Source organism: Hyperoodon ampullatus (genome assembly GCF_949752795.1).
Source record: "Hyperoodon ampullatus genome assembly, chromosome: 4".
Classification (NCBI taxonomy): Eukaryota; Metazoa; Chordata; class Mammalia; order Artiodactyla; family Ziphiidae; genus Hyperoodon; species Hyperoodon ampullatus.
The window spans coordinates 56,417,225-56,488,197 of record NC_136917.1 but is presented as its reverse complement, the minus strand read 5'-3'; the positions used below and the strand labels follow the sequence as shown (position 1 = coordinate 56,488,197).

The window sequence follows — 70,973 nt, the reverse complement described above, 5'->3', positions numbered from 1 at the left end:
CCCATCTGCATCCCTGCCTCCTGACTCATTTCATTCCAACCAATAGATTTGTAGCATGCAAATTTAATGAATAGGCAAATAAATGATTGGCTCATTTTCCCCTGATGCAATAATGCCACTATTCAAGTAACTCCTATGTACCCTACCCCCACCTCAATTCAGGGCATTTGATCATGTTTCTGGCAAGAATCCCCAACTCCTCTATTTCCCCTTTTCCCACTCTGAGTTAGCAAGTCACTTTAAAATGCCCGACTCATCTCCCAAGGGATGGGATGTGTAGAGGACCAGGAAGCCAGCACCCTTAGGCCCAAACCACCGTGGTCCTCCTGGGAGGCCCCATATGCCTCTGCTGGCTGTGAGTAGCATCGAATCCAGGATAACAGAGCCCATTTACTAAGAGATTTTGTGAGAATCCATGTCCAAAGCCTCCCTGAAACCAAACCCCAGCATATCGGCTGTTCCTTTCAGCCCCTAATTTAGTAATTCTATTGAGAAAAAGAGATTGTGGGGTTTTTTATTTTGTGTGATTTATTCTTTATCATATAAATAATAATAATTTACACAAAGCTCTTCCCCAAACAGAAGAGAATCTGTACATAAAAATAAACAAAAATTAAACTGAGCTGGGCCTGGTGCCCAGAAAACCAGCCAATTCCAAACACAACCAGGGGGAAAAACTCCTCTAGGTCCTGGGAGCTCTGGGGCTTTGGCTGGAATTCTGGATGGAGACTCTGGTCCGGGAAGTCATTGCCCTCCCTTCCCTTGATGCTGGGTAGGACTATGGCACCCCTGGCAGCTAACACTCATGGAGAGCCAACCAACAGGCTCTTTGGGCTGGGAAGTGGGTGGAATTTGGACCCAAAGGAATAATCAATTTTTAAAACTCCTGGGCAGTGTTGCTTGCTGCTGGCATCCAGGGGCTGTAAGAGCTACTGTGGCTGGGAAGATGGGATATTGGCCAATGCCAAAAGTGGGTGGAAACTGCTGCCTATGCTTCCATCTTTCCCTTGTAGCTCATTAGAGGCACGGGTTGGGCAGAATATTTTCTGATCTTCTGTCCCCTTGGAGCTCTGACACCCCGCTCCCTGGAGGCTTGTTATTTCTATAGATATTGAAAGATGACAAGCAATCTCCTTGGCCATTGATTAATTTCCCTCAACAGAAACTCTAGCTGTTTGCAACTTCTCTCCCCCACCTCTTATTTCCAGAAAAGTCTCTAAGCGGGAAACTGCCTTTCCACATTTTGGCTTTGTATCTTTAGTTGAAGGAGTATATTTGGCTGGAGGAGACTGTAAGCTCTCTCCTCTTGTCCCATCTCATCTCAAGGCAGGAGTTAGATTCACATTGGTCTATAAGGACACAGTCCTTTGCAGTTATGGATTTTTACATGGCGAAGGTGATGCTGAGGCTGATGCTAATGTGATAATGTTGAAGATGATGTTGGCAAAGACGACAGGGAAGATCGAGAGAAAGGGGAGTGCAATAGCGATGTGGAACCTGCCCTGTGTCTACGGCGATTATCTGGCTTAGACTGAAATGAGAAATGAGAAAATGAGAACTGGGAAGGTGGCAGTAATGGCAACAATGACGGTGAAAGTAGGGAACAGGAAAAAGGGAATGTGAGGGCAAATGTATTGATATGAAACTCCAGATGAGGAATGGCAGCACAGGGAAGGGGTGAGGAGCCCAGATCCCAGGGCCAGACATTCTGGTTTTAAATTCCAGCTAACACTTATAACACTATAACTAACACTTATAGCTTAGGTTAGTTATTCAACCTCATTGAGTCTCAGCTTCCTCATCTGTCAAACGGGAATCGTTAATAGTACCTGTCTTGGAGGGTTGCTGGTACTACATGTAAAGTGTCAGCTTGCCGTAAAAACAGTGTAAGAGTGTGCGATGTAAGGGTAGAGAGGGGTTACAGCTACGCCCACAGTCAACGGCGCAGAGCACATCAGGCAGCCTGGGAAAGTTCCAGAGACCTTGGTCAGGCTCTACCACTTAGTCCATGTGACTCTCCCTGTCTAGGCCTTGGTTGCCTTGTGAGTGAAAGGAGAATTGCAGTGAATAATATTCAGACCTCAAAAGTCCCCTGGAACAGTAAGGCTTTCCGTGTGTGACCCACACATGGGAACATCCAGGCCCAGACAAGACCCTACAGGCTTGCAGGTCCAGGTGTAGACTCAGCAGGCATGCCTATCCCTGAGGTCAAACACAGGCAGATGCTGGGGCAGGTTGGACCAGCCTCCTTTCAGGGGGAAGTGAAAGGTGAGAGGTCAGGTCCTGCCTTGTGGAGGGGTTGGCTCCAGCTGCCCCTCGCTCCAAGGCAGCTTCGAGGCTCCAAAGTGCAGCTCTGATGGGGCGGTGCTGCAGATTTCAGTTATCCTGTGATGGACGTGAGGTTTCCCTAAGAGAAGCAGCCTTTCCCAGTTCTGCCCCGTGTTCATATTCTCCACCAGTCTCTTCCTTCCCCCTAGGGCTGGAGGACAGAAGTGGGAAGCAAAGGTCACTCATGCACAGCACCTAATGAAATCTTTACAGACTCCTCTTGTTGGGCCCACCCTCAGAAGGTCAGAGCCCTCTAACATCTCCAGAACCAACAGGTGGCTCAGAGACTACAGGGGAGAATCAGCTACAGGAAGTTCTCCCTCATTCCTGCCCCAGAGGGAGCCCCTACTTCCAGCTCATGGGTCCCTGACAGTCAGGTCTAGGGGAGTGGGCTTGACCTTCCATGTCCAGGAGGCTTCGCCAGTCCCTTCCTCTCCCCACCATCAGCCACTCACCCTCCTGCAGGAGGGAGAAGAGCTCTGCCATGTCCCAAGTTCCAGTCCTGGCACCGTCACTCATATCATGGTCTATGGTCCTGGCATGAGTTGCATCCAGGAGCCAGGCCTGCATGGTGGGGACTGCCCCCCAGCCTACCCCTTGGCTCAGTGGCCTTCGGGAGGTGTGTGTGTCTGCATTTGGTTGGTGCTTAGAAGACAAAGTACAAATACTAATACTAATCCACCTATTGAGCTCCGACTATGTGTCGGGCTTTACACTAGATGTTCCTCATGCATCATCTCACTCCTCATTTACAGATGAGAAAGCAGACTCAGAGAGGTTAGGTCACTTGCTCAAGGTCACACAGAAAGCATCAGAGTCTAGATTCACAGACCTCCTGATGCCAAAGTGTGCTCCTACCACTAAGCTATGCATCACCCGCCTGCACGGACATGAGGTCCCCCTCCTGACACTGAGTAAGCAGGGTGAACTGAGGACAGCGTGAAGAGCGTGGCCACTCTTTGGCCTCAGATCCACCTGTCCACCCATGATCATGTGCACCTGAGACTGTCCAGGGAGCCTTCCAGGAAAGCTGGAGCAGAGCCCAGGGCTGCCCAGACAGCTCAAGGAGGCCAGCAAGTCTCTGCTGAATCAGCAAACCCTCCCCAGTAGACCCTCACCATGAGAACTCCCCCAATACCTCTCCCCAACCCCTGTCTATCAAGGTGGCCCTCTGACCTGTCTTGTCCCTGTTCCTCCTCCTATCTCCAGAATGTTCCCTGCAGCACCCCGAGGCTCTCCTCCTCCTGTAGCCACGACCATGTCTGGTTAGACCAGTTCAGCCTGCAAATCTGTCAGTTGGGCTCTTCGGGGGTCGCAGCTTCTGAGGCATCTCTGCATCTTGCCTGTCCTTCTATAAATCACACGAGGACCCGCGTCCCCTCGTTGCTCCCCCCACCCCCCGGCTCCTCCCTGCAACTTCTCCCCACTCACCAGCTACACAATGCAGGCAGGGGAAGGGGGTGCACTGGCAGAAACCAGCTTGGTTCTGAGGCTGGAAAACAGAACTGTAGGAAATTAACAGGCTGAGAAATGTCTGCTGGGCTCGCGTTTGTTTTGCACCCTCAGTCTTTCTGCAGCTCCATCCTCCTGTCCCTGCCACCTCGATCTGGCTCCCCCACTCCCACCACTCAGCATGGGTGCCTGGGGCTTGGGGGTTATGCAACTGGGGACTTGCAGGAAGGTACATCTTGGTGTGGGTGTGTGTGTTCCTGCATGTGTGTTTCTGTGTGTGTGTTTAGGGATGGCAGACCTGCCCCTCCTTCTCAGGCAGCTTAGCCAGAAACGCCCGCGGCAGAGACAATTGTGCGGGTAGGAATGCTGAGCGCAGACCGGCGGAGCCCGCGGGCAGGCAGAGAAGCACCACACAAGAAATTGATTCCATTAAAAAGTAATCTTAAATTTAATAAAAGTTAAGATTTGATTATAGCCACAGAACCTACAGGCGAGAGGGAAGGGGGGTTGGATTCTAGTGATGGATAAACAGAAAGAAAACAAAAGGGAGGGGGGATGGGGAGGAGAGAGAGATGCTTAGGTTTGGATGGATGAGAGGATGGAAAGACCTGGGGGTGGGGAATGAGACGATTTTCTGTCCCTCAGATGGAAGGAAAAAAAAGCCTATGGCTGGTTTCCAAAGAGGAAGCAGAGTGAGGAGTGAATGAAGAGATTCAAGGAGCTCTCAGGAGATGCAGTAGTTGGAGGAGGTTGGGGGCAGGGAGGCCAGGCCTGGGACAGGTGGGTATGCAAGAAGGAGGGCCCTGAGCCCTGGGAAGTAGGTGAGGAACACAGAGCACCAATTTAGCAGTCAGAAAGGCAGTCCTGGGTTTAGATCCCTTGTCAGCCTCTTCCCTGCAGCATGACTTAACCTTGAGACCCTCAGTTTCCTCCTCTGCTAAATGGGGCCGCAGAGGTAGCACCTACCTCTCAAGGTGGTCATGAGGATGAATAAAATTTTGCAGGTGCAGTATCCAGCATCTCCTAGGTGCCCAATGAAGGATAGTTCCCTTCCCATCCCTCCCGCACTGGGGGTCCTCACCCCAGCTCTGGCCCCTCCCATTTATTTGACAAGCACTGGTCCCTCCCATTTATTTGACAAGCAGTGTGGTCAACGCTACTCCTCTCTTTTACTCTTCTTGCAGTGGTGGGGACTGAGTGGGCTTCATCTCCCATCTCAATGAGGAGAGTTGGTTTTCCTGGGTGGAGTCTCATACTTTGTCCTTTTCCCATCTCTCTAGAGCACAAATAGAGTATGGGCACCGAGGAAAGCTACTCACTCTAGCATCCACTTCCTCACTGCACTAAGGGATCATCTGGAGGACACATTTCCCTGCCTACCCTCACCCCGGACCCCGCCTTTCCACCTGCCCCAATTCAGCCCAGAATCATGCTTAGAGCCAAAACCCTCCCAACCCCTGGGAAGTGCCCCTTGGGTGAGACTGCTCAGGCGCAGCCCTCAGCGACCATAATCAGTTCCTGTTGTGCACAGCATTTGGCTCTCATGCAAGCCTCCTGTTAGTTCCTTCCAACAAGCTTGGGCCCTGTCTCTGGGCCAGGCGGAGGGAGCCAGGGACCTGCAGGGTCAGCACCAGCACTGGTGAGTGGGGCCTGGGCAGAAAGCCACATCATCACTGGGAGATGCTAAGTGAGGTGAGAGCCAGAGACATCAGCTACCCGGGAATCCAGGAATTGGGAACCAGGAAATAGACTCACGGTCACAGGAGTCTCCAGGGGACACAAGAAATCATTCTGGGGAGAATGTGACCAGTTCTGCTCAGTCGTCTCCTCCCCTTCCAGGCTTTTTTAGCAAAGTAGCTCCACTTGAATTCGCTCTCACCCTTTGACATAAAGACACCTGCTGGTCGGAGACACCGAGGGAGATAGGACTGATGGTATTAGCGTCTCCATTTTACTGATGAAGAAATTGAGGTCAGAAAGGGTAAGCTATTTCCCCCAGACCACACAGCTTGCAATAGATGGATCTGGGACTGGAAACCAAGTGCTCAGACTCCAGTTACAGAGCACTTCCTTACCAGGTCCCCACAGCCTCCCGGACCAAGCCATCACTCATTCTGGCTACAGCTATAGAGCCATCATCACCATGGCTGCCACCACACTGCGCAGCGCTGCCTCTTCTGGCTCAGTCGCCACCGTGGTCCCCACCACAGCAGCCTCTGGGCTTACACACTCATCCCCTTCCAGGAACGGCAGCCCAGTCTTGGATTCCCATGTCCCATGTGGTCTCCAGGAGGAAGAAACCATAGCCCTGAAGGTCAGGGGAGGGTGCACAGCAACCTGTAGCTGAGGGGCCCTGAGCATTGCCAGGGATCCGACTGGGCCTACGGACACAATCTGGCCATTACCCTCAAAGAATGGCCACACCTGCCAGCTTTCCGGACCCCTTCACAGGACCACCCTGCCCCTGAACCGTGGCGGATGGGCCAGCTCCTGGGCCGGGGTCTCCAGCAGGGCAGCCCTGCCGCTTTCCTCAACCACCACACATCGGCTCTCCAAGACAGAGATCTCACCCTGCTACCCAACCTTAGTCCTGTCTGCTGCGCATGTTCTTGTTTCATTCTCTGTACCGAGAGCAATCCAGCCACTCCCTATGATAAAATCCAGCCATCCCACTCTTTTTTTTTTTTTTTGCGGTACGAGGGCCACTCACTGTTGTGGCCTCTCCCACTGCGGAGCACAGGCTCCGGACGTGCAGGCTGAGCAGCCATGGCTCACGGGCCCAGCCGCTCCGTGGCATGTGGGATCCTCCCGGACCGGGGCACGAACCCGTGTCCCCTGCATCGGCAGGCGGACTCTCAACCACTGCGCCACCAGGAAAGCCCCCGTCCCACTGTTTTTCTTCCATGAGAACATGCAGGGCAATGGGTGGGGTGAAGGGATCATTTAGCGAAAGGTTCTCCAGGGGATGGCTCCCAGGCTGTGTTCTCCAAAGCAAATCCTTACGCTTTACTTGAAATCGTCCCTAGCTCCCAGAATTGCCTGGGTGATCTTTAGAAGGAGCCACTATGGGGTCCTCACTCTGTCCTGACACTGCTAATAAATCACCTTCCTCAGCCTCTCCCCAGAGGTGGCCTCGCACGATGAATGCAGAAGGGGGTCCAGGCAGGAAAAAGGTACTAACCTCAGCCAAGAGCCTACTCTGTGCCAGCCTCATGCTAGAGGCTCGGCCTATAGGAAGCCAGCTGATCCTTGCAACAGTCTGTGAGGCAGCGCTTATGGTCCCCCACTTTGCAGTTAAGGAAGCAGAAGCTCAGATAGGTTAAGTGACTTATCCAGGGTCACACAGGAAGAAGACGGGAGAGCCAGGATTTGAACCTGAACACATCTGACTTGAAAGCTCATGCTCTTTCCACCCCAGGTGGCTTTCATCTCTGGTTCAGCCCCAGGGATGGCTCCTTCACAGGAAAAAGTTCTCTGCTCCAACTTGGCAGTATCTTTCAGAATGAAAAATTCATACACACTTTGAGCCAGCAATCTCTCTTCTAGGAATGAATCCTCAAGAAACACTCATACGTGTGCACAAAGTTTATTAGGTGTTCACTGCACAAAATGTATTAGATGTTCTTGTTTGCAACAGTAAAAAAAAAAATCAGATACAACCTCAATGTCTATCAATAAGGGGGTGGATAAATATACAGAATTACCATGCTACTGTAAGAAATGATGGGGCGGACCTTAACTGCAAAGCATGGAAAGTTCTCTAAAACACAGAGTTAACAGGGGGAATGACAACTTCTTGAATATTGTATGTATTTTTATATATTGAATTTTATAGGTACACATCTACTACATATATGTATTTTGTTTATGTCATTTTTTTTTTAAAGCATTGATTGTTTCCCAGTGACAGGAAGTGGGAGAGGTGGGGAAGAGTAAAGAGAGAAATAACTCCCAGGCACCAGGCACCAGACCCTCCACCCTCTCTGTCTTTCTTTAGGGCCGTGTCCTCCCTCTCACCCCTGAGAGGCAGACATCGGTGTGTCTGGGACAAGGGAAGGGAGTTTCTTATCAGCGCAGTGCATGACTTCCTCCCACCATGCCCATCCCCACCTGGCACCTCCTGCAAGCAGCACAGAGGAGGCCCGAGGTTGGTGGTCCCCAGGAGGTCATCTCATTAGGTTATAATCAATGGGGTTCCAGCACATCGTGCCGCTACAGCAAGGAAAGTTGTGGTCACCTTCCCCAGGTTGCTGCATGTGTGACGTGTGTGTCGGAACTGAGCAACCTGGACTGTGGATGAGTCAAGCTTTTGACTTAGCTCTTCCTTCAGTCTCTCTTGTTTATCACTAAATTTAGTATCCTGTAAATCAGATAAAATCTGGGGACGTCTGATAAGGAATGGATTGGGGCGGGGGGCAATGCTGAGCTCACGTGATAAGCAGGGATTGGTTGAATGTTTTCATTTGTCTTTAAAGATCTGTCTTGGAATGAGACTTGCGTCAAAAGAGCTATTAGTAGGGACGTCCGTTGCAACTGGCTGTTGACTGTCAAGATAAACTCCACCTGACCGTGCCTTCCTCCCCACCCTCTGTCGACCCACACCTTGTGCAGGCTGGGGGCTCAGGTGGACTTCGGTCAGTACACAGATAGACAGCTTATGTAGCAGGAAAAAAACTTTCACCCCACCTCAGATTAATCCACCTGCAGAATCATCTTTGGCTGTGTGTTCCCTCCAATAAATTCTGGTATTCTTGTTTCACTCTTGAATGTCAGTTCAGTGACCCTAATGGACCAGCCCTCCCACTCCCCCACTTTCCTATCAGACCTGGTCCTCATCCCTGCAATTGTCTCTGTCTCTGGGTGGTCTTTCTCTTCTTCTGTTTCTCTAAGCTGCTTTAGAGTCTCTTGGATGCAAATCCAATGCAAACTGGCTTAAGTTTTTTTTGCTCACATAACTGAAAAGTCTAAGGTTAGTCTTCAGGTATAGCTGGATCCAGGCACTCAGACGATGTCATCTGGCATCTGTCTCTCCTTTCCTTTGTGTTGGCTTTACTCTCTGGTAGCCACTCCATATGTGTTTTAAGCAATTCCAGGCTTAAACCTACCAACGTGACAAACCCAATGGAAAAAAAGCACTCCTTTTCCAGTTGTTCCACAAAAGATCCAGTGCTGACCTTATGGGATCAACTGTTATTGAGACTTGTGGTCCAGGGTTGGAAGGCACAGATGGGCCAGCTCCAGTCATATGCCACCCTGAGATCTTGGGTACGGTCAGGTTTATTCAGCACTTTCTAAACCATATGGGCAGAGGTAGGGAAGGGGTGGTTCCCTAGGGAATATATGGGCGTGCTAGCAGCAGAAGGGAGATGGAAAGTGGGATGCAAATCAGCGTGACACTGACTTGGGGGAGGTCTTCACTTCTCTGGGTGTTAGTTTCCTTTTGTGAAAAACTGGGTATGATCTGATTCTCTGCTCTTGGACTCCTTCACAGCCTGGGTTGTTTTCAGAGCCTTGGGAGGTGATCTGCATGAAAGCAGCTCCCAGATATTTCAGTGTCACCACTATTCTCACCACTCCCTTCCCCATTTCTGCTCCTGGTGGAGACTCTGTTGTGCAGAGCAGCACAGGGAAGAAAAAAAGAGAAAGGAAAAGATAGGCTGGGAAAGGAAGAGAAGGGAAAAGCAACAGAGACAAGGGAGGGAGGGAAGAAGTTCAATAGCAAACCTCTGAGGCTGTGCTATTGCTGGGCACCTCAGCCCACCTCCCTGCCCCTCCACGGCCCACATTCCCCAGCCTGGAAGTGGTACGTCATGGCTTAACTGTGCCAGCACCTTGGCCGGGTTAGGGTCTAAGCCCCCACTGCTTTGTCAGGGTATCATTATCTCCATTCTGCAGCTCTTGTCACCTGGAGATTCTTTCTTCTCCTCTGGCTCACATACCAAACCTGCACAGGTGTCTGTGTGCTTGCCTCCTAATTGCCATCTTCTCCAAGGTCCTCTCCACTGTGGCATAGTCAGTGCCTTTGCTCCTATGGGAGCCGTCCCTGCCTCAAGACCATTTCCCCCTCCTTTTGCCTCCCTCTGACTGCGTTCTCTACTCTTTGTCTAGAGAGAGCCAAGGCCTCTGCTCCAGGGAGCCTCCTTGTCCTCCCTGGGTGGGAGGCCAGAGGTCAGAGGAGGTACAACCAGGGTACTGGGCATATCCGGTCAACTGATCACCTAGTGAGAACTGAGCACTCACCCAGTGTCTGGTCTACGATGCATCCACAGTCTTCTTCACAGCTTCAAGTTGCCTGCTCCTTTACTAGTTATTCCATACTGAGGACCCTCTTTCCCTGGGTCCCTTGTCTTTGGCTAGGATGTGTGTGCAACCTTCACTTGGGTTTTAGGAGACTGCAAGGGCCCTGAGATTTGCTCCAATGTATAAACCTTGGACAAGTCTCTTCCCCTCTGGGCTTCTCAGTTGCTCCAGAAAGAAGAGGTTGAAACTAGATCAGGGATGTAAATTCTGGCACGCATGCTACCATTTCTAATCCAGTGCCCATGGCAGACATTGCTAATCAATAACGACACTTTCTTCTCAGGACACACTCCAGGCAGCTGCTATTCATCACTCAGCATTAGCTCATGACTTGAAACTCCTTTGCCACTCCTGGACTGGTTGATCTCTAAGGGCCTTTCCAACACTGACAGTCAAGGATTCTTTCGACCTGGTTGAATCAATATCACTGCCCTCATTTCCCATTTCTCCCTCCAGCTCATTCTTTTGATCATCCCATCCCTCTCTTTCTCATCTTGCCTTATGCCTAAGTTCCTGCTGCTGAGTCCATGTATACCCTAGATGATGTCTGGGTCTCCAAGGTTCTGTTTACTGTCATTCAACTTCAGGCTCTTTGAAAGTTACATTTTCCAGGCAGTCACACTTACACATGTTGGGCGGTTCAGTGCCATTGGCTCGGGGGAGGGAGGCAATGATAGGGACATCATAGACAATCAGAGGAGGAGCAGGAATGATGTGACCAGAAAAGTATTATGAAAGAGATAACAGGGTGGGCAAACAGAGGGGCTAGAGTTAAATGCATGTCTCAAGGCCATACCGGTGGTAGGAGTGGGGAGGGGGAGTTTGCATGGAATGTATCCTGGACCCCCAAGGTCACAGTAGGAGGGAGAATCAGGTAGGACCTAAAAGCAAAGGACAAACAACATATAAATTAGTAGCTCAGCTGACAAACAGGAAAAGGGAAAGGGGATTCTTTGGTGGGGAGGAGCTATCAAGAATTACAATAATGAGGGCTTCCCTGGTGGCGCAGTGGTTGAGAGTCCGCCTGCCGATGCACGGGACATGGGTTCGTGCCCCGGTCCGGGAAGATCCCACATACCGCGGGGCGGCTGGGCCCGTGAGCCATGGCCGCTGGGCCTGCGCGTCCGGAGCCTGTGCTCCGCGGCAGGAGAGGCCACGGCAGTGAGAGGCCCGCATACCACAAAAAAAAAAAAAAGAAAGAATTACAATAATGAGGTGGTATTTTAGTGGGTGCTTTATGAGCATAAAAGCATCCCCTAGTTATTGATCAGAAGAGTTTGACACAGGAAGGCGAGTGCTGGCCAGCAGCCAACTAGAGGGTTAAAGCAAAGCCTGACCCAAGTCGCAGGACATGCCCATTAGAACTGCTTGGAGCATTTTTGGAATTTCAGAAAATGCTGCCAACTTTACCCAAGGGGCCTGTGTACTTGTGGGACATGCACAAGGGCCAATCAGCCAGGAGCAGAGTGACTACAAGAAAGCCACTTATCTGTAGGCCTGGGTTCAAATCCCACCTCAAGCACTTACTAACTATGAGACTTTCGCCTCAGTTTTCTCATCTGTAAGATGAGGAGGAGTAGCATGTAACTTATAGGTCGTTGCAAATATTAAATGTCTGTGAGGTGCTCAGCACAGGGTCAGGCTTGTGACTGATAATAACTGGTAGCTGGTAATGCTAGCATTATTATTACCATGGGTGATGCATCTCAGGGGTCCCATGAGTGACCCCCTAATCTACTCACTGTACATATGCTGGGTGCTGGCCTAAGTGTTTACTTGTGTTACCAACTTTTTTTCTTTTTTTTTTTTTTTTGCGGTACGCGGGCCTCTCACTGTTGTGGCCTCTCCCGTTGCGGAGCACAGGCTCCGGATGCGCAGGCTCAGCGGCCATGGCTCACGGGCCCAGCCACTCCTCGGCATGTGGGATCTTCCCGGACCAGGGCACGAACCCGTGTCCCCTGCATCGGCAGGCAGACTCTCAACTACTGCGCCACCAGGGAAGCCCCTGTGTTACCAACTTTAATGGTGGAATTCTCCCAGGCACAGGCACACCACCGAATTTCCATGTGACAGATATATTTTGTCTAAACCCTAAAAGCTGCAATTCAAAATGCCTGCTCTCGGGTGGGGATCGTGTGCTGTATAGGCAGAGCTGGACAGCTCCCTTTGGGCCTGAGAGGAGGGGCTGATTCTCTTTAGGATGCAAAAGCCAGATGTGGGGAAGAGCACCAAGGCCAGGCAACAGGCTGGGAAAGGGCCCCAAGATGCTGACCAGAGAGGGCAGCTTCTCTAGTCAGTCTTTGTCTCTTTCACTGTTGCGCTGTGGGCGGGCCCTGCTGAAGCTGCCAGCCCCGCCCAGCCTCCCGCTGAAGGAGATGGTAAGGCCAGCGGGGCTTGTGAGGCTGCTGCAGCAGTCTGCCAGGCTGGGGTTAGCGAGGGTCAGTCGGCTGTCGGGATGCCATTTACTAGTGTGACCTGGGGCTAGGGTCAGCTCTGTGAGCAGTGCGTGCCTCAGTTTCCTCGCCAATAAGTTAGGGGTGGGGAGTTCCCTTGTGGTCCGGTGGTTAGGAATCCGCACTTCCACTGCAGTGGACATGGGTTCGATCCTTGGTCTAAGATCCCACGTGCCATGTGGTGAGGCCGAAATTTTTTAATTAAAAAAAATTAAAGTTACAAAAAAATAAAAAATAAGTAAATTAGGGATGATAAAAATGGGCTCCTGAGAGGACTGAGAATGAAGCACGTGTAGTATTTAGCCCAAGTCCGATACACAGTAAGTGCTTTAAAAAATGTTAGCTATCACTCTTCCAATTATGACTATTGTTCGTGAGGTCCCCAAACGTACCAGGATTGGGCAGTTACACAAATTCCAGCCAGAAAGTCCATCAGGCCCAGTGCGGGAGTGAATCTTATCAAAGTCCAGCACGATTTGGTCCCAGTCCTTCTGGCACCCTGTGGAAGTAGCCTGGGTCAGCCACAGAGGGTCTGGAGTGTCCCTTCTGGCCAGTGAGGAGCCCCCTTTCCCATGGCCATCTGATCACACAGCTGGGAAAGACAAGGGGATCTTAGATGGTGCCACTCCTGAACTTCTTTGGCCTCTGTCATGGCCAGGGTCCAGGCGGAGGCAGAGGGATGGGGAACAGATGTTTCTGAACAGCGCTGCCCAAAGTGGCCATCCTGCCCATTCCTGGGAAGCAGAGCAGGGGATAGGGCCCGAACCTGCTGGGATTTCCCTGGATTTCAGTCCTGACTCTGGATGTACGGGGCTGGCCATGGGGGAAAGGAGCCCTCCACCTCGCCCAGAGATTGCTGAGGAAGTAGGAGAGGAGCAACTGTTCATGATGACAGACAGGGGAGGCTACAGGGAGACCCAGACCCTCTCTGTTAGGGACCTTAGCTCAAGAGCCCCGCCCAGGAGAGCGTTCTCCCTCTTCCTGCGCCCATCCTCCACTCCTGCCTTTTTTCTCATCAGGAACAGGCTGCGTTCCTGTGTTTACCTGGGAGGGTGGAGGCCGCTGTGTCTAGGTATTTCTCTGGACACGGTCCTTTCTTGTCCCGACCCGGCGGATGCCTGGGCTGGATTGTGTATTTCCGGAGTTGCCTACTTGAAACACAGGCTTTTATTTTTAGAAGATTACAAATGCAGGGGGCTGGGAAGAAAGGCCCGGGGGCCCAGAGCTGGGGTGGGGGAGAAACTCAGGGGTCTGAATATGGTGACTGTGGAACGGGAGTGGAGGGAGGCAGGAAGGGGAATAAGTGAGATGGTGGGAAAAGCGAGGTGAGGAAGTAGGGGGGATCCCACTCTCCCAGCACCCTGAGCAGGGATCAGAGTCTTTACCCAGTTAGGCTGGGGAGCGCGGGAGGGTGGAGGGGGAAGGGTCAAGGGTCACCTCTCTGGCATGTAGCTGGATCCCCAGGGAAGCTGAGGAGCCTGGGAAAGAGGCTGAACAAGCTGCTCCCCTCCCCACTCCCCGAGGCCTTGGGGACTGGGAGAGCAGCTTCCTGCACAGACAGCTCCTCAGTCCCCTGGGGCTGGGGACGTCTTAACCCTTCTGGTGCCGGTATCAGGGAAGGCAGAGAGTAGCACAGACGTGCACCCATGTTCTCCTGGGCGTGGCTCAAAGGCTGTGCCCTGCACTGGTGTGTGCCTTCTCATGCTGTCCTTCTTAATACACATCCCCAGGTCCCAACCCCAAAGCCCCAGATGGCCTGAAGCGGCAAGAATTCAGCTGATTCCCTCCTCCCAGAGCACAGAGAGAGGGAAATGGGGGCACTTCCCCCCCAGGGATGGTTGGCACAGCAATTGTTCCTTCCCTGGTGGGTGTGAGGGGATGTCAGACAGGACTTAGAGCTCAGAAGGTTAGGAAGTCCCCATCCTGCTACGAATGGGAGGTCCTGGGCTGAGGGGAAACACACCTTAGAGTCAGGAGCCCTGGTTTGCATGCCCATATCTGTGTGACTTGGGGAGTTACTTAACTCCCTGGGCTTCAGATGCAGCCTCTGAAAAACATGAGGATATCAGACCAGAGATGATCTGGCGCCATAAGGGGCAGACCTTTCTCTTGGTGCTTCATTCCTTGGAGTCCACTGGCCAACGCAGCCCCATGTCCCCGGACACTGAACTTCAGGGCTTTCCTTTTCACCTGCTCCATAGAGGCAGGAAAACATTCACTTTCTCCCCCTGCCCCCAATAAGTGTGCCCAGTACGGTGCCTTTCGCAATCCTTCCAGCAAGCTTGAGACCCATAAGTAAATAGATGAACCACCCACCCTTCACTTAAGGATGGGATGTCTTTTTCTCTTTCCATTGTCTCCTCAAGAGCACAAGACTAGGGGCAGAAGGTCCTGGCCTGGGTTCAAGTTCTGACTGTTACTCACGAGCTGAGGCTTCAGGCAAGTCACATTGCCCCTCCAAACCTCAATTTCTTTTCTCTGCAAAGTAGGGATTAGAAATAAAACATCTACCTTATGGGCTTGTCAGGATAAATCCAAAGAGCCTTTGTAAATTCTAAAGCAAAAGTATTATATACAGAAAAGCCAAGAAGTATGACTATCAGTTACATTATTATTAATCCTAGACCGGGTTCAGGGGTGGTATCGTGTGGTGGTTTTAGCCTGAGGAGTCTTGATAGTCACGTGACTTGGGGCAAGTTTCTTAACCGCTCTGAGCCTTAGTTTTCTCATCTGCAAAATGGGGATTCTAATAGTACCTACAGCAAAGGGTTGCTGTGGGCGTAAAAGAGAGAGTACACATAAATGGTCTGCACAGTGCCTGGCGCATAGCAAACTCCACAAATAGCGACCGTTATTATTTTAACACCCCTCCCCAATAATTCTTCCAGCTGCTTCACCCCCGCCCTCCCATCTGGAGGAGGTGGTGGTCTCACCTCACCCCCACCTTCCTTCCCTGAGGCAGACATCCCAGCCTCATTTGGATGAAAATGTATCCCGAGGAAGCTGCCTTCCCCGCAGCCCTCAGAGGAGGCAGGGCGGGAGTGAGTGCCGCTGAGGGGAGGCCGGAGGAGGAGGGCAATGTGAAGGGCTGTGTGGCAGCCGGGGGGGATGGGGATCAGAGGCTGTCCCCGCACCCCAACGAGCCGCCCGGGATTGAGGCCACTCCACCTGCCAGGCTGGGCCTCATCGATGCTGGGAGCTGCTTATCAGGTTAGCGTGGAGCCGCTGTCTCTGCACATTACTCGACCCATCCGTCCCCGCTCTCCTGCGTACTCTGCCTGCCCCCAGCTCTGCCTGTGCTAACTAGCTAATTGGATCTTGGCTAACCTGGTTATGGGCCAAGTCAGCCTAGCTCCTCTGCCTCCAGAAGCACGGGTGGGGGCAGGGCAGAGCGGCTGTGCATGTGTGTGAGCATGTGTGTCCGTGTGGAGGAGCCTGTCTCGAGCCCTTGTTCCAATCCTCCTGGGATCCCCTGGTCCCACGGAGACTGGATCTTGGCGCCCGAGTTGAGCCCAGAGCACCCCAATCCGCCGTGAGTGGTTGAGGGCATGAGGGCACACCCCCATTCCAAAACTCAGCTCTGCCACCAACATCATCTAGTTGACTTCGGGGCGGCTGAGCTTCAGCTTCCTCCTTTGTAAATTGTATTATGGAATAATAAATGTGTCACCTCGGGTGGCTGTGTAGATGGAAGACGCAGTCCAGTGCCGGGCACTTAGTAGGCACTCTGGGAGTGATAACTGTGATCTGTGATCACTTCGTCATCGTCGTCGTCATCGTCATTAGGCATGCTGGGTTCCTGCCACTTCCCCCCATCCTGTGGTTGGGGGTGGGAGGGATCTCAGAGTGGGGGGCGGGAGAGGCTTTCATTCACAGTTCCTTGCAGGTGTTTCCTCTGGGGCAAGACTCCAATCTCTTCAATTGTTCCTTATGCAAATATTATGCTAATGATCACGTCAGCACACTCCAGAGCTCCGGGAAGGTGAGGGGTGGGCTGATTCCCCAGGTTTCACTTTGGCCCGGTCCATCCCCTTCCTCCCACAAAGAGAAGTAAGTGCCGGTCCCCTGACAACACCAGTCCTCAGGGCAGAGAGAGCAAGAGAGACCCCGGTTGAGAGAGAAACAAAGAAAGGCCCCAGTCTTGGTAGGAGATGGACAGCCTCATCATCGCCATAATCACCGACATCAAAAAGGCCTTTGGAAACGTCAGATTCTTCCCCGCCCTGTGCAGGCTACTCTACAATTACAGAGGCGCAGCCCCTGGCCCTGGGGAGCTGGCGGGGGGGGGGGGGTGGGGGGGTGGGGAGGAGTCGGGGGAAGGGAGGGAAGGAGGGGAGAGGGCTAGGGTTTGCTAGAAGGCAAGGGGCTGCTCTCTCATTGTCCTTGAGGGCAGGGGCCTTGCTCAGGCCCCTCCCAGCGTCCCAGCTCCTGGCCGAGGCCGGGCTCACAATCAAGTGGGGAGACCAAGATTAGGAAAGTGATCCTGAGTCGGCCACAGTGGGGCTTGTCTTGCTCTGCTTTCACTTTCTGACCACCTGTGTGACCAGTCACCTCTGTCATGTTTTGTCAGCTGTTAAATGGGCACGAGAATCCCTGCTTCTTTCCTGTGAGAATTCAGTGAGATGCTGTAGGCCTCACCCAAAGATGATCATAACCGGCCAGCAGAGTGAGAGCAAAAGAAAAACAAATGCCCATTCCCGCTCCGTGGCCCACAGTAGGGCGGTCAGACAAAACTGGTGCCATTTTGCACCTGGCAACATGACACGGGGTCTCCACTGAACATCTAACCTGCCCTCTGGGTTAATGTTGGACAAGACTTGCAGTTGAACCTTAGCCTTCTGGCACTGTCCTCTGTTAGAACAGAGGTGGGAGGGGAAGTGTACTTGTGTAGGCACAAGTACAGCTGAGGTGAGGAGTGCTGACAAGGCCAATGTGGAACCAGCCTGTTCCCTGGGGGGGGGAAACACCCTGAACATACCGCCTTTGTTTTGCTGAGGTGTCAGGCCTCTAGGCAGCTCCAGCGACTGCGACCCCTCCACACCCTGTGAGAGGAGCCACAGCCCTTGGAGCCTACTCCAGGGAGGTAGTAGGTGCTCAGTAAATACAAATTGAATGGAATGGGGAGACAGCCACGAGGACACTGCCAAATAGAGAACCAATTGTGCAAGCAGCAGGCCGCTGTAATTAGACTAAGGAGAACAGTCAGTTATGAATCTCAGATGCCTGGTGGGGTTAGCAGCCACTGAGGGTGGCTGTAATGATGAGAGACGCAACTCCTGTGCCCTCAGGGCCTCCCCTCCCTGATGGCCTTCTGAAGAGGGCTGAACAGCACCAAGTGCCCTCGCTGCCTCAGGATCCCTCTGCCTTCTTCTGGGTGCCCCACCATTAGGGCCCCTGCTTCTCCCATTCCCCTCGTCCCTCCTAGAACCCACCCCACCCCCAGCCTTCTATCTGCACCTCCATTATGATGCCTGTTAGGATGGAGCCCAATTACAGTTCTTTATGCCCAAGCCTTATCGCCTCCGTGGGATTCTAAACTCCCCAGGGCAGGATTTATCCGGTGGTGTCCATTGCTGCATCCCCAGTGGTGGAAGCCAGCCCCTGGCCTGTAAAGGATGCTTAATAAATTCACGTTGAAATGGAAAATTAGGGCGAGAAGGAGAAGGGGAGTTGGAGAGAAGGGCGAGAAAGGCCTCAGAGAAGGAGAAGGGAGAGCGAGAGGAGAGGGGAGAAGGAAGGAAGACAGGGAAGAAGGAAGAGGGGACAGTGAGGCAGCCATGTTGTTCTCTGATGGGGAATACAGCCTAGTCCTCCTTTGGTGCTTATAGTCTGCTTGGAAACATAAGGTGGCCACACAAAGAGCCCTGGCCCTGTCCTTCTGCCCTGTGGCCGGCTCCTGCATCCGTGACCTGGGCCTGCTCTCTCTGCCCTGGCAGTCCAGGCTCCCCTCACTCCCCGGCTCCCCTTGGCAACCTGGCTCTGAGGAAGTGCTCCTGGGTGCCATCCAGGCAGTGGGGGCTGGGCAGGAACCATGCCAAGCCAAGGAGCACGGCCAGGAAGGAGTCAGCAAGGCAGATGCCGCCCCTCTCTTGCTGCCTTGATTAGAGAAATTGAGATGTTAATAATATTCCGAGATGCAAGGTGCTAATTAAAGTTAATTACTGTTTCCTTGTGAAGTAACCTCTCCTCGTGTTTACCGGGAGCGAGGCTGCCAGCCGCTCCCCTGGCTCGTGCCAATCACGATGCCTGCTGCTGTGTCCCTACACCCTCACAGGTGCCCTCAGCTGGCCCAGTTCAGCCCAGGCAGGCACTGAGACTTCCCGGGCCCCTGCCTCTTGGCACAGCACCAGACCAGCCCTGTTGAGGTGCATGGGGCACACGGGGTGGGAGGGAGTATCCTGTGGGCCTGGCGACAGGATAAGTGGCCTTAGACGTTGGCACCGCTGTCCTCTGCCTCCTCCTGCAGAGTCTTGCCCTGTCTCTTTCCAGTTCCTGGACCTGGAGCAAGTTACTTTACCTCTTAGCATCTCAGTTTTCATATCTGTAAATGGGGCTAATAATTCCTACCTTGTACAGTTGTCGTGAGGATCAAATGAGACACTGCCTGTAAAATGCTCGCCACAATCACATAGCTGGGATTTAATAAGCTCTCAATTAAGGTTAACTGTGATTGTTGTTGTCTTTGTTAATCATCTCCCTCCCAAATCCCTCTCCTGTGTGGTCTGACTGCAGGCCTGGCAGTGGGTGAGCTGAGTAGGCACTTATTCTCTACACATACTGGGGACACCACCCCAGGCACACTGCACACACCCCCACACCAACACCCTGCCTTGTGGAGGGCCTCCCCATCCTTAGCCCCCCACACACACACATATACAGCCTCTTCTCATGGCCCTGTCCCTGGTCTCAGCCTCACCCGGGGAAGTAGAGAGCAGAAGAGGGAGGAAGCTGATAGGGCTCTCTCAGGGGTAGAGTTCTGCAAAGCTGCGTGTGTGTGTGTGTGTGTGTGTGTGTGTGTGTGTGTCCACGCTTGTGTTCCAGGCTTCATAGGGCTTTGAGGGAGAGGCCACCCTCTGGGGATGCAAGTCAGGTTGCCATGACAACCACTGCAGGTGCACAGCACCTCCAATCTTTTCTGCTTCCCCCTCCACAGCCACTCTGACCAATTCTGGGGGAGACACCATCTCTCTGATGGGAGTCTCCCCAGCCGCACCCCAGGCTACCACCCCTGTCCCTTGCCTGCCTTCTCAGGAAGCCCCAGGGCTCAGGAGGGGGCCAGGGACAAGGAAGGGCCCTGGGAAAGGATTCCTCTTTCAAGCCCAGGTTCCTCTAGGGGCTTAGTGCTAATGAGTTGATATTGCCGTCACCTTTGATTTGGGCAGATGGAAGCTTCCGAAGCTTGGGTAATCAAAGAGTCAGGACCCTCTACTGGCTTTGTGTACCTCCCTCCCGCCCTGGGAAGATCCCTGGCACTTTCTCTGAGGGCGGCACTGGTCAGTGCAGCCTGGGGCATTTCCTGTTTATGGACTTAGAAGGGCAAGTGGAGGGGACCTCAGTCTGGGCATCTGGCCCAGATTTGGGGGTGAGGGTGAGTTGGAGGGACACTGATGGTACCAGCAGGCCCTGGGAAATTCCCATGGCTCAGCTATTCCTGGTGGGTTTCTGCATTCCACCCACTCTGGCCCCAAACCCAAATTCCAAGCGTAGACTTGCTGAGGGTAGAGCCTGTCCTTGGCTTTCGATTCCAGGCTTGATCTCCTGCTCAAAGGCACCTGCCTCTAGCCCTTCTGGGGGCCTGGATCCTTTCCCCCAAAGCCCATGCCTCATGGCTCCAGCTCCATCTACCTCCATCTCAGCTCCCTCCTCACACACCCCCTTCCCCAGTCTCCCTCTCATCCCCATCCCACCCACGCCCCTCACTTTCCACACCTCCTTCCCCCTCTCCACCACAACCCTTCCCACCTGTATCCCTACTCACCTGTGGCTGCCCTCCCTCTGCCTCCCTTTTCTTGCTCTGGCTGCAGACTCCCCAAGCAGATTTCCTCCCATTCATTCATTCATTCATTCAAGGATGGTAAATAAGTTAAACAAGCTTCTTGCCTCCTGCAAGCTTTTATTCTAGTGGGAAGAGACAGAAATTGAACAAGTAAACAAATAAATGAAATAATGATAGATTGGAAAAGGTCAAGGAAAAGGATAAAGGGGAATCTGTGACAGAGATCACAAGGGCACTTTCTAATCCCCCACTTAGATGTGGAGTCAGGAAAAGGACCATGGAGAGCAGCCGACAGGGGCCACCTGGAGGCAGAGATTTGGCAGAGGCCGTCCCCCAGGTCATCTGTAAGCAGTGGACACAGAAGCTACTAGACCCTGCTGCTCTCCGCCCATTCACCCCCTGCTCAGATAGATGCCTTGCTCTTCAGTCAACCATGACGGACAGAGACAGAAAATCTTGGAGAGACCTCCTTCCTGCCAGCCCCGCCTCTGCCCCCCCCGCCCCATCAGCTCTTGCCAACTACATGGCTCTCCTGATAACACTGAGATGAGGGCCAAGAGTACCAGTCCTGGGGCATCTAAAGCGGGAGACTGAGTACACGGGCAAGAAAAACATGACCATGTCAAAATACAGCCTCAAACCTGAACAAACTACCACAGCTGTTAAGAAATTAAATATGCAAGTGCTGAGAGAACTTGGGAAAGCTCCTGGCCAGGAAAGGGGTCACTGCGGGCAGTTTTCCGGGGGTGCAGGGGGAATGAGCATGTGGAACGGCTCCAAGCCACGTGGAGTCCAGAGCACGTTCACAAACACAGCTTGGGGACTTTGCCCTTCCCGGTGCTGCAGCCCCATGAAATATTTAGGCTTCTGGACTCTGCTCATCCCATCTTGTCCCCCTCAGCAAGTGCACTTCCCCTACATCATTTATGGCTGTCCCCTTTTGTCTTCTTCCAGGCCAGCAGAGGAGGGAAAACCCAGTTCCCAGACTGGAGAAGGGTATGTCCCGAACCCCTACCCCCGTGGGCAGGGGCAGGATCCAAGCCTAACCTCCTATTCCATACTCATCCCCCGCAACAGGGACACCCACCCATAGAGGGGAGCCTTGAGAGAAAAGCCATGGGGCTGAGTCTAGGAACTGAGAGGTAATTTAGGGGCCGCAATAATGGGGAAGCAGAAGAAGGAGAAGGGAAAGATGCACACGTCCTGGTTCCCAAAGGGCCTGGGAAAGGAAAGGAGCTGGGGACTGAGGATAAAAGCTGCGTTCATTGAGCACTTATAACTTACCGTGCTAAGCCGTTCACACGCATCATCCTTTTAAATCCACACTACAAAGTTAGGATCTATTATCCCCATCTCATAGCTAGAGAAACTGCTGCTCAGAGAGGTTAAGTTACTTGTCCAAGGCAATCCAGACAGTCCAGTTCCAGAGGCCAAGCTCCGCATACTCCAGAGAGGTGATGATACTTGGTTAGGGGAGGGAGGTGGGAACAGAGGTGGGTGTGTGTCTGTTGGGGGGAAGTCATGCCTGGGCAGTGTCTGCCCCCTTCCCTTACTCCCAGAAGATGAGGCTGCTCTCAATATAATCCCACCCCCCTGCCTCTCCTCCACTCCAAAGTGGATCAGCCCCAGCCAGCACTCCAAAATCTTCACCTGTTTATGAGGCAAACACTGTTGGCCAGAGATTGGGAGACCCTGAAGAAGGGGGAAAAGAAAGATGAGGAGACAGAGAAGGAGAGCAGGAGAGAGAGTAAGAGAGAGCTAGAGGAAGAGACAGACACTGAGCACAAAGCAGGTGTGTGGGACGGAACACGAGTGACAGCTGGGCGGGGGTATTAGAGTGACCCACAGCCTGGACAGTTATAGCCCAGCCCATCCACTGGATGGTGACAGAAAGAATGGAAGGTGATAGAAGGAACTCCCACTCCCCACCCCCACTCAGCTCCCTTTCCTCCCACCCTTCCCCCTTCACACCCTAGCTTCTCCTTCCCCTCCCCCACTGTCTTCTCCAGAACAATTCTAATTAAACTAAGTGACTAAGAGCTGGTTTCGGCCTGAACAGCCAATTAGGCCAGGAAGAAGGGAAAGTAGCTCCCCTAAGTCTCGCATCCCTACCCACGCACCTCCTCTGCCTTTTACCCAAACCAAGTATTCTTAGTCTGAAACTCCAGACTCACTCAAGTTCCCCTGGTCCTGCTCCTCCCTCACTGCCCACTGGGCCCCTATGACTTGTGTCCAGACAGCCCTCAGCCCCCTGCTTAGTGCCCACCTTGAGGTCCTCCATTCTTGAGGCTCTGAGTCCATTCAAGTCTTCCTGGCAGAGGGTGCAAGGAAAGAGAGGGGGCCTCCTTGGGAGGCGATCTTTCTGAGTCTCTTTATTTCTGATGCTGCTCCTCTCTCTCTCTTTCCTCTTCCTCTGGCACTTATTTCTAACATCCATGGACCAGGCCTTCTGGTTGCCATGGAGACATAATGTGCAGCTGGATGTGAGCGGGTGAGAGGAGCTGTGTGCACCGTGCAGCACGGGTGGCTGTGTGTGAAACGTATCCACGCGTAAGGAAGCTTTCCTCAAGGTCTCCCTGAAGTGAGATCCCAGCCGAGGGGGAGACTCCAGAGGGCCCCAGTAACCCTCAACCCCTGCAGGTCAGATACTAAATCATGTTCAATCCAGGCTCTTAATCAGCAGATTCTGGGCGGGGGCCCAAGCTGCCCCTCCTGTCCAAGGAGAGGATTGGGAACCCCAGGAAAGAAACAGAAGTGGGCAGAGACCTTTCCTGTATAGAACAGCTGGAGGGAAGATTAAGCTGTGCAGATGGGCAGGCTGAGAAGAGGCCAAAAGCACCCCCCTCACAACACACTCCAGGGGATGGGGGTGGGGAGGTTGACCCAGCAAGCCGGAAATTCCCCTCCGTTTCTATTTACTTCCCCCAGTATTTATCCAGGAGGTGGTGAGAAGTGAGAGACCTAGTTTCCTGCCCTCAGGAAGCCTAGCATCTTAGAGGAATCATGCTAACTTCCTTATTGTCTCCCATCTCAGGGCATTGGCAGCTGCAGTTTTCTGTACCTGGAATACTCTGTTCTGAACTCTGAATCTTCAGGTTCCCTTAGAAAAGCTGCCTGGGCCACACTGAGTAAGGCAGCCCCCTTCTCTCCCCCACCCCCAGTTATCCTCCTTTGTGTCCCATTGTTTGTTTCCTTCACAGCGCTTTAACACAACCTATAATTACCTCATTTGTTTGTTTATTGTCTGTCTTCTCCACTGGAATGGAAGTTTTAAGAGACAGTAGGGACCATGCCTGTCTAATTCAGTGCTGTAACTCCAGCAGCTGGCACAGAGCCTGCCCCATAGTAGGTGTTAAATATGTGTTAAAAAAGAGTGGACACATGATTTCATTGAAGCCCCACAATGATCCTCTGTGATGGTAAGCATTATTAGCTCCTTTTTACAGATGAAGAAACCAAGGCACAGTCACCTGCCCAAGCTCATAACACTAGGAAGTGCTACAGATTCCTAATGTAGGTCTCTCTAACTCCAGGTGTGATGGAAGGATGTGGGGACCGAATTTCCTAATGTACACTGTACCCTGGTTCCTCTTCCTTGCTGTCTGTGGGTATATGCCTCCACTACCAACCCAGGCTCCCAGAGAAACCTCGGCAGAGAAGGCAAGAGGACAGTTAGAATCTGTAAAGAACATAAATCTGACCTTTTCTTTTAGAGGCTTAGAATCCCTCAGTGGCTCCCTTTCCTTTCTTAGGTTGACCAGCAGGCCCTGCTAGCTCTGGCCCCTGCCTTCCTCTTCAATTTCTCCTGCCTTCCTGAACTACCTCACCTTCTCCTTCTGTACCTCCAGGCCCTTACACACACTGCTCCATCAGCCTGGGATGCAGACCACTTCCTCAGTGGGCTCGTCTCCATTTGCCCTTTAGAACTCAGCTCTGGTACCACCTCTTCCAGGAAGCCTGCTGGACGGTGCTGGAGGAGACACCTCCTTTGGCTCTCTAGCCTGAATTTACGGCTCAGGGCAGGGCTGAACACATGATGTGGTCATCGTTTACCTGTCTGCCTCTCCCATAGAGCTGTGAAATGTTTGTGGTATGAATGAACCAACCAGGGACAGGATTCTAGTACCCTAGTCCCTTGACCCCTGATATCATTGCCAGGGCTTGGCCTCAACAGGAGGAGCTCCTCACCCCTCACTGTCTGGCCAAGTCAGGGGTGGAGATGACATGGGGCCCTCCTGCTGACTCAGTGCCTCCTGTGATGAGGAGGTGAGGCCTCAAGGTTAGGGGCAGGTCACCCTTGCCACAAGTAGAGGGAGGGCTGGAGATTCTGTAACTGGAGGATCGGTGGGGAGCACGGAGTTGCACACTGAGCCAGGGAGCTGACCTCACCCCTTGTGGATTCAGAGGCTGCCAGAGGGGCTTCTGCCCTTCCTTTCGGGGTGCCCACCCCCCAACCCACTGCCAGACTTTCTGGGGCGCGACTGATCCAGGCCTGATCTTGGCAGTGTCTTCACGCTGCCCCCCCGCCGGCCCCCACCTCTTCCGCACAGCAGATCCAACCAACTTGTCTCCGACTGTAGCGAGGGGGCTTGGGGGGGTCCAGGCCCTAAGAAGCCCAGAGTATGGGAATGGATAAAGGGGCCCCCACGACCCCCGGCGTACCGGCGGTCGATCCGGGTTTACACGGAGGCTCATCCAGGATTAGTCCCTGCTCTCGACTAATCCCAGCAGCTGAACCAACCCCGGGGTCCGGGAGCCAGGCCCACGCTGCGCGAGCGGGGGTAAACGGCGCGGGGGCTGAGCGGAAGCGCACGCGGGGGGAGGGGCGCCCCGGGAGGCGGGGCCGGGAAACCGGCTGATCCGGTCTCTGTTCTACGACCTCTCCGGAGCCGGTGTTTACCCGGGAGCCGGACTGAGGAGGCCGGGGCCGCTTGGGCCCGGAAGCAGGGGGAGGGGTGCACAGTCGTGGACGGGGGCTGAGACCTTTTCGGGTCCCCGTACATCGACTTCCAACCCTCGTTCCTGAGCGTGAGAGGGAGCGACAGACAGACAGATGTCTCCCGCCCCTTCTCCTATCCAGTTCCACGATTCAAACTCGTTGCTAAATGAGGGGTGCGTGAATGGATAATGCCCCCTGGAAGAAGGCAGCACAGCTTCACCCTCCGCAGCGCGGCGCGCCCCCCAAGCCTAACCCCTAGCCTGCATGTCAGCTCCGGTGGGAATGGGGTTGCCGGGAGCGGATCGGGCCCAGCGGATGGCACGGGGGCCACTTTGAGGCGTATGAAGTAGATGTCTGTCCTCAGTCTCCGTCCTCTTGCCCCCATCCCTGCGTGGGACCGATTAATCCCAGTGCGGGTCTCATCCCTCTTCTCCCGTCCGCGTCCCCCGGGCCCCCTCCAAGGTCTCTACCCCAGACTTAGCCTCCACTCTCCCCGGGACGCCGGCCCGAGGGCCCAGAAGAAGCCAAGTGGGGTCCGGTTTTCACACTTTTATTGTAAAGCTCGGGAATAATTACACGGGTCTTTCATTGACAGCTCAGCAAACAAACCGGAAACGAACCGAACCGGAGGGGTAGGGGAGGTGCCTGCGCATGCTCGCGGCGGGGTAGGGGGCGGGGGTGGTCAGAGAAAGACAGAGACGGAAATCATTACAAATCGACGGGATTGTGCTCGCAGCGCCAGGGACGGGGGTGGAGTGGGGGCGGGACGGGAGCCCTTCCCGGGAGGAGCGAGGCGGTGGGAAGTGGCACGAACCAAGAGAAACACGACCCCAGTGTGGGCATCCGATGCGCCCAAAACCCCCCTCCCCGACCCCCGCCCCCCCAACACACGAGAGAGACACGGCCCCCCTCCCCACTCAGATAACCCGAGGAGACACAGTCTCCCCCTCCCCACGGGCAGACACACCGCCCGGGAACCCCATGGGCGAGACACAGTCCCCCCTCCCAGAGAAGTCCCGCGTGGAGACGCCCCCTAAGAGGCTTTCTCTTGGCCAACACAAGCCAACCAAACACCAGGAGACGGCCCCCACACAGGGAAGAAATGGCTCCAGAGGCCGGGCCCTCAGGAGAGAGAGGTATCCCAGAGCCCCTGGGAGAAAAGACAGCTCAGAGCTGCCCAGTCTCATCCGAAGTGCTGCAGGTCAGAGACACCCCTGGGGGAGAGGTGCAGGGAGGGCCAGAAACATCTCTTCCCAGACATGCTTCAGAGATAGCCCCCTTCCCTGGGAAGAGAGATGGCCCAAGACTGACATGCCTTAAGTACTCCCAGAAACCCCTGGGAGGACAACAGGCTCCCCAGAGAGCCTGGGTAGCGGGGGAGACATGCTCCCATGGTCCCCAGCGGGAATACATGTCCCCCCCAAGAGACTCCCAAGGGGAGAGATAGGGCCTAGGGAGCCCCCAGAGGTGAGGGATGCCCCAGAGACCCTCCCCCGAGGATGTGAGACAAGCTTCAGGGACCCTAGGAGAGAAGTATGTCCCCATATACCTTCCCCCTACCAAGAGACATGCTCTGAAGTAGGGGGTCGGGACAGACTAGGTCCCCTCTAGGAAGACACTGACTGGGTCAGGCTGGGTTTGAGCGGGGTCTCCTCTGGCCAAATGTCGCCTATTTGTACATAAAACTGTACGTGACACAAGGCATTGGGGAAGGGCTTCACAGACTAGGACCAACAGGGGTGGTCCCCAGTGCTGTCACCCATCCCCTGCCCACCTTTGGTTTCACCTCTCAAGTGCCCAGGTGGTGACAGACTCAGTGCCCCAACCCCAACCAGGGGGCTAGGGGCTCTGCCTTTGCCTGTGGGAAGGGCTCCTCCTCTGTGCTTCTCAGCCCTCCCAGCCACCTGGGCCACCCCCTTCCTTCTGGCTTCTCCATTGTGCAAAATGCTCCTCTGCCCTTCCACCTAGTGTGCAGGGGTCTCCGAGACCAGGCCAGGGTGCCCAGGCCACCAGGGGCTTCCAGGGGAAGTCCACTGACCCCAGGAATGCCTCCTGTCTGGACCACCCTCTCCACCAAGCAAATGGGCCTCGTACAATCTTCTTGCCAGAATCTTGACCCCCAGGACCCAGGACAGCCCTCGAGGCCACTGACCCACCAGCTGGGCACCTCACGTTACCAACTCCACCACTATTGCACCTGCCCCGTTTGTGCAGGGGGAAGGGGCTGTCTCTTTAACAAGCCCCAGCCCACTTCCTGGGCCTCCCCCAGGGAAAGGAGCCTTTGGCCAATCCCTAGACCTGGTTGCTGCCACCCCAGGCCACTCTACACCCCCCCGCCCTCCACTGAAGGGCTGTGTATGCTGGGGCCACGAGCCTAACAATGCTCTCCTTCCCAGCACTGTTAGGGGCAAGGAGCAGAGAACAAGGTGATTCTTCAGCCCCCTGGCTTTCAGGGGTGGAGGTGGGGTCTCTGGGGTTACAGGAGTCAAGACTCCAGCAGCACAGCTCCCAAAGGCACCAGACGACCCAGCAGCCTGTACCCACCCCTCCCACCCTCGGGCCGCCCCCCCAAGCTTAGACTAAGTCAAGCAAGGGCCATACCCTGAGTCCCCAGCCTCCCAGCCTGGGCCCCTGGGGAGCCGGAGAGGTATGGGCCAAGGCAGTGGGGGTTTGTGGAAGGAAGAGGGGCTGAGGCTTTGAGATGGCCACAGTGGGAGATGGGGCCTCTGCAGGATGCCCCTCACACCCTGGCCCCCTGAGGTGAAGAAAAGAATCCCACCTCATCATGGCTGACTGGGCTTCTCTGCCCCCCGATCCCCCCACGCCATGGGACCCCTGACCCTGGCAAAGGGAAGCCCAACTGGAAGAAGGGGGCCTGGAGCCCAGGGTGCCCTGAGGCAGCCCTTCCCACCCCCTGAGATCAAGGCAATGGTGGTTTTACAGGCTGACGGGTCAGTCATGGCAGGGGCTGGGGGGGGTGTGCAGAGAGGGGGCAGGGTGCAGGTACCCCCTGTTGGGGGCAGCAACCAGCCACCCCCTGAGCAAACCTTCCTGCTCCCAACTCACCCAACCAGGCCAGAGGCACAGTCTCCCCACCCCCGGCCAGCTGCCCCCCCCAGCCTCAGGGCCCCTCCGTGATGCTCGTCTGGATGTGGGGGCCAGCCTGAGCGGGGATCCCCCCCACCCCAGGGCACAGCGCAACAGTTCCAAAAAAATAGAGATTTGTATTCTTAAAAAAAATTAAATAAAAGCCCAGCTCTGCTGATAGGCGAGTGTTCCCCCATCCCCACCCCCACCCCCCTTGTTTCCCTGGCCGGCACCCCCATCCTGCCACAGCCCCAGGGGTATTTACAACATGGAACAATAGAGGCCTGGGGTGGGGGGCACTGCGGCAGGGAGGAGGGGGTGCAGGGCAGGTCCCCCCCCAGAGGGGTCCCCCGAGACAACACAACATCAACAAGAAAAGTTGCAAATCAGGCAGAAATGGGGACATCATTCCAAGGTCCTTATATACAGACACTGCATGACCAGTGGGAAGGGGGCGGCCCGGATGGGACCAGGCATGGGCATGCGGCAGGCAGGTGGGCCAGCCCAGGAGCAGTATAGGAAGACAAGGCCTCTGCCCCACTCCCACCGCCATCCCACCCCACCTTTGGTAACAACAGCCCTTCAGGGAGCCCCTGGCGGTCAAGAGTTTCCTCTGGGAGTTCCCAGGGAGAGGGGCTCCCCAGTTCAGCCCTGCTGCAGGGCGGGAATGGGGGCATCCTATGCCCGCCCTGGTTGGCCATGCGGGACACAATGAGTTAAAAGTGTGCTGCCCACCCTTGACTCTACCATCTGCCCAAAGTGAGGGGGTGATCCCTGGAAGTTGAGGGACCGGAGCCTAGTCATTGTAGAGGAGCCCTCTTGGGCATCAGCTGGGGGGAGCCCCATAAAGGGGAAGAGGGGGCTCCCTAGGGTTTGGGGGCTGAAGTGAGGGAAGAAGACCTGGACCCTGCATGGGGGAAGGGCCAGCGTGGTCATGAGGCCAGTAACCCCCCCACTCAGGGCCCTGGCCAGGAAGTCCACGCTGGAGGGATCAGGAGCAGGGGCCCTGGCATGGGCCCGCCTGGGAGCTGGCCGGCGGCTGGGGAAGGGATGGCCGGCCGGCCAGAAGGGGGCTCACAGGTAGATCTCGCGCTTGGCCGTCTGGGCAGATGCCGGTGTGGCTGCAGGTGGGAAGTCCGAGGTCTGGGTCAGGGGGATTTCCTCCAAGGTGGCCGAGTCCTTGCAGGAATCATGGCTACTGTGGGAGAAGGCACTGTAGGAGGGCAGGAGGCGCACGGGGGCCGTTTTGGTGTTCCGGTCTTCCGGGGGGCTGGGGCTGCCGGCGCCCGCAGGCTCCTGCCCTCCTCGGTCCTGGTAAGGCACGAAGGTGGAGAGTTTGAGGGCGCTGCTCTTGGTCCGGCGGCTGGGAGACGACTGGCCAGGCATCCAGCACGTGTCGGAGTGGCCAAACTCACTGCACTCCCGGGTACATGTGCCCGTCATGGCGACGTCAGGCAAAGGGCGCAGGTCTGCAGGGGAGAGCCGGGAGGATGGTCCTCAGTCAGGGCAGCCTCGCAGAGCTCTGCTCTACAGCCTCCCACCAGCGCCTCCATGCCGCCTTGGAACAGGGGTGCACGCCCCTTCCTGCCCACTGAGCTCACAGGCACACACACCCTCAAATAGACACACACCCTCCCACCATCCACCGCATGCGGGCTCTCTCTCACTCTCACACACACACACACACACACACACACACACGCAATCTGTCCTTAAATAGACACATTCTTTCCATTCTCACCCACCCTCCAGCTCTCCTCTCACACATCCACCATACCTGCCCTCAGACAGGTGCACAAACACACATCCCATCTACACACTCCGTCATCTATCTCCAGACAGGCTGAAACATGCACATTTACCCTCAGGGGTGAGGAAACCCCCATCCTCATTAAAGACACAATCTCTTTCTCTCTCTACTGCGCTCTCTCTCGCTCTCTCGCTCTCTCTCTCTCTCTCTCTCTCTCTCTCACTCTCTCACTCTCACACACACACACACACACACACACACACCCCTATCCTCAGATAGGTGTGGACACACAAATCTACACCAGGCATCTCTATCCTCAGACAAAGGTGGGCACATGCCTCCCTTCTGAGCCCCCTCCAGCCTCACCATGCTCCCAGTTGCCCTGGGACCCCACCCCACGCCAGCATAGCAAGGCCCTGCTACAAAGCCAGGGGTTTGCATGGAAGCACACACTCACATATCCACAAGCACACTCATGCAGCCCCTCCCCACCTCACTCCGGCCCCTACACCACCCACCACCCCTGGCCTTGCCCCGGCTCCCTGCCCAGAACACCCATGGGAACAGAAGTTGGCCGTCTGACATCAGCAGTAGCCAGTGTGGTTGCTGGGCAGCGGGGGTCTCCATGGGAACGTCTGGGCCTTGAGTACTTCCCATCACGGTTGCCCCTGTCCCGCCCTCGCTTGGGGACAGTACCAGGCGGTGCCTCCCCACCCAGGGATGTGACTGAGCGGCACCACCTGGGGTGGGGACTCCCCTGGCACCACCCGCCCTGGCTTGGCCTCCTGCCAGTGCAAGGTGAGGAGGGGACAGCTCTGTCGTTAACCCTCCAGGGCTCTTCAGTTCAGGGCAGAGTGGAGGGACCCAACGTGGCACGGAGCAGAGCATGGGCACTGGGTGGGCGGGGCTGGGTGCTGGGCCGAGTCCCACAGACCCCAGACCCCAGAGCAGCTCCCACATACCTGGCAGTCCACCTCAGGGCCTGCTCCGGCCAGCCGGCTCTGCGCGGGCACAAAAAGGACGAGACGGGCGTGAGATCGCGCATGGATGGGCAGGGTGGGGATGGAGGGCACTCTGAGACCCGGGGCCTGGGAGGTTAGACAAGAGCCCTGGGCCCGAGGGGTGAGCTGTGGAACTTTTCATCTTGGGGCGGGCTGGGGGAGTTCCGACTGAGGGAGGGGACGAGACCTGAGGATAGCTCTAAGCTGGAGAGTCTTTCTATCCCAAGGGGAAGCTGATTTAGTCTCCCCACCATGGGCCACCAGAGGTGCCTTCACGCACACACACGCACTACACACATACATTCTGACAACACGCCCCCCATCCATTCCCATGCTGACCTCTGCTCCAGCCCAGATCCCACGTCTGCCATCACCCTCCAAGCCCCTCCCACACAAGCCTTTCCCCTCCCTGGGCCTCCCCACTCCCTCTCCTCCCGTCAGGGGGATCATCACACCCTTCTCTGGGCTCCTCATAGCATCCAGGGTCCCTTCCCTTTTCTCAAGGCCCTCTGAGCTCTCATTATCTCAAGATTCCCTCAAAGTTCCCTTACCACTACCTGAGCCCTCTGGCCCCCATTCTCAGGGTCTGTGTTCCCAGGAAGCAGAATAAAGTAGTACTGACTTCAAAGTCTTTGGAGTCAGAGGTGCCTGGGTTTGAATCCCTCCAGCTCCGTCACTTCCTGTATATGACTTTGGGTAAGTGACTCAACCTCTCTGAGCCTCCGTTTCCTCCACTGTAAAGGGGGCACAATAAACTTCTCAGATCAGAGAGCGGTTGTGAAGGTTAAATGAATATATACCAGAAGGCACTCAGCACAGTGTTTACTGCTGAATACACGAGAGCTCAAGAGATGGAGGCTATGTCTAAGGTCTTGTCATCACTCTCAGGCTTCTACTCATTCCTGGGGTCCCCTCACCATTCTCGGGGTGCTCCATCTCTCCTATGCTGCCATCGGGGGTGGTGCGCTCATAGTGATCCTCAGGCAGAGCCAGGGGACCGAGTCGGGGCCCCGAGGATGACTTGCTGGACGGCGTCTCAGACTCCTCCAGGCCACTGTCGTAGTAACTGTGCTGGGACGGGTCCTGCAGCTCCTGCGCCTGGCTGGTGGCGGAGAAGGTGACGCGGCGGTGAGGTAACTGCAGGGAGAGGGAGTGTCACTGCCGGCCAGCCAGCCTGCGCCGCGGGGCCACCCACCGCACCAGGCTACAGCCAAGCCCGCCCCCAGAGCTCCTAGCCCTCTAGGCCTCAACAGCAACCAGGAAGAGGCCCAGGCCCCTAGCGCAGCAGAACCCCCCAGAAGGCAGAGACCTTAATAGAGGACTGCCCCTTGATTCTAGGTCAGCTCCCAGGACAGCCAGGACCACGCACTGGAAGTCCCAACACAGCACAGGCCGCAGTGTTATGATAGCTCCCAGGCCAGCACAATAAGCTTAATCCAGTATAACCACTTGTTAGAGCACAGCTTTCCAGTACTGGCACAGCCTCTGTTTAATTCCAGACAGCCAACACCAAAACAGCACAATACCAGCCAACTCCCCTAATTCCAGCATAGCCTCTAAACACCAGCAAGCCTCCAGTTTTTAGAACAGCTCCCTAAAAGCAGGACAGACTCCTAATTCCAAAACAGCTCACCAATACCAGAACAGTTCCCTGATTTCCAAATAGCACCCTCCAGACTCCAGCTCCTCATCTGTCTCATTGCTCTGTTAACTTCTCATTGCCTCCATCCATTGGGGTGCTAACCTCTTTCTGATCTTCTGTTCCTCAGCCCTGGTCTGTAATGCCATAGGCAGGACTCCCTGCTGAGTCCCCACCCACCCAGGTGCCCACTGCGTTCCCCTTCAGAGAGGCCTGGGAGTGGAAAAAGGTGGGAAGGAAGAGGGAAAGGGAGCCTGATGACAAACCAGGGCACCTTGGGGGTGGGGTAGCAGAACAGTGGAAACTCCCCAGTCCTCCAGATCAGGAAACAGTATTAACTGGAGAGGGCAGGGCCCAGGAGGACCTGGGCATAGGGGGAGGGGCCCAGCATCCATCAGGGATTCCGAAGGCTGGCTTCTTCGAATGGAGACTCCTTCTAGGAAATAGGAAGGAGTTTCCGGGAAGGGCCGGTGGCTTGTTAGAGCCGGGATTTAGGAGCTTGGAGCGGGGACTGGGGTGGAGGGAGGGCAACAGTGACAGGCTGCTCCCAGACAGCAGCCCTGCCTGCCTGCCATGGGTTGACAATCATCCCAGGAACCTGGCAACCTCAGCTTGGCACTCGGTACAACCAACCCATCCCCCAAACACCCACCTGGGACCACCACTGGTTCTCCTGCCAACTGGAAATTAGAAGTTGTGGAGGCCGCAGACCCGGGCCCCTGGAGGCCAGGGGTGGGAGCAGCCCAGGCCCAGGGACCTGCTGACAGGTCTCCAGGCTCCTTCTAGTCCTCTAAGACTTTGTGGTGCTTTGTCTTTAAAACTCTCAATAGGAGGTTCTCAAGATGGCCAGAGGAGGGTGTCCCAGGTTTGCAGACCCACCCTACACAATTTCCGTGCCATCCAAGGCAGCTGGGGTAAGGGAGGCTGTCAGCACAGGGAGCTTTGGAGCTGCCTTCCCACCTTGGCTCCCACCCCACCTTCAGGCATAGGCAACCCTTCTCAAGATCCATGTTGGGATCCAAAACACTGAAAGGTCTGGGTGATGACAGACAAGATCCCCAAAACTGACCTGATACTTGGGGCTGGGAGGATGTAAAGGAGCACGTCCACCTGGTGATGGAATGAATAGGTTCCAGGAGGGTCTGGGAGGCACCGGGCAGTCTGGCTGTTGGGTGTTTTTCTTTCCAGTTTTCTTTAAGACATTAGCCAGCAGCCCTCCCTCCCTGCAGAACCTGTGCCTGGTAATCCAAGGCTTCAGTCCTGCCTCCTAGGCACATCACTTGGTCTTTTTCCTATGATTCTTTTCTGTAAAATGGAGGGTTGGGTCATACTCAACACTAAATATTCCCTATCATTCTATGACTATCAAATCGTAAAAAGCCTAGATCCAAAATCTCTCTCAGACCCTAGTCCAGAAGTTCTAGACCCTTGCTGGTTATTTCCAATCAGCTGTCCCTGTGGACCCTTCAGATTCAACATGCCTGAAACCAAATTCTTTTTCTTTAATCAGCTTCTGCATGGGCAATGATCTCATCATCCTACCACCCAGACTCAGAAGGATGATATCTATCTGGGGATCCTGGTAGCTCTCCACTCACTCCCCATCCCTATCCCATATCCAATTATCCCTTGAGTCCTGTGGGTCATTTCTCCAGAAGGTCAGCCTGATCCATCCATCCATCATGCCCTTTTCCACCATCCTTGCTCAGACCTTAGAGGTGCAGTCCTGTACCTTCACCTCTACCCACTTTAAATCCACCATACACTCCAGTAAACTCTCTAAAACTCAGTTCATCCAAAACTCATGAGCTTTCAGGGCCTCCCACTTCTTCTTAAGGAATTTTTGGCAAAGCATCTATGTCCTCTACAACCTACAGTCTTCCAGTCTCCTGTCTCAGCTCCCTCCTATACCCTCCACTCCAGCCAGAATCCCCTTTCTGCCCTCCCCCTGCCTCCAACTTGGTCACGCTCACTCCCGCCTCGGGATTGGCTCAGCTCCCCCGTCCAGCTCACTCCCGCCTCAGGATTGGCTCAGCCTCCCGTCCAACTCCTGTTCCTCACTTTATGAAGAGCCGGCTCCAGGTTCTCATTCCCCTCCCAGAAGCCCACCCTCATGTCCTATGCACATTTTCTCATACTATGTGCCTCAAAGAAAGGGAGGGGGCACCATGGTCAAATAAATTTGGAAAACCCAGAGTTATACAAAGTTTAACAGGTTTTCCCTTCTTGCAGGCTTTGCAGAGCCTTTCATAGGTTAATGTGAACTTAGTCTTGGAACCCCTTTTTTTATAGCATAACGGAAAACAGCAGACTCTGGCAATCAGATTTCCTGATGATTTGTGTTTGAATTTGACTCCATCGCTAACTAGTTTTCACTTCTGTAAAACGACCTGCATCACAAAGAGTTATGAGCAGTGGATGAGGTAATTCACATAAAATGCTCAGCATGGTACGTTGCACCTGGTAAGGACTCAAAAAAATGGAAGCAAGCAGTGGCAGAAGTGGTAGAACAAGTTGGGAAAAGCTTTAATATATGGCACTTCTCACTGGTGAGAATCCACACCACGATTCTTAACTGCCTCATCTTGTTACTTGTATGTCTTGTAGAAATATGACCATTTTTTCCTCAAGGTCTAGTACTATGCTGAGCACACAGTAGGGATTCAGCCTATGTGTTTTAATGGACAGTGGTGTTGTGGTTTTGTTGTGTTTGAATGTTCAGTGTGGCTCCATGGATGGGTTGGACTGGAGCCAAGTAAGGGATAATCCCTCAGACCTTGGGAAAGAAAAAGAGATTAAGGAGCTAAAGGAACAGAAGAAAGAGAGAGGCGGTGGCAGCAAGGAGAGGAACAAAAGAGAAAGAATGATTGGTCAGGAGCTGCTGGAGGTCACCCTAGAGATGCTTATTTGTCCGAGGGAAATGTGATGAAACCAGATTTCACTTCCCCATGCACCACTCCTCCAAAGCCCCTAGGAGTTTTTACTTTGGGGGTACCCCGGGGCGTTGGGGAGTTTGTGGACGGAATCAGAGTAGAGAGCTGGCACCCTGGACCTCCTGGGAGTGTCTCAAGCCTCTTCAGTCGCCATGGAGACAGGTTGCCTCTGGCCTCAGAGACTCCCCCAGGACCCGAGGCCCCTCACCCAGACTTTAGCCTCCTCCTCAGGCACAGCCAGAGACAGGGCAGACCCAGGAGAGCAAGAAGTGAGAGAAGGAGAGAGAGAGAGTGAGTGAGAGCTAGCAGCTCAGGGTGGCCAGAGCAAGGAGCTGAAGGAAGGGAAGGGAGGGGGCCGGATAGGGCGCCTCAGCCCTGGTCAGCAGTGGGGATATAGAGCAGGTCAGTCCATAGCACTGGGGGATATCCTCCCCTCTCCCTGGGCCCTCCCTCCCGGCAGCCCAGACTGGTGACCATGGTGGGGAGACACAGGGCAGAGCAGGCTAATTGCTGGGCGTTGAGCAGTTTTGGGATGAAGAGGCTGGGAAAAGGACTTGGGAAGATCTTACCTCGAGGGAAGGTGCCTGGTATAATTAAGAGGTTCTCTGCCTTCACTTGAGGCAGCCAGGCTGCATTCCACCCCCACCAGCTGCTCTGAGCTCTGCTGGGAGATGCTCGATGTGCACAAATGGGAAAGGTCAAGTCTCAGCCAGCGGAGAAAGGGCAGGACTTGGGTGCATCTCCATCCGCTTTCTTGGTAAAGGGTGCCATTCCCAGGGAGGTCTCACAAACATGAGGGAAGGGGACACTGCTGGACAGCTCCATTTGAAGCCTGCTCAGAAAGCACTTCCCCCAATCATGGACATGGTCATGCGGGGCGGGGGCTGGTCAATTAAGATAGGGTTGGGGCAGAGGGGAAGGTCTGGGACGGGGGAAGGGACAAAGAGCAGGGATGGGGAAACTGAGGCAGGACATCAAACAAAGGGCTGTTTCCAGTCTCTCTCGCTCCTTCTCTCAGTTCCAGGAAAATAAGAAGCCAAAACTCCAAAAATAGAGAACTTTATTATCAGGGCGAAGTGTTTGGGGCTGGGGGAGGGGAACTGGGGCCCAGCCCCAGGAGTCTGGGGTGGGGAAGAGGGTGACACACAGCACACAGAGAAGGCACAAATGGGGAGGCCCCCCTCCCTGACAGAGCGTCCACCTGGTTACCCACCAGGACCCCAGGTCTCCCCCTTTCCCCTCTAGAGAAGCACCCATGGCTGGTCTCGGACAGAGACCCACGTTTGGAGGAGACTTCTTCTCCATTTCCCTCCCCGCTCCTGCCTCCAAACCCTTCTGCTCACCTACCCATCAGTCCCCACCTGCAGGACCCAGCAGCTGGTCCAGTGTCCCAGGATGTGACAAGTCACAGGCCTCTCCCAGTGCGGCGGTGGGGGGACACGGAGCACACCCTCAGTTTTCATTCTGCCCGACCCTCCAAGCCTGGGTGAGGCAGCAGGGTCATCAGTGGTCCCAGCATCCCCCTATCTTTGGCTCCACCTCCCACCACTGACGGGCTGGTAAGCACGGCAGGCCCGAGACACCAGCTCTGTCACTCCCACACCTCGGTCCAGATGGCCCCGTGGTAGGGGTGGGGTGGGGGCCGGGGCATGCTGAGCCGCAAGGGCTGGCCTACCTGCTTGCTGGGGTATTTGGGGGGGTTGGTGCGGTAGCTGTAGTCGGAGTACTGCTCAGAGCCCGTGGATGTTGTGTCCCCAGTGCCTACGAAAGTGTTGGCTGGTGGCAGGTCCTGCACCACCTGGTGCTTCTTGGAGGCGGAGGGTGACTGGGGCTGTAGCTGGATGGAAGGCAGTGGGGAGTTAGAGCGATAGTGGCGGCCAAGGTCAGGGCTGCCTGGTGGGTAGTTGAGGGGCAGGTGGATGCGGGGGCTGTCCCCAGGGGCATCGCTCATCAGGTTGAACTTGAGGGATTTCTGCAGCCCGGCCTCATCCTCGTCCTCCACCGGCTTCACGGGCTTGGGAGACTTGCTCTTCTTGCCCTTGCTTTTGTTTCCCTTGGAAACTTTGCTGCTGGGCTTGGGGGCATACAGGTCCTTGGTCTCCTTCTTGCCAGCCTGGTAGCCACTCTTGGCCTCCCGTTGCCGGCAGTAGCGCACGAGCACGGCCAGGGCGATAAGCAAGGCCACGGCCACGACACCCGCCACCACGCCAAACAGGATGTTGCCGCGCTGCTTGGAGCGCTCGTATTCCGGATCCCCAGCAATGTCGATGTCCAGCGGCGTGTCCAGGCTGTGGCCCAGCAGGGTCTCCAGCAGGGTGCGGTTGGCCAGGGTGTCATTGACATACAAGTGGACCAAGGCTGTGCCATAGCGAGGGGGCTTGCCGCGGTCACTGACCTTCACCACTAAGCGGTGCAGCCCGTGGTGGCGCCGCTCAATCTCCTTTTCCAGGGTGATGGCACCGGAATGTGACCCAATCTGAAAGAGTCCGTAAGGGTTGCCACCGGCGATGCTGTAGGTCAGCTCAGCGTTGACACCAGAGTCAATGTCCTCAGCTGTCACCTGGCTGACCGTCTCACCCAGATGGGTCTGGGGGGTCAGCAGCCGGTGGGAGGTGTTGGAAGGGGCGGTGATAAAGGGTGCATTGTCATTCTCATCCAGCACGTTGATGGTGACACCAACGTAAGCCGAGCGAGGTGGGACGCCGCCGTCCACGGCCTTCAGCTGGAAGGTATAGGTGCTTTGCTGCTCCCGATCGAAGCTCAGGCTGGAGAGGATGGTGCCCGTGCCGTTCTGGATAACAAAATCACCATTGTCCTGCTCCACCGTGAGCTGCACCCGGGCGTTCTCCCCCTTGTCCCCATCAATGACCGTCACCATGCCCACTGGACTCAGCGCCGGCATGTTCTCCATCACTGAGAAGTTGTAGCCACTCAGCATAAACTTGGGGTCATTGTCATTGCAGTCCAGCACGTTGACAAGGACGGTGGCTGTGCCTTGGAGGCTGGGGCTGCCCCGGTCGGTTGCCACCACCTTCAACTCGTAGCTTTCCCTCTGTTCCCTATCAAGGGATGTCTTCACCCGGATCTCTCCAGTCTCAGGTGAGATGGTGAAGAGGCCCTTGGCAGCCGGCTCAGGCTCCAGAGAGTAAACCAGCTCAGCATTGGAGCCCGAGTCGGCATCACTGGCAGTGACCTCAGCGACCACTTCACCTGGCTTGTTGTTTTCTGGGAAGGCGACCTCAGTGACGCTCTGGGTGAAGACAGGTGCATTGTCATTGACATCCACCACCTGCACCTTGAGAGAGTTGGTGCTCGAGAGTGGGGGATTGCCAGAGTCCACGGCCACAATCTCAATGGTGTAGTCTTTGACCTTCTCATAGTCGAGCGGGGTGGTGGTCTGCAGGAAGTACTTCTTCTTGCTGTCACTTCCCGTCTCACTGGCCTGGCGGAGCTGGAAGGGCACATCACCTGCCACCACACAGGTGACAGCTGCATTTTCTCCCTCATCTCGGTCAGATACCTGCACCAGGGCCACAGCTGTCTCTTCTGCCACGTCCTCTGAGATGTTAGCCATCCCGTCTTGATGAGTCACCAGCCCTATGCCCCGGATCTCAATGGTGGGGGCATTGTCGTTCATGTCCTTCACGGTCACCACCACTTGGGCTCGGGCACTCTTGGGGTTGGTGCCTCGGTCCTTGGCAAGCACCGAGAAGCGCAGGGTGCTTAGGTCCTCGCGGTCCACGGGGCCCTGCACAGTGATAAGTCCCGTGTTCCTGTCCAGTCTCAGAAGACGCCTCACAACTTCGGGCGCCTGGTGGAATGTGTAGTCAATCTCTGCGTTGGCACCTTGGTCGGAGTCATTGGCCTTCACCTACAGGGCAGGGGGAAAAAACAAGGAAAACAGTGCTGGGTTAGTTTGGGGATAAATTAAGCGACACACGTTGCTGCCTTTCCAACAAGCATGGCAGATGCAACTAATCTAACAAGGCACCCTTTCCAAAAGCAGCACATGCATGCCCTGCCCTTTTCCCAATCCTGACACTTTGGCATGTATTACTCATCTTTTTCCCTGAAGAGCACAGATACGGACCACAAATCCTCAGTGGTGCTACAAGCTACTACTAGAGATGGGACAGGGCAGAATTGAACTCTACTTATTGCTCCTATACTAGTCCACCCAAATATGGCGATGAGGATCCAATCAGCAACTAGGGAAGCCCTTCCACCCAATTAAACTGGCCTTCAAACCCTTCTGAAGAGCTGGAAAGATGTGAGTAGTAGAGATGGTGTGTATGCATGACATATGTGTGCAACATGCATTCAGGCACACACACGTGTTGTGATTATGTGAGAAGGTATGTGTTTATGCACGTGTCTACTGGCACACGAATGGAGACCCACGTGCCCCTCTGGAGGCCACAGGTGAGGGGACTTGTTTTTTGAAAGGAGCCAGGTAGGGATGTGGGTCAGAGGGAGCCCGCCAGGCCAGGTCAGGTCACTACTCTGTGAAAACCGGGGAAACCTGTTTCATCTCTCTTCCCCTCCCAGGGCTGGCGCTGGCTAGGCAACAACTTGAGGAATCCAGCCGAGCCTGCGGCCAGGAGGGAGGGGCTGGTGCAGCCCACAGAGCCTGCTGGCAGCGGGCTGGGCTCCCAGCATCACACAATGAACTGTCTGTCCCTTTGCAGTGGGCACATCCTCCCACACCAAGGCCGACACACACTCGGCCCAAGTCTATACAAACATGGGTGGTAATGGGGCAACAGGAGCCAGGTGGGAATGGTCATAAGGTAGCACTGGTCAGCGAGAAACGAGAGGGATGGAGTTAGGTCACAGCCCAACAGAATGTGATGGCAGTACAGGTGGGGGCAGGGGAGGAGGGGGTAGGGGGTAGACAGGCTAGGTGCAACTTGGCAGAGTCTCTGGGGAGCAGAGCAAGAGTCCTAGGTTCAAATCTCAGCTCCGCCACTTCCCAACTATGAGGGCTTGGGCCAATTATTTAACATCCGCAAGCCTCAGTCTACAAATGTGTAAAATGGGGATAATAATAGAACCTATTTAACGGGGTTGTGGTGAGGATTAAATGGGATGATAAGTGTAAAAATGCCTAACACTGCCTGGCACATGGCAAGTGCTCCCTAAATAGCATTTATCCCTCTTTTTGTCCATCCATCTCTGAAAATCGGTGCTGACACAGTATTGGGCATTGCACCTAGCAGGCCCTCAGGCCACTGCTAGTCTCCTTTCCTTCCCATCAGGATTTTTTTGACAGTGAAAACACTGGTGAGCTACCTGGTCTCTGCTCACCCCTCTAATGGTTTCTCCTCGCCCCTCCATCCCCCTGTTCCCCCAGTCTGTCACCAACTTTTTCAATATGATTCCCACTGTCTCCCTGTCTCTAGATTGGTCACCCACCTCCTTGCCTGCCTCTCTTGCCATCTTACCTCTCTTTGTCTCTGTCTCTGACTCGTGACTTCTGTCTCTCTTTCCCTCCCATCTTGCTCAGTTCTCTTTCTGCCTCTTTCCCACTGCTGGCTCTCTCCCATCCTCTCTTTTCTGCTCTGTCTCCCCGTAAGCTCGTCTCTGCCCCATTCTCCTGCTTCATCCCACTTCCCAGCTCTTACACACATGGGCTCTGAAGCCAAACTGTTGGATGTGGCCAAGGTGGAATCTGAATACATCAAGTGGGTGTTACCAGGCAAGTTTCCTAATCTCTGTGGGCTCAGTACCCCATCTGCAAAATGGGGATAATGCTTATATTGTACTGTGGAGATTAAGTGATATAATACACATAATGTATTCAGGACAGTACCTGGCACCTAGGCTATTATTATTTGCCATCCCCAACCGTCTGTCTCCCTTTTCTTTCTCAGTCTCTCTTCTACAGGTTCCAGTCCACCAGCCTCTAAAAAATGGCCCAACCTCCTCCCCATGCCCTGCTTCAGCTTGAGGACTTGAGACGAAGGGTTTCCCAGGATGGGTAACGGTGTGCAGGGCAAGCTGAGCCCTCCTCAGCTCCCTCGTATCAAAGACAGACAGCTTTAGCCCATGGGGAAGGAGAACGGAGCTGGGGCTGGCAGGAGGCCAGGGCTGAGATGACAGTGGGAGATACGCCCACCTGTCTGCAGGGATGCTTTCTTTGCTCTCTCCCAGGCCCTGACCCCACCAAGCTGCCCAGCCCCTGGGGCAGTTCCCATCGAGAGGGGTGTTGAGAGCTTCAGCAGAGGCCACCGACTCCCCCTACTGTGCCCAGCACCCCACACCCATGGGTACCCTGTGCCTAGGGGAGGAGGTGGGTGTATAGACATCTGTGTACAGTTTTCTAGAATTCTGAGGACTCACCTGGCTAAAATGATCTCATGTGACTGTCAGGCATGGGCAAAGCAAGTCTCTGTCCTCCAGCCTCAGGAAACTCGCATGTGGCTAAAGGGGCCCTGGTTGGGAAGACATTCTCATCTCTGGAGAGATTCTACTTGGACAAAAGGCAGTTCACTTGTTCCAGCTCAGCTCACTTGGCTGGGGAGGAGGATATCATTTGACTTGGGAGGGGGTTTCACTTTGCAGAGGTTTCTCCAGCTTGAGTCTGCCTCGGGGATGGGGGGATCACTGTTCATATGCTATGTCACTGTCACCTGAATAGCTTGACAGAGGAAAGTAAATCCCCTGCTGGGGTGTGGTGGACTTGTGGGAAGGTCTCACCAGGCGGGGGCTGGGGAAAAGAGATCTCACCACAATATCTTGGCCATCTTGCCCTTAAGTGAAGGGAACTCTCACGAGGTTGGGGTGGGCTCCCATTTCTAAATGTGGGTCACCCTGACAGTTAGATGGAGGGGCCTCTCACCTGGACGACTGAGTGTCCTATGGGGCTGTTCTCAGACAGCTCAGCCTCGTAGGACGGCCGCTCGAACTTGGGGGCATTGTCATTGGTGTCGAGCACAGTGACTCGCAGCAGGGCGCTGCTGGCGCGTGGGGGGTTGCCACCATCCTGCACCTTGATAGTGAGGTCGTAAGAGTCCAAGCGCTCCCGATCCAGGTTGCCCATCACGATGAGCTGCGGCTGCTTTCCGTCCTGGTCCTCTGCCACCTGCAGCCTAAATAGCTCCTTGGCCTCGGGCCCCACCTGCAGCTCATAGGATGCCACACCGTTGGGGCCAACATCGCGGTCCGAAGCCACGGGGATGGGGAAGAGTGAGTCAATGTTGGTGTTCTCGGGGATGGGCAGCGTGATGACTGGTGAGGCGAAGTTGGGCGTGTTGTCATTGATGTCCTGGACCTCTATCTGGCCCTCTAGCAGCCGGGGGCTGCCATTCTGCACGAGGTCCGTGATAGACACCTCAAACTCCAGGATGCAGGGCTCACCAGGGAGCTGGTTCTGGCATTCACGGAGCCCCTCGCGGTCGATAGAGGTCTCCGTGGTAAAGATGTCGCCCGTCTTGCCATCCACCCGCAGGTACGGGGCGCCTACTTCTAGTTTGTATAGGTGGCCCACGTCTGGAAAACCATAATCGGCTGCGAGGCTCCCAATGAGGGTGTTGGGTGGTTGTTCCTCTGGCACCTTGTACACCACCCGAGTGGCGTGGCCTGGGGATGGAGCCAGCAGCAGCAGAAGTGCCAGCAGCAAGGCGGGCAGCAGCAACCGTTGCCCCCCGGGGCCTGGGCTGCGCCTCGGGGACCCCATCCGGGCAGGCTCCAGAATCAGGAGGGCTGTACGCGAGGGAGACAAAACAGGGGGTCAGCTGGGAGGAGAGCCCAGGCCCTGAGGGCTGCCCAGAGCCAGCCCCCGACTCCCCCTCTGTCACCTACACACTGATCTCCCAGGAGAGAGCTCTGCCCCAGTACAGAACACTGATTCCAAGACCCAGAACCCTGAGTGTCACCCACAGCTGGTGTAGCAGCGGTGTCTGCCCCAGCTGGAGGAGCAGGTCTAGAGCAGTTCCTGCCCGTGGAACGCCCTGACACACCTGACACTCCCTCCCTCCCTCCCTGCTCTCTACTCTGTGCTTTGCCTAACACCTCCTTCTCACCAGCATCCTGCCATAGTCACCCATGCTAATTACCCTGATACGGGAGAGACAGCAAGTGGAAGAGCAAGACCAGGAACAACCCCCCACCCACCCCCCGCCACATACAAGGTAGGAGAGAGACGCAGGTACCCTCACATTCCCCAGACCCTGGATCATCGCCGCCCACACTGAGGGCCACTCACGTTGGCTGCAGGGAGAAGGGATGACGTCACGTTCCTCTCCCTTCTGAGATGCCAAGTCAGTGTATGCACAGGAGGTAGGACATCTCAGATCCCTTTCTCCCGGCAGTAATCACCCTAGTGCCCATGTCCCCACCCTCAAAGGGCCAGCCTGGACTGGGCACCAATCAAGGCTTGAAAACGGTTAGGGCTGTGGAGTGGGTGTTAGCCCTCCCCGACCCCCTTCCAAACAAACATGCCCCTGGGCACTCACACCTGTGTGTACACACACAGTTCCCGGGGCTCCTCTACCCTCTCTCTCCACCGGGGTGGGGGGCGGTGGGGGGGAGGAGAGACACGGGCAGGTATGTGGAAGAAGAGAGTAGACGTCAAGACTGGGGTCAGGACTGTGGTCAGAGCTGACTAGCCCTGGTACTGGCATTGGGAGCTGCCCCGGCCTATCCTTAGCAACTAGGAGCCCAGCAGGTCTAACTGGGACAGAGCTGCCAATAACACCAGCAGCCTTGCCCTGACCACGCCCCATACCCCTGCTCAGTCTCTCAGTGAACATCTGGCCCCTCCCCCGCTTAATCGGTCCAGTCCCATCTCATACCTGCCTCTCCCCGCCCACCCCCAAATCCTTCCAGTTAGAGCCCTGTATGCCCCAGCCAACCACAAGCTGCACCGCCATCACCACAAGAGCCTGCTTCTTCTGCCCATCTCCCCCAGCTTTGAGCTGTGCATCAGCAGACCCCAGCCAGACCCTCCAGCTAAGTCCCAGCCTTGACTCCCTCCTCCTCTCCAGCACTACCACGACCATGGCCAGCCCTTCTATTCAAATCCAAAGTCTTCAGCCCAGTATTTTCAGCAGAGGCTCAATCTCCCTTCCCTAGCTCCTGAAGTATGTGCCCCATACCTGGAAATCCCACCCCACGCCCTGTCACAGGCCACACCCACCCCACTGAAGGCAGGTTCTGGTCACCCAGGAAGCCTTCCCAGGCCTCTTCAGCCCTCGGTGACCTCTCCTTCCTCCAACTCATTGCCAATCCCATGGCAATGAATCACTGTGCAGCCTGGGACACCGCCCGCCCGTGTTGTTCAATCTCAGTTATTGTGCACTTATTCCTGTGTTCTCTAAACTTATTCCTCTCCAAGCATCCTGAAGGAAGGGACAGGGCTCCCTACACTCAGCCCCCAGCCCCCACCCATTCACCTTCACAGAGCTGGGCGTACTATAGGTGCTCATTCATGCATTCAGTGAGCGTTTATTGGGCACTTACAACATTCCAGTCTCTATCCTGGGCAGTGGGACACAGCAGCGAACAAGACAGATGCAATCTGTCATTGTGGAGCTGACAGTGGTTCTAACTCAAGAACTATTTGTCACTTTTGTTGGGCTGTACCCATTTGACAGATGTAAGGCAGCAGAGTGGAGAAGAGCAGGGAATGTGACATCAGACAGTCTGAGGCAAACCCCAGCTGCCCACTTTCTGACTGCGTGAGCTGGAGCAATTGATTTAGAGCCTCAGTTTCCTTATCTGTAAGGAAGATAATACTGGGGATAATACTACCTCTTTCCTAGGGAGTTTGAGATCATGTGGGCTAAATGCCTAGCACAGTGAGTATTCAACAAATGCTCCCTCAAAGCACTCACAATTGTAGTTAGGTAGCTGTTTGGGAAATAACTTGTGAATTGTTTCTCTTTCCTATAAGACTGTGAGCGGAGACTGGGAGAGCCTCTGCTTTGTTTACTCCTACATCCTCAGGGCCTTGCCCTGGACCCTGCACACTGTAGGTACTCAGTAACAGCTCATGAATGACTGTGATTATTTTACCTCTCAGGCTTAGCCTTTCCTGGAACTTTCTGTATGGTCACTGCTTGTTTTCTTGCCCAATTTCCCTACTCCACTGAGAACTCCCTGGGGTCTGATTTAATCCTTCTCTGTGTAGGTCCCTAGCAGACTCTCAGCAAATGGTCATTGAATGCAGATGCCTTACACAAGCACAGCCCCTCCCTGGTCACTCCTCACACTAATAGGCTCAACGCCTGTGAGGCTGTTATCAGATTAGCGTGTGTGTTTGCTCTCAGCTGCAATCTTAATCTCTTTAAAGGAGGGAGGAATTTATCTGATGCTCTATTTGGATCGACCCTCCAGCCATTTCCCCTCTCTCTGCATGGACCTGGCACTGGGCTCATCTTACCAACACGCCTCAACCCAAACACACCTGTCTCCAAAGAACCTCATTCCCTTCTGGGCACCTTATCCTGCCCTCCCTTGCACAGCACACACACAACATGGGATCATGTGAGCACCAATTCCGTGCAGAAGTCTTGGCAGGGTGGGCGTTACTTGGGAGTTACCCTAAACATGACAAAGAGGAGAAATAAAGCAGTGCCGGCCTGCCTCCACTCCCTCCCTCCAGATCAACGGTTTGTAACCTTTTTGGGTCACATTCCCCTTTATGAATTTTATGAAACCACACCGCAGATTTTTCCAAGAAAAATGAACACTCACAAATTTTGGCTACAAATTCAGAGGTCCGTGGTCTGGCACCATCAGGGTGACTTTGATTTGTAGCCGCTCTAAGAGCTACAGGTTAAGCACTGACCTTGGGGGCTTCCTTCCCCATCTTGGGTCACAACCAGGGGCTCTAACCCCTCAGGCCTTCCAGGCAGCACAAACATAGCACATGCTTGTGACACATTCCCCCCATCCCCCCCTCCCCACGCCTGCCCCCTAACTCTCATACACATTCTCTCACTCACCCTGTCACCCTTAGGGGTCAGGAAAGGACTGTGGTATCTAACTTCTGAGTTGGGAAGAAAACCAAAAGGGAATATCCAAGGCAAGCAAGGTTGGGGGCGGGGGGGGGCGGTTTCCTGGGAGGAAGGAGGAATTTGGGGGGGAAATGGGGTCGGGGGAGGGTTGCCCAGAGTTGGTTGCCCAATAAGAGCTGAAGAGAGTTTAGGCTCTTTAAGCACCTGGAGAGTTCCTTTAAAATGAGTATTATCGGGGGCTTCCCTGGTGGCGCAGTGGTTGGGAGTCCGCCTGCCGATGCAGGGGACGCGGGTTCGTGCCCCGGTCGGGGAGGTTCCGACATGCCGCGGAGCGACTGGGCCCGTGAGCCATGGTCGCTGAGCCTGCGCGTCCGGAGCCTGTGCTCCGCAGCAACGGGAGAGGCCACAACAGTGAGAGGCCGGCGTACCGAAAAAAAAGAGTATTATCTGGCTACACCCTTAGGAATTCTGATTCTGGAAGAGGGACCTGGAGAAACCCCCAGGCAGCAAGGTGGAGGCAGCAAGGGTCAGGAACCTTTTGGGAACAACTTTAAGGTACTCTAGGTCTTTGGAGTTAAGAAAGAAGTATAAATTCTATTATCATCACCTTTATTATCATCATCACTCTCCTCACTATCATCATCAACCCAACTAACACTCCCCGAGAGATTTTACTACATTTACATCCATTTCCCATCTAATCCTCCCAACCCACTGAAATGGGTACTATTTATTATTAATTTATGGCTCCCCATAGTACAGATGATAAAACTGAGGCTCAAAAATAATAATTGCCTTAGGTCACAGAAGTAGTAAGCAGAAGAGCTGGGATTTGAGAAATAAGAATGCCTCCTCACATGAGTTAGGAAAAGGCTGGATGGGGGAAGGCAAATCAATGGAAATCAGTGGTTGCTATGTACCACCCCTGCCGCCCACCCTCCCTGCCCACACACACACACACACACACACACACACACACACACACACACACACACACACACGATCCCTGGGCTGCCAAACCTGCAGGGCAAGGAGTGAAAGAGAAAGAGAGAGCCTAGGGTTCAAGGTCCAAAGGAACCCAGGCCTCCCAGGATGCAGACAGAGAGACAGAACAGCCAGGAGTGGCAGTGAGGCAGCCTTTCCTACCCCCTGCTCCCACCATCCCTGAACTTTGTCCTGGTGGTTGGTTGTTGGGAGTCATTAGTCCCCTTTGAAGCGATTAGTGCCTTATCTGCCCTTCCCTAGGCATTGGCTGCCTTCCCAGCAGGGGTGTCCCCACCTCCACCTAGCGACATTGGGCACCCAGGACCCTGAGAAGCCAGAGCCTCAGTAGGGACAGTGACTCATTCTTCTCAGGCCAGAGGAGCACAGTGAGGTGTGAGGGGGCAGAGTCCAGGGAAGACCAAGGAAAACACCATCTGTGTCAACATCTGGGGAGGAAGGAGAACAGTGGTGAGGGTTCACCTGGAACCTTCATTGACAGTCCACCTCGGGGACCAGGGGCCATTTCCGGCTGAATGCTGTGGCCAGAGAGGAAACACACGGGGGCAGACATCACTGTCCCAGAGGCCAGGTCAGCCCTGACCCTCACTCCTGCACTGTTACACAACAGTCACCACCACTGTGGGCACAAAACACCAAGGGACATAGCAAACATCTGGGAGAGGAGGGTAAGCAAGCTGGGCTGTGTGGGGTGGAGCTGTTCAGAGGCTTCCCACAGTGAATAAGTGCACAGCCCTCAGCTCCTCTCCCTTCTTTTTCACAACCCTCTGTTAGCCTCTGCAGGGTTTCCAGGCACCTGCATTCTTGAGTCAGATTGTCGGGGTTCAAACCCTGGTTCCACCACTTCCTAGCTGTGTGACCTTGGCCAGGTGACTTTACCTCTCTGAACATATTTCCATATTGTGAAATGGAAATAATCCTGCCTCTTGAAGTTATTTGGGAGGATTAAATGAGAGCTGATGCATTAAGGTCTATTACATTGTAAAGGACAGATAGCTTTCCATCACCGAACAGAGCACTTTATTTCCAACATCAGGCAAACAGTAGGTGCTCATTGGTTCAATAAATAAATGATCCAATCCCCTGCCAGGTGGGAAGACCTATGAAGGCAAGGATGGTGTCTGTATTACTACAGTACTGCATCCTCATCACCCACCATGGGCCCTAGCAGACAGTAGGTGCTCAATACATGGTTGAAAGGATCTCTCTCTGCAGCACCAACTGTCCTCTCTCATGGTAGGGGCAGACCTCACCCGTATCAGAAGGGCCTCCTCCTTTCCCATCTCCTCTCCCCCCAGCCTTGACTCCTGCTCAGCTCCTCCCCCCACCCTTGCAGACCTTCTCCTGACCCTTCCACCCACTCTCCGCAGCAGTTAGCTCACTATCTCTACCTAGCCCAGCTCCCCTGACCAAGTAGCCACAGCAGCAGCCCGTCTGCCAGGAGGACGCCTTACCAGCAAGACCCCCCTTTCCAGCTGAAATCCCTTTTGGAATTGGGGATTGGGTGGGAGGGAAGGGAAGAAACTAAATGCAGCCAGAACTGAAACCAGACCTGCTCCCCTACCACCCCGCCCCTGGCAGTCTCTGGAGGCCCCTCTCATCCCTCTCTCCTCGATTCCACTCCATCCCCTGGTCTGGTCGTAATTACACATTTCAATCCTCCCAGATCGCCACGTCAAGAAAGTAACACCCCTCCACCCTACACACACCTAGACCTCTGGGCTGTCACAAACACCTTCTGCGCGCTCTCCTTCCTGGCAGCTACCAAGGGTTGGCCCAGAGCAGGTAATGCAAGGCTCCCGGCGCTTTCTGGCACGACTTCCCGGACTCTGCCGGCCGGGGCAGACCCCAGCCTACACCGCCGCGGTCAGCGGGCGCTCCCCGTACACCTCCTGCGCGCGGGGTATCTCCTCCCAGAGGACGCGGGAGAGTGTGTCGGGGGAGGTGGGACGGCGGCTGTTCTCCGCCAGCCTCCGGCTCGGCCGGCCCCACCCCACCCCCACCCCCACCCTCAGCAGGGCGACGCCAGGCCTTCCCGAGCCCAGGGCGAGGCGCGAGCGCGGCGCGGTGAGAACGCGCCTCACCGGCGTGTCCCTGGTGCCCCCCGCCCCAGGGGCCGCCGCGGGGACTCCCTCCTCCTCCGCCTCTCGGGCCTCAGCCTAGGGACCCCGGCAAGCCGGCGTCGGCTAGAGCCGCGCAGCGGGCGCAGGGAGGGGGCGGGGAGGGAGCCAGCGCCGGAATCACAAAGCAGCGAGCCCGGCCCGGAGGAGAAATTCTCGTAAAACGGACCCTCTAGCGGACGGCGGAAAAGGGGGCTTTGCCCCACTCTCAATCGTCAAAGACCTCACAGCAGCCCCGAATATTTCCTGCTAGAAGGAATGGTCTCCGACCACTGCTGAAAAACTGAGGCCAGAAGTCTGGGCTCCCGAGGGTAGCTGGGGGGAAGGGGTGCGAGTCCTTCTCGCCTGCCAGTTGTGCTCCTGCGCGTGCCGCGCGCGTGCCCTCCGGGTCCCAGGGCCTTGCCCTCACACACGACTCTGGCCTGCAGCCGGGACCCGGCGGAGAGGACGCCCAGGTGTGAGAGGGACACAGCTGTGTGGGCCCCAGGTGTGCTGGGGATCCAGGTGGTTCGGAGAACGAAGCTAAATGGTCCGAAGAGGGTCGCAAACACCGCCCAAGGCTTGCACCCTCTGCAAAGGGACCTAGGGCCCTGGAGCTCCGGGGAGGCGGGTTGGCGCGGCCTGCCAGGTCCAGCTCGTTCCGGGAATACCCGGCCGGCCGGCCCCGGAGTGGGGGTGGGGAGGCGCCAGCGGGGAAGCAGGTCCGGCCAGCCCCTAGGGTTCCCGCTGGGCCGAAATTTACACTCACTGTACAGCGCTAAGGGGAAAGGGGCGCTAGGGGCTCTCCGGGTGGCCCGGCGGCTTCCCCTGACGGAATCTGGCCTCCGAGGGAGAGGGACAGAGCGTGTATGTTTGTGTGTATACGCTGCAAGGTGTAATGTGACACTGTTGGTGGAAGGTGTGTGTGACACCCAGTGTTAAGATGTGTGAAGCAGTAGATTCTGTGTTTGTGACCGTGAGGCTCTGCTGTGGGTGCCACTTGCTGTGTTAGGGCGTGTGCCGTCAAGGAGTGTGCTGAAACACTGGGTTCTGTGTTTATGGGTGCAGTCGAGGGGTGCAAGCGAGACATGTGTTGTGTACCTGTGTTCTGGCCAAGGAGTGTAACATAATTTAAGTTAGGGTGTGTGCCTTAAAGGAATATGTGTGTGCGGGGCTGGGTTTTGAGTGTTCATCTGGCGAACTGTGGCCGTGACACTCGTATGTGAGGGCATGAGATTGCGTTTGTGTGTCCGTGTCGCCGAATGTCACACCCGGTTGTGTTTTGTTGCTCTATATGGCCACGGGTTGTGTGTCCGTGCTGCTGAGCGTGCAGAAGCTGAAGCAGATTCTAAGCTACTGACGGTGCCCCAGTGGGCGCCGGTGTGCGGGAGGTATGCCTGTGTGCACATATGTATGTATGTGTGTACATATGTCCGTGATCTGGCCCTCCGGGTGCCCGCGGGGAGCTGGAAGCGCCTGAGTGATCCGAGCTGGTCGCCCAACAAGTGTGTGTGTGTGTGTGTGTGTGTGTGCGCGCGCGCGCGCGCGTTGTGAATGAGGGTCCTCGCTTGCTACATGCTCGGGGACGGCCCCCCTTCCAACTGGGGGCTGCGGGCTTGCCCCAGGCCATCTCCATCCCTCGCGCGGCTGGAGCCCCCCTATCCCCGCAGCTCCAAGCGCTCCGGGGTGCAGGGCGCCCAGGCTGGAGCCCAGTCCAGCACCCGCTCTCCTCGCTCGGCTTTTTGCGGCGGACCTTGGAGGCCAGGGTGCCCCAGCCGCAACCCCAACCGCCCCCACCTCAGCCCCGGCGCGCTGAGCACCGACCGGGCCCCCGTGGCCTCGCTCGGCCGAGCGCCCCTCCCTCGGCTCCCGCCGGCCATGGCCGCTCCCGGCCGGGAGCCACCACCGCCTCCACCGCCACCGATGCTTACCCGCCTCTGGGCAGCGCAGGCCGCGGGCCCTGCAGTCCATGAGCCGCCACCGGCCCCGGCCCGGGCTGCGGCTCGGCACGGCACGGCTCTGGCTGGCGCTGCGGTTCAGGCTCGGCTCCGGCTGGCTTTGGGCACAGCAGCCCCGGCGGCTTCGCGTCCGCGCCGCGCTCCCGCTCCCCGAGTGTGTGAGGCGGCGGTGGTGGCGGCAGCGGTGGCGGAGCCAACGGCGAACGGAGAGCACAGCCGGGCCCGCCCCCTCCCTCCCGCCCCCTCCCCCTCCCCCTCCCTCCTGGCCCGCCCGCCTGCCTGCCTCCCTCCCTCCTCCCTGCCCCTCCCCCGCCCAACACGGCCGGGAGGTGGAGCTCGGGACCGCTCCGGTCCTGCTGGGAGGGGACCCCAGCACCGCTCCCCAAAGCCAGGACCCCTTCGGCTATCTCTCCCCTACCTGAGGCCCGTATACACAGACCGTCCCCCTCCCTGGCTCTTCAGTTTACACTTATCCCACCCGTGCCCCCACCTGGGACCCCTCCCGAATTCCTTTCCTAACCTCACTCAAACACCTGTCCCCTACCCTGTCCCCCTGGGAAGTGGAGGCACGGGAAATGTCTCCCCCGGTGCCTTCTTTTCTGGGCATCTGCTCCTCCAGATCCACCTTCTTCCCGCCCAGACCCCCAGATCACCCCGAATGGCCTTCCCTTCTCACTGCGCTCAGGTGAAGTACACCCCTCCCCCTCTGGCCGAAGCCGCAGAGCGGTCAGCGTCGGTGGCCGCAGCAAGTCTTGGGGGTGGGGCTATGGAGGGGACCGTGCGAGGGAGAGGGTAACGGGACCCGGGGGGCTCCTCTAGAATGAGGACTGGGGAGATATACAAGTGTTTGGGTGAGGTGACGCGCCTAATCTCGGGCTATTAGAGGGGCCCCCAAATCACCTGCCCTCTGGGCGGCATGGAGCTGTGACCCCGACACATTTACCAGTGACATATACACATTCACACAGTCACATGGGTCCCTACCCCGCGAAGCCGAGCAGTGTCACGGCCTGTGTCACACGCCCTCGCAGTGCCACACGCTCCCTGTCACAGTCACACTCACCGAGTCACACACTGTGTCACACGCAGTGTCTTACACACTCGATACTCAGTTTCTCCCACTCAGTTTTGGCTCTCTGGCGCCATCTAGAGGTGTCTGAGCAGCCTGGGAACTCCTTTTCCTTCGTTCAGGGTTTGGTACCCCAGGCTTTCAAGTGCCCCAGTCTAATACGACCTCCAGCTTTTGCCACTTATAAGCCAATGCAGTGGGTTCCAGGCCAGAAGAGTGAGAAAGACTGTCCCTGGTAAGGCCTAGCACTGGGTGTGCAGAGGCCTAATATGGGATGACTGATGGCTGGGCCTCTATTTGCCATAACCTCTGACTACTCCCTATCCACCGGCATTTTCCCATCCCTACCAGTCCTCTATCCCTTGTCTCTTTCCTCTGCTTCCTCCCCTTCTGATACCTGTATTCTCTGTGGAACACTCTTCAGGGTAAGGGTGGGCTCTCAGGCCAGCTGAGGGCTGCCCAAGATCTCTCCGAGAGCACCCCCCCTCGAACTCCCTTTCTGGCCTGGGCCCTGCTCTAGTCTGCACTCCCAGACCTCAGCCCCAGAATCCAAGATGGGGTGCTCTGGATGGGAGATGGGGTGAGCTAGTGAAAGGAGGATCTGTCCTATAGGTGGTTTCTCCCTGTCCCCTGCAAAACTCATATGCTCCGCATCACTGAGCACAGCTCCAAGGGAGGAATCAGTGGCCCAGAGACAAGAAATCTTCCACAGAGGAGCTGCCCCAGCTTCCCTGCCCCCAGCGTGTGCCCGCTGCCCACTGCAGCAAACCCTCCCCAGTCTGCTTGCTGGGAGCCATTCAAAGGCTCCTCTGTTCTCCTCCCTTGCTCAGGGCTGAGCAAGATAGGCAGCCGCAGAGCTGGGCAGGAAATGCTAATCTCCCAGATGTTCTCCTCCGTCCTCCCTGCTCCACCACCGTCAAACCCAAATCCTGCACCTCAAGTGATAGGAGCAGAACTGGGCCAGTGCAACACCAGGGTGTGTCTACTCTTCTCCCTGATCCCCATCCCCTCCTACCCCAGCTGCCAGGCTGGGCTCTGTGGGGGACCTGAGCCTGGGACAAGGTAGAAATGAGGATGGGGCTGTCTTCCCCAAGCAAAAGGGCAGGCAAGGGGCTGAGACTGGGAGGTTGCATCTGAAGAGGAGAGAAGCCAGGCTCCTGGCCCCATACCAAACTGGGAGGAGGACCTGGTTGGCAAGTAGGGAATCGGGGTCTTCTAAACTGATGATGCCTGAGATTCCAGCTGAGACTGTGGCCAGGGATTGGGGGATGCTAGGTGTGGGAGTGGTTGCGTTGCTTGTGGCCTAAGGCTCTTGCCGTGATATGTATGTGCCTGGGATGGGCCGTGGCTAATAGAGAGCTAGGATGCTGTAGAGCCTTGCACTGTAACAGAAAAAATTGTTGTCTCTGATTGTAGCTGGGACACTGTTGTGATGCTATGATGCTGGTGTGCCTAGGGTATAGCCAGAACAATCAGATTATCAGAGAGGCTGTTGCCAAGCTGTGTGTGTGTGTGTGTGTGTGTGTGTGTGTGTGTTCATGTGTGCATGTTGAGAGGAGGGCTGTAACTGAAATGCTGTAAGGCTTGAAGCTAAAAGTGTGAGGTTGGCATACCTGAGACTGGCTATAGCTGAGAAGCTGTTCTCTGTTAATGTGACGTAGGTAGAACTGTAGCTGGATCCGTTGCTTAGGTACTAGGAGATGAGAGGCCATTGCTAGGAGCCTGTACCTGAGAGGAAGGCTGTTACCTGGGATAAGAGCAGAGCTACTGTTGTGTATAGGACTGTAGCTGGGATGCTATTGGTCCTGAAGCTATAGCTGTGATGACAGCATACTGGGGATTGGCTATAGCTAAGGTGCTGTTGCCCAGGCTTGTGGCTGGGCTGTTACTGTGTGCAGGACTCTAGCTGGGATGCTGTTATGCCTGCAGCCATAGCTCTGAAGCTCAAGTGGAGCTGAGAGGCCATTTCCTGGTAATATAGTGGGACCACTGTTGTGTGGGGGACGGAGGCCACACTCTGTTTCCTAGGAGATGAGAAGCTGTTCCCTGGGAAGCTGTTCTGGAAGGCAGGATGCTACCTAAGATGGGAGCTGATCTGCTGTTGGAGCTGATCTACTGTTGTACTTGGGAGGGTTCCCGAGTGGCCATTGCTGCGTCTGTGGCTGGCTGGGTGGGGGAAGGCGAGTGAGTTCTGCCTTGAGGTCTGGGAGATGCCAGGAGCCCAAGGCTGGGCGGGGGCTGCTGCTCTGGGGAGGCTTCAGCAGTTGCTCTGCTGTGGAGCTGGGAAGCCTGTTTTCATTACTGTTTTAACTCTTTTTTTAACCTTGTTTTTCTCTCGGCTGCACTTTCGCTCACTCATTAATTTTGGTATTTTTCTCACGGTGCCTCAGCCCCTGTCACGGCTGCCATGGCAACAGGAGGCAGTGTGCACAGCGCCAAAATATCTGATCAAAAAATAACCAAAATAAGCAAACACCGAAACGACTGTGCTGGGGGCTGTGGCTGAGGGAGAGCCGATGGCTCAAGTCCAGGAAACTCTAGGTTCCCAAGGGACCCCTTTTTCTTCCCCAGGGAAGCTTCGCTGAACCTTCTGATAACCTGGGAGGCCCCTTCCCAAGGGAACCCCACCACCACCACACACACACACACACACACACAGATCTCCCAGGACTCTGAGATTTCCAATGGTCCCTGCCCGAGAGGCAGTTTTGCCTGAGGTGGGAGCATTGGGAGGGTGTGAAGGCTGGCGTTCACTTCCCAGGAGCTGACAGTCAAGCCTCTAAGAAGCTCCCTACCTGCCCTCACCATACACATCTGCATCACCCCACCCACCCCTCTCCCTGCCCCTCCTTCCTCAGGCTTCTTCCACTTTCTCTGCTCCCAACCCCTACTTGGCCACCTCCACTCTCTTCTTTTCATACCCCAGCATCCTGACAGGATGGATGGAGGGGAGGAAGCTGCAGTCTCTCCCACAACTTTTTTTTTTTTTTTTTTTTACTTCTGGCTGTGTTGGGTCTTCGTTGCTGCACGGGGGTTTCTCTAGTTGTGGTGAGCGGGGGCTACTCTTCTTTGCGGTGCGTGTGCTGCTCATTGCGGTGGCTTCTCTTGTTGCAGAGCATGGGCTCTAGGTGCGCGGGATTCAGTAGTTGGGGTGCGCGGGCTTAGTTGCTCCGCAGCACATGGGAGCTTCCCAGACCAGGGCTTGAACCTGTGTCCTCTGCATTGGCAGGCGGATTCTTAACCACTGCGCCACCAGGGAAGCCCCCCCACAACTCTTCAGTGGAGGTGCTAGGAGAGATGCCACAAAAGCACCTGACACTCCTGGGCCTCTGGCCACCTCTAGCTCCAACTGCCTACGGGAGATTCCTGAACAGCCCTGAACACTCACACCCCCAATAGCACTTGACCCTCACTTTCCCCCCAGTAGCATTCTAGTTTCCTGGGGACCTCCTTCTCTCAAGTGGGCATGTCCCCAGGAGGGGTAAAACAATAGAGCCTCATGTGAAATAGGAAGGGGCAAAGCTCTTGGTACTACCTGTCTCCCTTCTTTACCCACTAATTTCCCCTCTGAGGGGGCTTGTCTAGATTTCTGGAGCGCTAAGAACCGGAGGAACAAGAAGCTCTTCAACTCTGCCTCAGTCACATCACAAAATTATATCTCTGGCTCCTCTTCTCGGTACCCCTCCAGCAGTGAAAATCTCACTCCCAACAGGTCTTCGTCCCTTTCTGGGAGCTAGGACTCACCTCCTGCCCCTTACATTCAGTTCCTATAACCCCCTCCCCACCAAGAGCAGTAGTGGCCTTGGCCTCCTGGCAGAGCCTTCCTGGGCCTGTTTCCATAGAAACCAGATAGTCTGTGCAGTGTGAGAAGGGGAGGGGAGACAGGAGCAGGGAGGAGGGACCAGACCTCAGGGGCAGCCCCAGAAGAAGGGACCTGGGCAATGAGAGAAGGAGGAAGCTGCCCCCATCCAAAGGGAGGGTGGGACCTTGATCTGGGGAGGGGAGAGAGGAGGTAGCCAAAGCTTGGTAGGTTCTATTCACCACCCCCCTCCCCGCCCCTGCACCACAGCTTATTCTGCTGCCTCCTGAGGAGATCCACGACTGTCTCTTCCCCTGGCGCAGAGAGGGGGGGCTCCTCTCTCCCCACGCCCCTAAGATCCTTCTTTACCAGGAACTACCTGATCTGGGGTGAATCTCTTTCCCAGGAGCCAGCAGTCTTAGTCTAAGACAGGGACCATAGGATACCTTCCCTCCCCCAAGATCTATGCACTCACCCCAGACCAGTGGCTCTGAGCTCTGGAGGCTGGGCCGCCCCGGGACCCGGTGACCACTGCTGACCCCGTGGCGTGCGGCTCTCAAAGGCCCCATTCATCTCCAGGGGCTGAAGGCACCATTGTCCCTGGCCGGGGGTGGTGGGGGCAGTGGGGGGTCTCGACTCAGAAGGAAGGAATGTGTCTGGAGAAGTTGCCCGCAGGGCTCCAGTCTCCAGGTCTCCACCAGCTCTCCATCGGGACCCCTACATGACCCCAAGCCCTTTCCCCCACTAGCTCCCAGCAGCCTTCATGCTTCTCTTGAGGGTGGGGACTGCCGTGGTTTGGGGGAGAAGCCTCGCCCCAACCCTCTGGCTCTCTCGGCAGAACCCTTTCTGGGGCTGGGAGCTGTCCAGCGCCTCGGGTCCTGACGGACCAATGATGCGCCTAGGTGCCATCGGACCCGAGGGGGCTCAGGGCCAGCCTAAGCTGGCTGGGGGCTCAGGAGCTCTCCTGTACCCAGGCAAACCACACCTGACCTGGGTGGGCATGGGTGCAGCTCTGGACATGGGGATCCATGGGTGCTGAGAACTGACCTGAGGAACAACTTGACCCCTGCCCTATCTGAGGAGAATTGAAGGGTCAAGTGCCACCAGGCCACTCCCCTGGAATTCAGTCTCTGACAGAGTTACAGAAAAGACCAGGAGAGGTCAGGCCCTGCCTCTTCCTCCCCCGCCCGTCTCTGCCGTGCCTCTGTTTCTGTTTGCCTAGCTCTCTCCACCCTCCTCTTCTCTTTCCCTCCCTGCTGGGTTGGGGGCTGCTGAATTATCACTTCCCAGCTCTGCTAATGTGCTCCCTGCTGCAGGGAGGGATCATAATTCTGGGAGATGATTAAGTTTCAAATTGTTTTTCTGTGTGTTGTTGAAGATGAGGCTTCAATATGGTCCCTCCCGAGATAGGGAGCCTGGCCTGGCCCCAGCTGCTTGCCGCATCCCTCCTCTGCTGGACCTCTCCTCTCTGGTAGGCCAGGTCTGGGAACATGACCCTTGGTGTCCCCTCTAAACTTACGTGGGGTGTGTGGGGGCAGGTGGGTGGACCCACCTTTGACTCAAGCTGGAATACACATAATGTGTAGTGAGAAACACTGGTTTTGAAGTCAGACAAGTCAGAATTCAAATCCTAACTCTGCCACTTACAATCTGTGTGACCTTGGATGAGTTACTTAAACTGTCTGAGCCTCAGTTTCTTCATCTGTAAAATGGGGATAATTTAACAATGGCCTCATAGAGAGCTTTGTGGATTTAAAATGATAATGCATGTAAAGTGCTTAGCGGAGTGCCTGGCTCACGGTAAAACCTGGTCAATGTTAGTGGTTATTAGAACACACGTACCCCATCCTGTGTGATCCTGCCTCCCCCATCCTCCCTAACTTTGTTCTTCAGTTCAGTAAATATGCATCTAATGCCTGCTATTTTTCCAGGCACTGTGCAGTAGAAATTAAGTTATTCAGGAGTGAGGAAGTTGGTTTTCTTGCTTATCTGCCCTTAAACACCCCTTCATTTGCCTCCTTTCCTCCTTTCAATTTAAGTTCACTCCCATTTTACCCTCCCACCTACTTCCAGCTCTTCCTTCATTATTCCTACTTCATTCTTCCTTCTTTCTCTGCAGTCTTATCACTTCACCTTCTTATCCTCCTAACATACACACGTCTTTTACCTTCTACATCATTCTCCATCCCATTTGGGGCCATCATAGTGAATAAAGTGGTTGAGTTTTCAAACTAGGAGAGAGAATCCTGAGTCATGCCGTGTGTGTGTGTGTGTGTGTGTGTGTGTGTGTGTGTGTATCTAAGGGTCACACACATTAATCTGAATTCAATGGTGGATCTGTAACAGACTTCTAAACTCACACATTTGAACAGTATACTTGTTTGCCTTCTATACCCTATGTATAATAAGCCTTACAACCCTTGAAATATAAGTCTATTTCTTTGCCTACCTACCTACCTACCTACTCTGCCCCTACCTCCATCTTTGTTATACTCTACTCTAAATGGGAAAGCCTACTGGTTGTCAATAACAGAAGCTGATTTATGATAGTGTATTTTTGTTTCTTCTCAGCTGGCTTCCTACCCTTCACCATACTGACCGATTTTTCCAAGAAGTCATTTCACAACTCTTTGAGGGCTTGATTCAGTGCAGGAAACAGAAACTACTCTAGGTATTTTAAACTGAAGGGAATTTAATATGGGAATTGAGTGCTTATAAAAATATTTAAAAGACTTGTGGAAAGGACTCCTAGAAGCTGTACCAAGAGAGCTAATACATATGCCATGATCAGAAAGATGGGGACTCAAAAGGCCACCACTGGAACTATTGAATTAAAGAACACACTGCCAAAGCTTTGCCATCTAGGAGTTAGGAAGAAGAGACCAGGAAGCTGGAATAACTGTTACAGGAGAACCCCATATCTCCAGGATCCTGCTTGCCAGCAGAAAGCCCAAAATAGCAGAAAGAAGGCCTCTTCCACTTTTCTGCCTGCCAGTCACACAAGTGCACTTAATTGTAAGGGAGTCAGAGGACCTGTATTGTAGCTTTCTAGTCTCTGTAACACAGTAGAAGAAAGTAGCAATAGAGGAAGCATGCCAACTGACCATATTCAACACTAATTTGGACCTTGCCCTTTAGGAGTTCACAGACTAGAGGAGAAAACACCAGGATCAATGCAGGTTAAAAGGATGAGCCAGAAAGTATCTGTGACAGACCAAATGTCAGCCCCATGAGGCCTGGGACCTTAGTGGTCTTAAAGTGAGTCCAGACCTAATTTGTAGCTATGGAGCTCAGGCTCTGCGAATCACTGGAGGAATAAAGCTGAAGTCAGTGCACTAGGGAGAGGAGGGGAAAGAAGAGACCATGACCCAATGTCCACAATAGTTCTCACTTCCTGGAAGGGGCTATACACAATAATCCAGGACCCCGAGTGAGGTCCCAAGAAAACGGGGCCCACGCTCGGTAGCAGATCCTCCCTCACACTGACTGTTTTTGGTTTATGTGGCCCTGTGTGACTCACCTGTCACCTGCCTCAGACCATCATTCTAAAATGAGCCCTCAGGATCACCACTGGGAGAAGAGAAGTGCAGAGGGAAGGCTAAAGTGGGCCCATCTCTCAAGCAGGAGAGCCTGAACCCAGGGGTGTTTTGCTGGGGAATATCCAGAAACTGGCACCTTCCAGCTGTCTATCTCTGCTTCCTCCTGCAATTCCAGATGTTTGGGCATCTCTTCTCTTCTCTGACTCTAGGAATTAGGAGCTGAGTCTAGGTGCTTCTAGGACAAGGAAATAGTAGCAGCTTCCAAGATCCCAAATAAATCCCGTTTATAAATGGTGTCAGTTTATATCTGCTGAGCGAGTATGAAAGTGTAGGGATAAGAGGTGGGCTGGCATCTCCTCATGGGCTTAAAATGGAAGGTAGTATATCCCGGTGGGTAAAATCTTGGCTTCCAGAGTCCTGTCCTGACTCAACTGCTTCCTAGTTTGGCCCTAGTGTGACCTTGGGCCAATGACATAATCTCTCTGAGCTTGTTCCCAACCCATAAAAGGGGAATAATACATACTTGCCTCCCAAGAAGGTTGGAGAACTAATTGAAATAATTATGGATAACCATGTACAAAGTGCTTGGTTCAGTTCTTGGCACATAGTAAGCTTTCAGTAAATGGCAGCTGTTAGTATTTTTGTTATTATTATTGGTATCGTACTTTCTCAGCAACAAACATCTTCCATCTTAATTACCTGGAAACATTTAGAAGACGGGGTTCCTCACACAAGGCTTGCTCTGGAAGTATGAGCTCTTAGTCACAATTTGGAAAAGTGGGGAGCCAGACCAGGTCAGGATGCCCCTCAAGCCTGTTTCTTCCGGCTGAGAAGTCACTGTCCCCTTGAATCCTAGTGCTGTCCCTGTGTGGATCCATTAGGGCATCTTAACATCACCCAGGGAAGGGGCCGTGATGTCACTCTGGCAGGTGAGGAAAGGCAAGGCTAGTGATATTCACAGCCCCAAGATCAAAAAAGTTTGGAACCATCTGCTCTGACCTTTTGTGCCCCCTTTTCTCCTTTCCTCTCCTTTCCTCAAACCCTCCAACTTCATTTAAATTTTATTGAACATCTACTATGTACCAAGCACAGGCACCATATTAGGTACAGGGGGGTACAGTGAAGAACAGAGAGAAAGGCAACCCCTAACCAACTGGAGCTCTCAGTTCACTGTGGCCACAAACTGTATAACTATAATGACACAAAATAATCATTTAATTACAGTTATAGTGGATGCATCTAAGGAAAATGACAGAGAGTAATGAGAGTGGATAATGGAGGAACTTAACCTCCCTTGTTAGTCTGGGGGAAGAGGGAGTGGGCAGGAAAGGCCAGATCAGACCTGCAGAATGAATAAGAGTCAGCCACCCAAGGAGGGGGAAGTGCCCTGGGCAAAGTGAATTCCTGCCAAAATGTTAGATGATAACCTTATGATGTGTTGCCTTGACCAGAGGTATTTGATTCTTAACTAGGGACTCCCAAAGGGATAAATATTTAATGGTGGGATTTTTGAGAGACATGTGACCAGCTGATAGGGTCAGGAGGCCTTCTCATCAGCAGCATTCTAACCAAACCATGTGGCCAGGAGGCCTATCTCTGGGTATGCATTGTGTGTGTGTGCATGTGTGTGTGTGTGTAGGAATGTAAATGCATGTTTGTGACTGTGAATGTAGGTGCAGGTGTCTATGAATAAATGCAGAGCTATAGCTAATAACTTTGACATCTGGGCCAAGCAACGGAAACATATCTTTTTTGTTTGTTTGTTTGTTTTTTGTGGTACGCGGGCCTCTCACTATCGTGGCCTCTCCCGTTGCGGAGCACAGGCTCCGGACGCGCAGGCTCAGCGGCCATGGCTCACGGGCCCAGCTGCTCCGCAGCATGTGGGATCTTCCCGGACCGGGGCACGAACCCGTGTCCCCTGCATCGGCAGGCGGACTCTCAACCACCGAGCCACCAGGGAAGCCCAACAGAAACATATCTTTAAATCCAGGTATACACCAACTCATGGGGGAGTTGCAGGAGAACAGAGAAGGAAAACTGTTCACCTGCATGCACATAGGAGCCCCCAGCAGTTAGATCCCTCACCCTTGACCTTGGACATCCCAGATCATCCATCTCTGCCAAGTATCAGGGGCAAACTAGGCAGGCCTGCTAGCGAAGCATTGGTGTTGAAGGTGGGGGAGGAGAAGAGGCTTTAAAACTTGCACAATCTTTTAGAAAATCATTATTTAAAACGTTGGCATCCTCCATATTTTTGTTCCTAGGCCCCTGGTGAGTGAGTATACCTTTATTGAGAGTTTGAATGTATGTATGCATCTATATGTGTGTGAATGCTGACTGTATGTGCTTATGTGTATATGAATAGGTGTTTGGGGACTACAGTGTCAGTTGTGATAACTAAGAGCCCCTGTGAGTTTGGGGCCAGCAGACCTATTTGTGTGCTCCTCCCCTCCTACTATGCCTGTCTCCACTGATCTCATGAGACGCAGAGGCTGGGATTATCTGCTGGTCAGGGCTGAGTCCCTTCATATTAACAATGGACCCAAAATGTACTGACCACAAGGCAAACAGAAATAATATGCTCACATTCACCTCCATCCCATAAAGCAAGTGGAACCTGGGCCCGTTGCAGTGAATGAGCTTCAATAATTCATCCCAGCTGCGGGTGTGGTATTGACACAAAGCTAATTTAACACTGTGGGAGCCAGGGGAGATAAGGAGCAATTATGCCCTCACCTGCAGCATGGTCGCTCTACTAGCTCTCTGATGCTACGTTGGAAAGCAGAATCCCACAGTAGGAAAAAGGTTGGGGAAGTCGCTTGTCCCTTTCCCTCCTTGCAGGCAGTTGACTTTCTGAGGCTGCTAAGATGATGTTCTATTTTCTTCTTGATAATATTCTTGAATAGAGGCTTCCCACCCCCATCTCAGGACTTGAACTTCCCAACAGTGACGGAGATGTTTCTTAGGTCAGACCAAGGTCTCTTCTGTATCTCTTTCTGAGGAATCAAAACCACTGGCACAGGGCTTCCCTGGTGGCGCAGTGGTTAAGAGTCCGCCTGCCGATGCAGTGGACACGGGTTCGTGCCCCAGTCCGGGAAGATCCTGCATGCCGCGGAGCGGCTGGGCCCGTGAGCCATGGCCGCTGAGCCTGCACGTCCGGAGCCTGTGCTCCGCAACGGGAGAGGCCACAACAGTGAGAGGCCCGCGTACCACACACACAAAAAAAGCTAAACATAGAATTAGCATGTAACCCAGCAATGCCACTCCTAGGTACATATCCAAGAAAATTGAAAACAGGTACTCAGACAAATACTTATACGTGAATGTTCATAGCAGCAACATCCACAATAGCCAAAAGGTGGAAACAACCAAAATGTCCATCGATGGATGAATGGATAAACAAAATATGGTATATTCATATAATGGAATGTTATTCAGCAATAAGAGGAAATGAAGTACTGACATATTATAACATGGATGAACCTCAGACACATTATGACAAGTGAAAGAAAGCAGACACAAAGTGTCATATAGAGTATCATTTCATTCATTTAAAATATGCAAGATAGGTAAATCCATTGAAAGTAGGTTAGTGGTTGCAAATAGATGGGGGAGGGGAGCATGAGGAGTGACTGCTTGATGGGTGATGAAAATGTTTTAGAACTAGATAGAGGTTATGATTGCACAACATTGTGAATGTACTAAATGTCACTGAAATGTATACTTTTTTTTTTTTTTTTGCGATACGCGGGACTCTTACTGTTGTGGCCTCTCCCGTTGCGGAGCACAGGCTCCGGACGCGCAGGCTCAGTGGCCATGGCTCACGGGCCCAGCCGCTCCGTGGCATGTGGGATCTTCCCGGACCGGGGCACGAACCCGTGTCCCCTGCATCGGCAGGCGGACTCCCAACCATTGCACCACCAGGGAAGCCCTGAAATGCATGCTTTTAAGGCTATTTGTATGTTATGTAAATTTTACTTCAATTTTTAAAAAAAGCAGATTCCTGGCCCCACCTTCAGAGCCTTAGACTCAGTGCATCTGCCATGAGGCCCAGGAATCTGAATTTTCTGCAAGTACCTTAGATACCTGATGCAGGTACAGGTACTGATTTTGAGAAATATCACTATACTGTCTTAAACCTCCTGTTGATCCTCTCCCATAGGACCTGAGCTTCTCCTTTCATAATACACCTCATAACTGGAATTACTTTTCCCGCAGCTCTTCCTGCACCCCACCACCCCCACGAGTCTGCAAACTCCCTGAGGGCAGAACCCATGTCTTCCTTATTTATCATAATACTCCCAGCATTTAGAAAAATCACCTGGACATTACATGTGCTTAATTGATATCAGGTGAATGGAATTACTGAACTGGATTAACTAGAAGGGGTCAGAATAAAAGGGGGAAATCCTAAGGAGTCTCTAGCTCAAGAACCCACAGTCTATGTAATGCGTCCAAGGTTTAAACTCAATTCTCTCCATGAGTTCCACCGCATGATTCAATGTATCCATCCCTGGTGTGGAAATCAGCACACTCTGGTTGGGAAAGGCCTTCTCTAGGATCCCAGACTGGGCTCCCCATGGGGAGGCACAGCTAGGGAGCTCCTGGCCAAGCCTGGGCACAGCAGTTTCCATTCTGGGACCCTCAGACGTGGCATCTAGAGGTGTACACCTCTGTTGGCATCTCCTGGCTGGAAGACTCTGACAGGTTTTCCCAGCCTCCTGGCTGATCCCAGCAACCTTTGGCTGGGCGACTGCTCTTGCTCTTGGCTGCTTGCACATTGCCTTAGAGAACACAGTCAGCAGAATGGCTTCCCTCACCGTCACTGAGCTGGACCTGAGCCATCCTACTGTCGCCCGTGCTGATTTCTGAGGCCTCAACCACACTGCAGGAAGCACAATGCAGCCGAGAGGGTGTAGGTGAGACATCCCGGGACTGGCTGGACCTCTCATACGAGGCTTGCAAAATGCAGTTTTCTCCTCACTGCTGTTACCCCTCCCATCCAGGCTCCCTAGAGGCACCCTCGCCTCTGTGTCTTCTCTGAGGAGGAGAGTGAAGTTTTCCAGCTCTGCACTAAGCTTACGACGGTCAATTAACCCTAGATCACCAACCACCGCCCCCACCCCCACAGACTTATGCTTACATACCAGATACCTCCAAAACAGGAAGACAGTGTGTCTCAAAGGAAAAACCAGGGGCTTTTAGAATTTTTATTATTGGCTAATTATGTGGCATTTCTCCAAGGCCCCCAATATTTCCCTCAACATGAAAAAAATCACTTCCGTTGAGCACATACTATGCACCAGGCAATGGAACTTAATGCTTTCATCATGTATTACCTCATTCAATTCTCACAGGACCCTACCAGGTATGTGATGCTTTAGAAATTTAATTGTGAATACAACATATACAGGAGATGTCTAAAACATGTATATGAACCATTTAACCCATACTGGTCCCCTATAATATATTAACATACTTATAATTAATATTATAATATCAATAGATTATGTGTTATTATTACATATATCTGTGATAAACATCCCCTTTTCTTTATAGTTTTATTACCCATGTATGCATTCCTAAATCATATAGTTTTATTTTTAAACTATATATGAATGGAATAATACAATATATATTCTTTTGAGGTTTTTTCTTATCATGAATCTATGTGGAATTCATTTATGTTGTTTCATGTATCTGAAGTTAATTGATATTCATTGCTGTATATTCCACTGTATGAAACACAACAATTTATATTTCCATTCATTGTAGTTGGGTATTGGGGTTGTTTCTCCTTTTTGGACCTCACAAACTTTTCTTTTTTTTTTTTAAATTTAATTTATTTTATTTTTGGCTGTGTTGGGTCTTCGTTGCTGTGCGTGGGCTTTCTCTAGTTGCAGCGAGCAGGGGCTACTCTTCGTTGCAGTGCGCAGGCTTCTCATTGCGGTGGCTTCTCTTGTTGCAGAGCATGGGCTCCAGGAGCTCAGGCTTCAGTAGTTGTGGCACACAGGCTCAGTAGTTGTGGCTCACCAGCTCTAGAGCGCATGCTCAGTAGTTGTGGCTCACGGGCTTAGTTGTTCCGCGGCATGTGGGATCTTCCCAGACCAGGGCTCGAACCCGTGTCCCATGCATTGGCAGGCAGATTCTTAACCACCGCGCCACCAGGGAAGCCCCCGATTCTCTTTAATAATCATATTTTGAGGCTTACTTCCTGTAAGGCACTGAGCACATACAGAGACATCATAAATGTCGGTTTACCATATATGGGAGTTCCAGAAAACAGCATGTGTGGATGAAGAGTTAAGGACATGTGCTCCTACAGAGTGAGCTTAGAACCAAATCATAGAGTCCCAGATATGTAGCCATGTCCTGCCCTGCAGGGAGAGCCCCACGTAGCACATGCAGAGGAGCTTGGACTGGATGGGATATACATAAGGAAGGAATCTGCTTCACAAAGGATGTACTATGGAATAATCTCACACTTTGAGTAATCCCTCCCCTCTACTCAGGACTGGAGATACAGCCTTGGGCCTTAGCAACAAGGGGTCTTAAGGGGCTTGGTCTGTGGAAATCATGTTTCTTACATTCAAATGGTCCCATTCAAGGGTCTGTGGGTCTCCTGATACCTAGAGGCACCCTCAGACAGGAGGGGCTGTAAGGAGGTGAGTTTTCTGTATCTGTCGGGGAAGTCTGCATGGATTAGGTAGGAGACCCGATGAGATGACCTGTAGGTCCTTCCCAAATCTGGGCCTATGTTCTAAGGTTAGACGGATATTGTTCTAAGGTGTCAGACTTCCTGAACCATAACTTTTAGTTTTTTCTTCTGCCTCATGGAAAAGAGGGTACCCCCTTTCTGCCACAGATGGCCTATTCTGGGAAACCTGGAGGAGAAGCTGGGCAAGACTGGGGGTGAATAAATAGGGTGAGGATCAGAAAGACATAGGAGTATGTCCTGGCTCTGTCCTAGGTGGGAAAATCTCTAAACTACTTTCAGCCTCAGTGTCTCATTTGTAAAATGTAACTGTATCTGAGAAAGAAAGAAGAATCATCCCCATTTTACAGATGAGGAATCTGAGGTTCAGAGAAGTTAGGTGTTCAAGAATTCACTATACAGAGTAGAGTCAGGATTCAGACTCAGGCTGTCTGACTCTAGAGGTGAAGCTCTTATTAATTACTAAGAATCACTCCTGGGGTGGGCAGAGGAGCCGGGGAAGGAAGAGATACTCTTTAACACATTTGATGCGGACATCCACTGTCAGACATAGAGTGTTTTGGCGTGAAGGCAGCGTGGTACTGTGGGTGGGCTGGAAGGAGAAGGAACAGAGACTCCGTGTGACTCCTGCCATTTCTTTGTCGGGTTTACAGCCTCTGGCAGGCACCAAGCAGGGGTACAGCCACGTTAACGGGGGCCTAGGGCACCTGCTCCCCAAGCGGAGGACATGCAGCAGCCTTATCCGCTGGGTGCCACTCACTCCCTTTGCCCAACAGCCAAGGTTTGGAGGAGCGGGGAGGGGTACAGCGGTTGCCACCGTTTATGCTCCTCCATAGCTTCGGAGCAAGATTTACCCCAAAAGCCGTATTAAATAAATAAAAGGAAATTCAGCAGATGGAAACATGAATCAATGAAAAGACTCCCATATGAGTGCAAAGATTTATGTCAAAAAACAAAACATCAACATCTGGGAGCTGCCGTGTCTCCTCTTGGCTGCTCGTTTGGAATGGATTCTCCGTGTCGCTTTCTGCCTCTTTCTGGCCCTGGGAGAGGCCAGAGAGAAAGAATGAAGCCTATTTAAAAAACAGTCATTTTTAAAATCAGAAACGAAAGCTGTTTTGCCCCGTCAAGGCTGGAGGGAACTTGATCCGGGCTGCCGGGGCCCCGAGATCTCCGGGAGAGAGAGCCCCCTGGCGGACGCGGAGCGGCGGCCCTCGTTCCCCACACCCCCACGGCTCTCTGGGGTCCGGTACTCCAGATTTCACAGCTGCCGCGGCAGCGCGAGCGCGTACCCCAGCGCCCACCGCACTGCGGCCGCGTTCCGCGCTCCCGGAGCCGGCGCCCAGACCCGTCACGTGGCTGGAGGCCTGTGTTAAGGAGGTTCGGTGCTCGCCACCACCCGCAGTACCGCCGGCCGCCAGGGAGCTCATCTCACCAGAGCGGGCCTCTGCGTGGGTTCCCCCAGTTCCGAGGCGAAGGATGGGGGACGTATGGTGAAATTAGAACGCAGGCTTTGAGGATGATGCAGCACGGATCAAAGATCGCACTTAGCTCGTAGGCTGGGCCACGCTGGGGTTAAGAGGGCAGGCGTTGGGATCCGGATGTCTGGGTTCAAATCCCAGATCTGCCACCGCCAACTGGGTGACCTTGAACATGTTAACCTCCCTGAGCCAGGGTTTCATCATCTGTAAAATGGGAATAATAGCACCAGCCTCCTGGAGGATTGTGCAAAGAGAATGAGAAAACACACATAAAGTACTCAGCTCAGTACAAATATACATGAAATTGAATAAATGTTAGCTATTGTCATCAGGATAAGGGCTCAGATTCTCATCATAACCTACAAGGCTCTGCATAACCTATGCTTCCAGCTCTGTGGCCTTGGAGAAGCCACTGACCCCCTCCATCACTAGGCTCCAGTCATTAACCTTGTCTTCCACCCAGCAGCCTAGCTCCCTTCCACCTCAGGACCTTTGCACATGCTGTTTCCTCTGCTTGGAAGGCTATTTTACACCTTCCACTTCGACCCAGGCTGCCCGTTCTTGGGGCCTCAGTTTACTTACCTCCAGGAAATTTCCTGATTCTCCCCTCCCCCAAACGTAGTCTCTGCTGTATACTTTCATAGCAGCCTTGGCTTCTTACCAGCAATGCTCCCAGTTGTAATGTATCATCAGTTTTGTTATATGTTTGATGTCCATCGCTCCCTAGACAGTTCACTTCTTGAGGCCAGGAGCCCATCCTATTGCATTCACTGTGGTATCCCCAGCCCCCAGGACAGTGACCGACTTAGGCCCACTATTTGTGGTGAAATGGTGGGACTCAGAGGCCAGAGGGAATCTTGAATCTTCTATATTGTTTTACCAGTTCCTTCCAACAATAAATGTATTTATTAAGCTGGGCACCAAGGACACAGAACCGTATAATTCTATCGCTGACCTACTGGAGCTCATAGTCCAATGGCAGAGACAGGCATGTAAATAGAGGACAACACAACACACAGATGGGGTGGAGACAGCAGACAGGGTGTGTGGGGGGTGGTCTAGGTGGACTAAGCTTCGTGCTTTTCCTGCATTAGCTTACTAAAACTCTCAACTGTCAGATAGGCCTATTACTATCCGCATTGTATAGATGAAGCATAGAGGTTAAACAACTTGCCTAAGATCACAAAGATAGCCATGGCAGAAGTGGCATTCAAAGAGGGCACATTCTGCTTCAAAGCCAGAGCTCTCAACTACTTGGCCACTCTGCCTCAGAGCAAAGGGCTCTCAGTGAGGTTACCCTCCCTGCCCACGTCCCCAGTTCTGGTTCTGCACTGAGAATGGGGCACTGCCCCTCACCACGTTCTTGCCAGTAGAAATCCCGCCATCCAGCGGCAGAGAGGGAGGTGGGCGCGCAGGGCTGAGGGGCAGGTGAAAGCCCTACGCCCTGCTCCGCATAAGAGCTTAATGAGGAATGTTCACGGGGTGGCAGAGGGGACCTGCAACAACTCAGCTGAAAACAGGAGCACCTCTGGCTTCTGTGTTGCCAAACCCCAGCACTGGAGGGAGGCCCCAGCCTAAGCCGGCTCAGCACCCTGAGGGCGTTGCTCTCACCTTTCACACCCACCTCGAAGCTCCACTGATCCTGCTACATCTCCTTTCACCACACCCCCGGGGCTTTTTTTGAAAGGTTGGATTCACATCCTTCATTTGCTCTCTTAACAGCGGCCCTGCCTGCTCTCCCGGATTCCAAGAATCAGCCAGCAAAGCTTTTGGAGGCTTACAGGGGAACTGCTCTTCCGAGTCTTCTCTGCTGGGGCGTGGCTGAGGTTAGGTCAGGGTTCCTTCGAGGATTTGATGAGACCACCCCTCTTTTTCAGCACCACCACCCCTCCAGTTCTCAGAAAGCTGCATCTTCCAGCAGTGGCTGGAGTATTCCGACAGGTGGATCTGAGGTCACAGCAGGACATCTAATATGGAAGAGACTAGCAGTTGATGTTAGAACTCAGGAAAGAGAACAAGGGTAAGGCTGTTAAGTGCTGCCATTTATCGAGTCCTTTCTGTGTGCAGAAAGCTGTGCTAAGCACCTCATGTGTGGTTGCCCAGTGAATGCTCACGTCAACCCTGTCAGGAAGGGACCGGTATTATCCCCATTTCACAGATGAGGAATTGAGGCTCAAAAAATTCAGGTAACTTTCCCAAGTTCACTCAGCTAGAAGGTGGTGGTGGGGACTTCCCTGGCAGTCCAGTGGTTAAGACTCCGTGCTCCCACTGCAGGGGGCAAGGGTTCGATCCCTGGTCAGGGAACTAAGATCCCACATGCTGCACGGCGCGGCCAAAAACAAAAACAAAGTGGTGGGGGATTCAAGCCCAGGCCATTAGGACTCCAGAATTCAAGCTCTTAACCACTCTACTCCTGTTTAGGAGTCAGCCACCCAGAAGGAAGGTCAGGAAGAGAGTGACGGACAGAGAAAT

General features: G+C 54.1%; 1 protein-coding gene across 1 annotated transcript; it reads right to left on the bottom strand.

Moving 5' to 3' along the window:
* Window positions 1-29,629: 29,629 nt before the first annotated feature.
* Window positions 29,630-51,950, bottom strand: PCDH1 (protocadherin 1; the record flags this gene model as incomplete). Its single annotated transcript, XM_079703272.1, has 5 exons — window positions 51,872-51,950; window positions 42,720-43,582; window positions 37,554-39,749; window positions 32,224-32,443; window positions 29,630-30,024 (listed from the first exon to the last, which is right to left on the bottom strand). The coding sequence occupies exons 1-5, from the start codon at window positions 51,909-51,911 to the stop codon at window positions 29,630-29,632; spliced, it is 3,714 nt and encodes a 1,237-aa protein (XP_079559398.1). The 5' UTR covers window positions 51,912-51,950.
* Between the last annotated feature and the right edge of the window lie 19,023 nt (window positions 51,951-70,973).